The following is a 72,089-nucleotide window of genomic DNA, read 5'->3' as shown; positions in this document are numbered from 1 at the left end:
AACTGAAACTATGACTAGCTGAGAAATGAAATCCTAAACTTCTACCCTAATTAAGCTCCGATACCCAAACTACAGTCACTGTTGTGACTTTCATTGTTTAAACTTGATGAAATCTAAATGCAGTTTGCGTTAAAGCCTACTTGAGAATTGTCTCCTAAGCTAAATAGTTTTAATAAACTATTCTATGGTTCGCGTTAATCAGTTTCTACCACTCGGTAACTGTTCAGATGAGAACAGGTCGGCTTAAAACTGCAGGGCTAATCATTGTTTTTCTGGCACATTTCTTCAAACAGCAAGTCCTTGGAGGTAAAGAAGGAGGAAGTACCTCCAGGAACTGGGTAGGTGCAGGAGGACCATCATAGAATGTAAAGCACCAAAGAGATGCTATCCTGATAACCTGTTTTTGTCTAAACGATATACTGATATATATTACTTTGAACATTTTTTTTTTTATGTTCGCCTTGTTCAGATTACTGCTTAGTTCAGTGTGGGACTATGTACTTAACAGTGACTCCACCTTACCACACTTCTCCTTTACAGATTAAAGATCAAAAGAGGTATGTCAATAAACCACTGTGCTATATATTCAGTATGCGCATTCAAGTTCGTAGACATGGGGAAACCCAAGTTCGCTAAAGATAAAACTACTGTAAACAGACAAGATTAAAGCCTCCTCCTCTAGATTAAAAGCATTTGCAATGGCGAGGCGGGACCCAAACCCTGAGCTTTACATTGGAGTCATACACGCGAATCATTAGGCCACCGCGCTCCATTTTGGACTCAGTAAGAAAAACATGAGTTATTGACCCATAGGATGCATACAAGGTCAAAAAATAAATCTTAACTATCAACGTTCATCTTTTAAAGAGGTTGTATTGATATTACGTCTACCAAAACAAATCAGTGTTTCGAAATATTCCATTTTTCTCGCCGGTAATTTTGTTTCCCTCAGCTGCTCAAGCTACTATAATATGCTACTACAAAATTCAGTAAGGCTTCTTCCCTGTAAATAAAACTTTTGCCCTCCATACTCGATAGCAAACCTTCCTTCACTTTCCATCTTATGGCATGTTATACTCTTTATAAAATTAAATCCTGTTGCTTCATAGACGACTCTAAGGTGAGAACTCCTGCCACTTGATTTGTTCTTCTTGGCCAAGTCAGGTTAGGTCAGGTGTTTAGGCAATTTAGCGGGCAGTTGAAACGACGTAGACATGGCCACCAGCCGGCAAGCGTAGAAGCCAGCTCTCTGCGAAATTTGTCACTCATCAGGATATAAATGCAAGGGTTTATTGCGCTATTGGCATGCCCGAGCCAGATAAAGAATAATTCCACTTCAAGGGGTAACATGCCCTTTACATATAGATCAGGTCGTACGAACCAAAAGTAGTGATTGACATAATTCGGGAACCAACACAACGCAAATACGACGATAGTGACGACCAGAAGTCTCACAACTTTGCGTTTCGACTTTTCAGCTGCAGTGCGATTACTATCTGTTGCATTTCCGGGAATTATACGACGCACATTTTACGACAAATTAAGAAATAAATGACTATAATTATAGAAAGAGGAAGCGCGTAAAGCATGACAAAAACAATGCTGTGAAAGATCTTGAGAACGAGACGAGTTTCCTTAAAGGTTGGACCGTTTGGATCTTCCCAGGGCCAAACTTGAAGACATTTGTAAACGTTTCGAGATGAATTAAACTGGACTTGAAACAACATAGGATATGGCAGCATTAACACAAAAGACAGGATCCAAATGGTGCCTGACAAGATTTTCGGCTTTCGAAAGATCTTTTCTCTTAAAGGATAGAATACTGCGTAAAATCTATCGATTGAGACGAGCATCATTGTCAGTACAGTCGCCGCTATTGAGACCGGAATAACGTAGAACAAAGCCTTGCATGTTATGTTGCCCAGCATTCCTCCAATCCAGTCATTCAAACGGTAGAGAAAAGCCACTTGGAAAGGCATTACTGTTACAGTTAACAAGAGATCTGCAACGGCCATGTTAGCAATGAAGAGGTTTGTGACTCTATGAGATTGAGAAGACTTCTTTAACACTACGAACAAACCAAGGGTGTTACCCAATAGAGCAATGAGAAAAATCACTGCATACGCGAACGTCCAGCGAATCCTTCCATCTGCTGGAAGAGCAAACCACGGGGTGGCGACTGTGGGGCTGTGTGAAATGTTTGTTCCTGCAAAGAGCAACCGAAAATAACTGATAATTTGGGAGTTTCAGAACTCTTTGAAACTGTCAGTGTAGGTTACGACAGTGCGTAAAGTGCCATTCATGTACGGTCCGCGTTCGTTAGAGTGAACTAAAGTTTGTTACACCCTGGGTACTAGTTTTCTGATAACTTGAGGGAGGTGCTAATTGGAGAGCAAATGCTTATTACGGAGGAGCACTAACATCTGACGGGAGGAAAGTTTTCTTCTTGAGAATCAACTTCAAAATGTGATACAACACTAATGAACAACAACAGAAGAACTGTAGCAATAGGGCTTCTCAAGGTGCTTCGGAGACTGGGACTATTAAGGTTGTGACGTCAAAACAAGAACTTATGTCCACATAGCTTTTGTACATGTTCACCGTTTTGAACCAGAATTGGAATTACGGACGCTTGATTGCCTAATTCCTAGTGTATGTCCCTAAGTTTTTTCGTTGTCATTCGTTTGGTTCGAAAAATGTCGTCACAGCCTGACTAGTCCCAGTTCCTAATCCCCTGTGGTTTCCGACCCAGCCGTAAGTGAAATTTCACGTTTTTAGATGGCTGAAAAAACAACAATATCCATTTTTTGTTATTTCCATATCATGATCCCATGTAGATTTCATCAAGCAAATAAAAATACATCTGTCATATAAGCTGTAATTTCATTGCAATCGGATTTTGATGATCGAAATGCTAAAATTTCGAGCTTGGAAATAATAAATAACAGATTTACCATTTGCTCCCGTTGTGGTAGCGTTGTTCGTCATGTTTACAGAAGATGGCATCCTCGTGATCCTGCATAATTCAAATAAAACGTGACCAGAATATAAACATTCCAGGACTGCAAGAGGAGTTCTTGAAATTATTTAACTATGAAATATCGGTATTTACTTTAATTAAACAAGAATTCTCACATGAGCTAAATGCTTTATCAAAAACATGAATCTCATTCAGCAGTTTGAAACGTTTTGTAGAAGAGAAGATTAGCTTTCCTTGTTTCGCAAATTAGCGATCCGCTTCTAATTTTCCTGAAGGGACGCCAAAAAGCCCGGTGTGAATATGATTACTCCCTCGCTTTAGTGTTTTGCTTACCAGTAACAATGCACGCTCAAATGACCGGTAACCAATCAGGAGCCGAGAGAGAAAATAGGCTATTGTTTGGAGAACAATGGATGCTATTGTTTTCCAAATCCAAGATGACGTCTTGAAAAATCGGACCAATCCGGAACCGAATTAAGAATTCAAGATGGCGGCGACCACGAAAGTCGGCCATGTTGGAAAACAGCCCACCAGCCTCGAGAGAGGACCTGGGATCGGTCTCACGGATTTCCATGGCGACACAAATCACGCCAGGGTCACGCAAAAAATGTCATGCAACTTCAAACTCGATACTTACAGTGTCCTGTGGTCCTAAACGACAGAGGTCCGTCCGGCAAGTGGCCATGATGAAAACTGAGAGACTTGGGTCCGAAATAAACACATCCGAGGATTAAGAGTGAAGTGACGGGTCTCGAATCACACTTATATACCTTTCTATTCGTTCCAAAGCATCCTGGGACGTTGACCTCATCGGGAACCAATCCTAGACTTGCCCCACTCCCTTCGCGGTCCAAGGGGTAAAAATGGGGGCGAGGGGGTACTCCCCGTTCCAAAGCATGGTGGGACGGTGACATCATCGGGAACCCAATCCTAGACTTGTCCCACTCCCTTCTCGACCGAAGGGATAAAAGACTACTAGGATTGACCCCCGAAGTAGATGAGTTCAAGGACAAATGTTCCATCTGTCAAGGCGACCTTGTCATTGACTCCTTGACTCGATGAAGTGCGAAAACTTATTGCTGTGTGAAATGTTTGAACAAGAGATGTTTGCAACAGGAGTTACAATACTCAGATAAGTGCGGACATTGCAAAACCTCAAATCCTCGGGGGAATGAAGATGAGGAACAACTTACACCTTGGGAGGAGGTGGTACGCGAGAGGATTACCAACGCAACGAATGCCATCAATAGGTATCGGCAAGGGGGACGGCCTTATCATATTCACAATCGTAATATTGTTTCGTGGAGGACCTTGCCGTACCACGCGAATCTTTCCATCTGGTTTGAATTTTATACAAGACTCACCATCTTCGTGCAGCAAAGGCGAAACGCTGCCCTGTACATCCATGCTTATGTCAACTTGCCGTGGACGACCATTACTCAATCAATAAGACAGACGGTGTATAGAATGTTCAGTAGAAACATCCCCACGGAAGTAATGCTCTGCGTACGCGAAGTAAAGTTTAGGTTATTGTTCCTGTCGTGGCTGCATTACGACGCTGAGGATGAAGTGACTATCAACAGATTAACTCTTTAGTCATTCTTTTCACCTCCTCCCCCCCCCCCCCCCCCCCCCCGATTTACCCTGAAGACACAGCTTGGGTGTAACGTGTAACTTTTATTGTAACTCAAAAAACTCGCAAAAAAAACAAAACAAAGAGTCTGAGTCTTTACAACGTTTATTGAATAATGATGATAAAAATAATAACATGAACTCCAAAAGAGAATTGATTACAATTTTTAACTTTTTAAGTCTTGACCGTCGGTATTCCACAAAGTCTTGGGAACTAAACTCGTTTCCAGTTTCACAGACTCTTGGTCCCTGGCCCTAAAACGCACGATATTCTGCCCTAGTTTTCTTTGCTTTAGGTCACGAAGTCTTTGCCTGATCCGTTCCTTATTCTTGGCATAATAACTTCTCCAATATTCGTTGATCCGTTCCCTGTTGTTTTACAGTATTGTCTTCGGTAATTTCTGATGTGCTCTTTGTTCTGTTGACAATAGGCTCTCTGTCTGCTGGCGAGTCGTTCCTTGTTGTCTTCGTACCATCTTTTACGACGGGTTTTGAGAATCCCGACGTTCTCTGCACGATATCTCTTTTGTTGGACCAGGATTTGATGTCTGTTCTTGGCATAATATTTTTTGTGATAGGCCATTTTACAGACAACCCTGATCCACTGCTTTGAGAACTATGTTTTTCGTTACGAATTCTACTGTCTGCACGAGCGAATAGTCTATGACAATATCGACAATAAAGGGACATGACTCCTTGCTAGTTTGACTCAAAATGAATTGAGGCAGTTAATGCCTTAGTTTTATACATGGTTAATAATGGAGTTGACGAGTGTGGTGGAGGTGGGGTAGGTGGTGTGATGGCGGCGGTGGTGGTGATGGTGGTGGTGATGGTGAATCTGGTGGTGGTGTAGGTCGTGGATGTGGCGGTGGTGGTGAATCTGGTGGATGTGGTGGTGGTGAATGTGGTGGGTTGGTGGATGTGGTGGTGGTGGTGGTGGTAAATATGGTGGTGGTGGTGTAGGTGGTAGTGGTGGTGGTGGTGGATGTGGTGGTGGTGGATGCGGTGGATGTGGTGGTGATGTAGGTGGTGGTGGATGTGATGGTGGATGTGATGGTGGATGTGGTGGTGGATGTGGTGGTGGTGGATGCGGTGGTGGTGGTCTAGGTGGTGGATGAGGCTGTGGTGGTGAATGTGGTGGATGTGGTGGTGGTGGTAAATGTGGTGGTGGTATAGGAGGTGGTGCTGGTGGTGAATGTGGTGGTTGTGATGGTGCATGTCGTTTTGGTGGTGGTGGTGAAGTGGTGGTGGTGGTGGTGGTGGTGAAGTGGTGGTGGTGGTGGTGAAGTGGTGGTGGTGGTGGTGAATGTGGTGGTGGTGGTGGTGGTGGTGGATGTGGTGGTTGTGATTGTGGTGGTGGTGGTGGTGTAGGTGGTGGTGGATCTGGTGGTGGATGTGGTAGTGGATGTGGTGGTGGTGGTGGTGGTGATGGTGGTGGTAAATGTGGTGGTGGTGGTGGTGGTGGTGGATGCGGCGGTGGTGGATGCGGTGGTGGTGGATGCGGTGGTGGTGGTCTAGGTGGTGGATGTGGCTGTGGTGGTGAATGTGGTGGATGTGGTGGTGGTACAGGGGGTGGTGGTGGTGGTGAATGTGGTGGTTGTGATGGTGCATGTGGTGGTGGTGGTGGTAAATGTGGTGGTGGTGGTGAATGTGGTGGTGGTGGCGGTGGTGGTGGTGGTGGTGGTGGTGGATGTGGTGGTGTAAATGTGGTGGTGGTGGTGTAGGTGGTAGTGGATGTGGTGGTGGATGTAATGGTGGTGGTGGTAAATGTGGTGGTGGTGAATGTGGTGGTGGTGCAGGTGGTGGTCGTGGTGGTAAATGTGGCAGTGGTGGATGAGGTGGTGGTGGTGTCGTAAGAGATGGTATGAAAACAAGTAACGACTCGCCAGCAGCCAGATAGCCTATTATCAACAGAACAAGGAGCACATCAGAAATTACCGAAGACAATACTGTAAAAACAACAGGGAACGGATCAACGAATATTGGAGAAGTTATTATGCCAAGAATAAGGAACGGATCAGGCAAAGACTTCGTGACCTAAAGCAAAGAAAACTAGGGCAGAATATCGTGCGTTTTAGGGCCAGGGACCAAGAGTCTGTGAAACTGGAAACGAGTTTAGTTCCCAAGACTTTGTGGAATACCGACGGTCAAGACTTAAAGAGTTAAAAATTGTAATCAATTCTCTTTTGGAGTTCATGTTATTATTTTTATTATCATTATTCAATAAACGCTAGAAAGACTCAGACTCGTTGTTTTGTTTTTTTGCGAGTTTTTTGAGTTACAATAAAAGTTACACGTTACACCCAAGCTGTGTCTTCAGGGTAAATGGGGGTGGGGGGGGGGGGGGGATGAAAAGAATGACTAAAGAGTTAATCTATTGATAATCATTTCGTCCTCAGAGTCGTATTGCAGCCACGACAGGAACAATAACCTAAACTTTACTTCGCGTACGCAGAGCATTACTTCCGTGGGGATGTTTCTACTGAACATTCTATACACCGTCTGTCTTATTGATTGAGTAATGGTCGTCCACGGCAAGTTGACATAAGCATGGATGTACAGGGCAGCGTTTCGCCTTTGCTGCACGAAGATGGTGAGTCTTGTATAAAATTCAAACCAGATGGAAAGATTCGCGTGGTACGGCAAGGTCCTCCACGAAACAATATTACGATTGTGAATATGATAAGGCCGTCCCCCTTGCCGATACCTATTGACGGCATTCGTTGCGTTGGTAATCCTCTCGCGTACCACCTCCTCCCAAGGTGTAAGTTGTTCCTCATCTTCATTCCCCCGAGGATTTGAGGTTTTGCAATGTCCGCACTTATCTGAGTATTGTAACTCCTGTTGCAAACATCTCTTGTTCAAAAATTTTCCACAGCAATAGGTTTCGCACTTCATCGAGTCAAGGAGTCAATGACAAGGTCGCCTTGACAGATGGAACATTTGTCCTTGAACTCATCTACTTCGGGGGTCAATCCTAGTAGTCTTCGACTTCTTCTCACTTCGATTTCGTAAGTCAACAACTTTGTTTGCTCCCTTTCAAAATGTGTGAAGGTTTTATATAGCAGACTAAGAGGGACCACTCCCTCATCCCTATTTTATCCCTTCGGTCGAGAAGGGAGTGGGACAAGTCTAGGATCAGGTTCCCAATGAGGTCACCGTCCCACCATGCCTTTTACCCCTTCGACCGCGAAGGGAGTGGGGCAAGTCTAGGATTGGTTCCCGATGAGATCAACGTCCCAGGATGCTTTGGAACGAATAGAAAGGTATATAAGTGTGATTCGAGACCCGTCACTTCACTCTAAATCCTCGGATGTGTTTATTTCGGACTCAAGTCTCTCAGTTTTCATCATGGCCACTTGCCGGACGGACCTCTGTCGTTTAAGACCACAGGACACTGTAAGTATCGAGTTTGAAGTTGCATGACATTTTTTGCGTGACCCTGGCGTGATTTGTGTCGCCATGAAAATCCGTGAGACCGATCCCAGGTCCTCTCTCGAGGCTGGTGGGCTGTTTTCCAACATGGCTGACTTTCGTGGGCGTCGCCATCTTGAATTCTTAATTCGGTTCCGGATTGGTCCGATTTTTCAAGGCGCCATTTTGGATTTGGAAAACAATAGCATCCATTGTTCTTCAGACAATAGCCTATTTTCTCTCTCGGCTCCTGATTGGTTACCGGTCATTTGAGCGTGCATTACTACTCTTACCTTTTGACTATAAATTTTTCCATTCTTTTAAAAGTGTTTTCAAAAGGCTGAATGACGCAAACGTGCGCAGGTGGTTCAACTCAGTCGACTTCCCTTTTGATAAGTTTTTACTTAGTCTTTCTTTCGACGATCAAACACGCTAAATCAACTTTGACACCTCGAGATATCTGGTGTGCAATTTTGATTAAATGCAAACTAATTATGTGCGGAGAATCAAATTTTAAATTTATTGAGCTGAAAATTAATAGTGAATGTTTTTTATCCGATGTCAGTTGCGATGAACTAAGAACGTTTTATCTATTTTTAAAAGAATGCATATGGGGTTCAAACACAAACACCCAATTCAACTCTCGCTTTTCATGGAGAAGTATACTTGAAGATATGAAATCTTTTTAGCTGCACAAAGTGTAGTTCATTTTTTGGAAAGCTAAGCAGACTGAATGCGGACTTCCGCTAAAAAAAGATCGCTCACTAATTAATTTGGTAGATTTGCTTCTCTGAATCAGAATTATTCTTCAACTTTTTTTCACAAAGAAATTTTTTTTTTCTTTTTTTAGCCTGGCTACAATTCTGTTTGCCAAGGAAAGTCGTTTGAAAATTCTATGTACGTGCTTAAATTTCTTGCCTCGAAAAAACAATAGTCAGATGATGTGTGCTTGCATACTTTAGCGTACTAGCTAACTTAATTAATTCTTCGCGAACTATTTCTCTCGTTTTAATACTGGCAACAAAACTTTCAGATCTCTATTACTTAAATGTTCAAAGCACATGTGGCTCTTGAACACTTGGACGCTAAACTGGTATCATATCAGTATACGGAACTTAGCTTCTTTCATATTATCGTTTGATTTTAAACAAGCTTTCTTGTTTAAAAAAGCTCTCACCTTAAGACTAAAGAAGATATCCCTCTGACTGTATAACGTTACATAACTTAACCAGCGAGTGTTTAGTAAATGCAGTGGACTCGGTCAAGAGCAGTGGGTGTGTTTGGTCTTGGAGATTTCGTCGACAACTATGAATCAATAATCCTATTGAGACCGGGAAGGTAGGCACCAAATTTCGAACGCTTGAAAGCTGATTGGTTAATTTCGACAAAAATGTCTTGCGTTTTCATTGGCCAGTTCTTCAATTCCTATTGTGTAACCCTATTAATTATAAGCCCGAGAGGGTGGAAAACCAAATTAACGCTTGTAATTTGGCCGAGAATTGAAGCATGATGTTGGCATGGTAGTCGCATTTCAACCGGTGTGTTTTTTATACTTTGAAAGAACGAAAAAACTTACACTTCCAGATTTTTTTGTTTATATTCAAAAAAAAAGATTGACCTTATCTCCTTTTATGACTACCTTAGGTTTATTTATCGGTTTTGATAACTTTTGCTGAATTAATGGTGCATAAAAAATATCAAATCCGAGATGGCGGATCGACAATGGCAGGAAGCTGTTTCAAAAAATGACTATTTTTCCTTCAAAAGCCAATAATTTCAAGGAAAAATGACCCAAAAATGACTCAGCTGAGAATCCTTTTTAGTCTATATAAACTAAGAAATTTTTATCCAAGTTAAAAAGCATGCAAATGGAGATTAAACTCAAACACCCAATTTTTCTGCTCTCCGTGCTATCTGGCGTACAACCTAAATTAAATGTCAATTACGTGTGGGGAATTAATTTTGTATTTGCTGAGCTAAGATCCATGTCAAAACGTGTACAATTTCTGATTAACTACCAACTGAGTTTGTAGCCTTAGAAAAGACAGTGAACGACCAAATAACTTGCAGATTGTTCATATATAAACCGATTGATTGTTCTTAATTACGCCACTTAGAATGCCCCCCAACCCCACTTCCCCTGGGGTGTTAAGAATATGGTTATTGAATCATTTTGGTTTAAAATAGGGTATCTTCTGTACACTTAAATTAGCTATTGGGTATAACTGTTAAATTATCTCCTTTTTTTAGTGTTATTATTCATGTTTAATTAACATCGGGAATTTTGAAGCAAACCTAGGAAACGTCTAGTCTGATAAAAGGTATAGATGCTTGGCTGAAGTGTTTGAAATACAGCAGTGAAAATCATATAATTTGTTCTGAAATACAGTAACAATTCCAAGAAACCCGTCGCACAACCTCCACCCAACTTTTCGGAAATTAACCCAAGCGAACACGTAGGGGCCAAACCACCCCCCAAATGTTTCATGAAGGCTATATTTGCTTGGTTTATATATTACTGAACCAAGTTTGGCAGATGAGCTTTCATTGTTCTCCGGTTTATTTTAATTTGGAGGTTGTGACAAAATGGCAGATTATGACGTCATAATTGATGACGTCACCAAAACGTGCTATAATTTTTTGTAAAATCTGATGTAAAGATTATGTCATTGGAAAGGCCTTGACTTGAGGAGTAAAATACCGGAAACCGTTTTTTGCTATGATGATTATTTTTTGAGATATGGTAAATTAAGAGTCCCTGTCCATAAATATGAAAAATAACTCGGCAAGGGTCGAAAATTCGATTTCGCTCATTTTCCTATGGTAGATAGCCTAGGGCATGAAAAAAACTACTGGATAGTTTTTTTGGCAAAATATCTTTTCATTTCAAAGGAATATGCAAATTACCAAATTCCGTTAAAATCGTCATTTGACGCACCATTTTATTAAACAAGTTTGAGAGCCTCGCATGCAAAACCACATCATTCTTCCGTCTTTAAAATACTCAAATATTTTTGTGCAATGTTTAATTGTGTACTGGGTTGATTTTCGGGAATGTTGCGGTTTTTGTTGGTTGCAAAATAATTAAATTTCGAAGACATGTATTTCATTCACTTAAAAGTACTTCGTAAAAATAATTGATTTTCACCATGTGCGAAACCTTCAAATGGATTAAGCTTCTGGTGGTTGAATCGCAGAAGGATGGTCTACAGATTGCTGTAAAAATTTCTTTGGGCAAATGATTGTGAGCGACGCGAGAGCTTTTCAAAGTACGTTAAAAATGCAGATATTTGACCATCCGTCGTCAAATTTCAATTTACGGGTTAGACATATATTTTAGCACGCGCCACATGTCTTGAGCTATATTAAGTTGAAATAGACACAGAGCTGATAATTTCGAAATGTTCTAACCTTATTTGCTGTAAAAGGCAGATCCAAAAGCCGATTTGACGTGTTTCTGTCTCCATTCGTCGCACATAAAGCAGAAGTTTGCTTTTGTTTACACAACGTCCGATGTACATCGCCAACTGTCAACTTATTTAACGGTCGAATACCATGAATCTATGACCCTCTTTCGACACATATGATCACCACTGCATCTAAGTCAAAAACGGCTAAGTGATTTGTACATAGTTGCTTGCTTTGCACTACACCAAAATATTACGTTTGATCATCGTTTAATCTATTGCTGCTTGAATACTTTGTTGCAGCGGTTCCTTGTTTGTTCGTCACGCAATGCTGTCATCCCATTTTAGGGGGTAGCGGTATGACAATTTCTATCCTAATACGTAAGGCTCCGTAAGGCTTGGAACCACAGGGCGCACACAATCTTGTTGAGTAGAGAGAGATTAAATGAAGTAATGGAAAGAATGAATAGTTAACCATTGCCCGTGTTGTCATCTTTTACTAGACCACCGCTACCTACGCGCCCTGTGTAAATACTGTAACGCTAAACTCGTACCTAGGTCTTTTCGCGCTGTGCAATTATTTTTGGTTTACATATAATACAGTGGGCTACCCTAAGGGAAATGGGTGGTGGCCGCTTAATAGGGGTTGGCCGTTTAATAGAGGTTGGTGTACCTTGAATATTTTTTCACTATCGGGTTATAAATTTAGCTAAATTTCTTAGTAAACATGGAGTCGATTCAAGACAATCATGATAGACGTCATTCTCAGAGACCAAGGGGCAGTTAGTGGGGGCGGGGAAAAATTCTAAACGGGTCTTCGCCCGAACTTTTTTCTCACCCGTTTAGACTTTTCCTCGCTCCCACTAACTGCTCCTGGGTCTCCGAGGATGACGTCTATAATGATTGTCTTGAATTGACTCCATGTTTACTAAGAAATTTATAACACGATAGTGAAAAAATATAAAAGGTACACCAACCTCTATTAAGCGGCCACCTTCCATTTCCCCGAGGGTAGCCCACTGTATCATATGTAAACCAAAAATAATTGCACAGCGCGAAAAGACCTAGGTACGAGTTTAGCGTTACAGTATTTACACAGGGCGCGTAGGTAGCGGTGGTCTAGTAAAAGATGACAACACGGGCAATGGTTAACTATTCATTCTTTCCATTACTTCATTTAATCTCTCTCTACTCAACAAGATTGTGTGCGCCCTGTGGTTCCAAGCCTTACGGAGCCTTACGTATTAGGATAGAAATTGTCATACCGCTACCCCCTAAATTGGGATGACAGCATTGCGTGACGAACAAACAAGGAACCGCTGCAACAAAGTATTCAAGCAGCAATAGATTAAACGATGATCAAACGTAATATTTTGGTGTAGTGCAAAGCAAGCAACTATGTACAAATCACTTAGCCGTTTTTGACTTAGATGCAGTGGTGATCATATGTGTCGAAAGAGGGTCATAGATTCATGGTATTCGACCGTTAAATAAGTTGACAGTTGGCGATGTACATCGGACGTTGTGTAAACAAAAGCAAACTTCTGCTTTATGTGCGACGAATGGAGACAGAAACACGTCAAATCGGCTTTTGGATCTGCCTTTTACAGCAAATAAGGTTAGAACATTTCGAAATTATCAGCTCTGTGTCTATTTCAACTTAATATAGCTCAAGACATGTGGCGCGTGCTAAAATATATGTCTAACCCGTAAATTGAAATTTGACGACGGATGGTCAAATATCTGCATTTTTAACGTACTTTGAAAAGCTCTCGCGTCGCTCACAATCATTTGCCCAAAGAAATTTTTACAGCAATCTGTAGACCATCCTTCTGCGATTCAACCACCAGAAGCTTAATCCATTTGAAGGTTTCGCACATGGTGAAAATCAATTATTTTTACGAAGTACTTTTAAGTGAATGAAATACATGTCTTCGAAATTTAATTATTTTGCAACCAACAAAAACCGCAACATTCCCGAAAATCAACCCAGTACACAATTAAACATTGCACAAAAATATTTGAGTATTTTAAAGACGGAAGAATGATGTGGTTTTGCATGCGAGGCTCTCAAACTTGTTTAATAAAATGGTGCGTCAAATGACGATTTTAACGGAATTTGGTAATTTGCATATTCCTTTGAAATAAAAGGATATTTTGCCAAAAAAAACTATCCAGTAGTTTTTTTCATGCCCTAGGCTATCTACCATAGGAAAATGAGCGAAATCGAATTTTCGACCCTTGCCGCGAAATTAAGAATTTGTCTGATTTTTACTGGCAGGCACTCTTAAATATTTTTTTGCTTTCCCCCCCGGAATTTGCTTCACCATACTGTCCTTCTTAAGTCAGTCTCTCCGGTTTATTTTTTTCAGTTTTTTTCTAGGAAGGCTAATAATCTAGAAAAATAGAAAGCTTGATGTTGTCAAAAATCGTATGGTTTTAGAAATTTGATTTTCGGCTTTGTTAGGATGGTATTAACAGTAAAAAAACGGGTGACGTCACAGGTTATGACGTCACAAAACTAATTTTAACGCAATAACACTAGAGGAATAATTTTTTATTTCGATTTTCTTCTTTGTGTTTGCTTTAGTCATCTGGCACATCACATGTGCAACATAGCTGCATTTGCTGGAACAAAATTACGGCTCCAATTTGGGGATTTTTCTCAAGGGGGGGACCCCATATTTTGCAGAGTTATTTTTCATATTTAAAAATGTCATATTTCATTTAATTTTTGTGATATGGACAAAATTTTTTCAGGTTTCAACTCCCCTTACTGTGCTCTTTCGAACACATTGTAAAAAATATGCATATTAAAAACTTCAAAAGTGGCCAAAAACATGACGTCATCACTGTGACGTAACAACTTTGACATTTACTGACATTTTTCATGAAAATATAATTGGCAATAGGTCTCCTGCTCATCTGCCAAGTTTGGTGTAGAAAGAGTCAATACTTTTTAAGTAATGCGAAATAATGTGAAATACCCAAGAACTGACGAAACATTTGGGGGGTGGTTTGGCCCCTACGTGAAAATAACAAAGGAAGTAACCTTAGAAGTGGCCCCTAATTTTCCTCACTTGAGAATGGAAGCCTGTCATGAGAAGTGCATACAACGGTGTGGGATTGAAACGGTTGCTGCATAGCACTGACATTTTACTTTATTAAGAGATACGACGCCAAACAAATGAAGTATTGATAAGGATTTTAATTGGCATGGCATCTTTCTTATGCTAATACAAACTTCCATTTACGTTACGTAATTCTGCCAAATGAACTATCGCTCACAAAAGTGCAGTAAACCACAAATTCTATTGTACCTGTGCTACCATATGCATTTGTATACAGTCTGTGACTTCCTTAATTAATGTAACTTCTCGGTTATTCGCAAAATTGTTTTAGCCACCAATTAAATTGTGGTTATACTGGTATGTACATGTATCTTACACAAAGACTATAAATGTAGTTTCTCCAATTTAACTTTCACTCACAAAATGGTGCTATTAAACTGCAGCTAAGCATAAAGGGAAGGTTATCTGTTTAATACTGACCAGAGGATTCTTTTATAAGTTTCTCAGAAGACCTTTCGTATTGCAGGTCTTATGACTTCTAAAAATATTATTTATTTACATCCACTCCTAGTTTTCTTGTTTTTTACATCCATTAGAAAGCTTCATCAATGTATTTTTTTATTTCTTGTAATGTATCATAAACAAGATAGAGAATCTTACATGTACGTCGCTACACAGCAGTGCATTTCTGATGATCTTTACCATGTGTGGAAATTGGAATTCGCATTTGGTCAAGCATTGTGTCGAGGTTTAGATATATTCCTCTCTCAACTGAAACTAAGACTAAGGAGAAATCTGAAAAACAAATTCTTAACGTCCATGCTAATTAACCACAGATATCCCAACTACAGTCATCGTTGTGATTCCCATTATTTAAACTTGATGAAATCGTAGTGCGTTTAGCAACAAACTCCAAACTTAAGCCTTCTTCAAAATTGTCTCACGAGCTAAATAGATTTTTTTTTCCGGAACAATTCTTTAAACAGCACATTCTCTCATTGGAGGGAAAGAGTACCTCCAGGAATTTCTGATAGATCGAGATTGAACTGAGTAGCTACACGAAGGACCATCATAAAATGTAAAGTAGCAAACAAATGCCTGTTTTGAAATACTGTTTTTGACTAAAAGATAATGATACTTTCTTTTACGCTCTTCTAGTTCCGATTCTTTCTTATTTCAGTGTGGAGCGATGTACTTATCCGTGGCTCCACCTCACTACTCCTCACCTCTCTTAAACAGATTGCAAGTGAAAAGAAAGAGGTTTATCGACTACTGTACTATTTATGTGCTTCTAAATTACAATTTACGCAATTCTGACTGTTTTACCCTATTTTAATCCTGTTACTTTTAAAAAACACTCACTTACATATCTGGGTCACAGGAGGTTTTATATTTATAGTTAATTACACGCTGTTACTTGGTCTTGCTTAGTAAGCGACTCTAAAGAACTCCTAAGAACACACTGTTTGTTCGTCTTTATCAGGTCATGCGCTTGGGCAATTTGACAGTCAGTTTAAACGACTGAGACAAAGACAACAGCCGCTAAGCGTAGAGGTCAGTTCTCTGCGAAAATTGTTACCCATCAGAATATAGAGGCAAGGGTTTATTGCGCTGTTTGCATGCCCGAGCCAGGTGAAGAAGAATTCCACTTCAAGGGGTAACATGCCCTTTACGTATAGATCAGGTCGTACGTGCCAAAGGTACATATTAACATACGTTGGGAACCAGACCGCGACAGACCGCGACAATGGTGACCAGCAGTCGCACAACTTTGCGTTTGGACTTTTCAGCCGCGGCGAGATTACTCTCCGTTGCATTTCCGGGAATTATACGAAGCCACAGTTTACGACAAATTAAAGAGTTAATCACAACAGTTATAGAAAGAGGAAGTGCGTAAAGTATGACAAAAACATTGCTGTGAAAGATCTTGAGGACGCGATAAGTTTCCTTAAAAGCTGGATCGTTTGGATCTTCCCAGGGCCAAACTTGTAGACATTGGTAAACGTTTTGAGATGAATTAAACTGGACTTGAAACAACATAGGATATGGCAGCATTAACACAAAAGACAGGATCCGGATGGTGCCTGACAAGATTTTCGGCTTTCGGAAGATCTTTTCTCTTAAAGAATAGAGTACTGCGTAAAATCTGTCGAATGAAATGAGCACCATTGCTAGGACAGTCGCCCCTATTGAAACTGGGATGAGGTAACCCACAGCTTTGCATGTTATGTTACCCAGCATTCCCCCAATCCAGGAGACTTCTCGGTAGTAGTAGTTCACTTGGTACGGCATCACTGAAAGTTAAAAGCAGATCTGCAACGGCCATGTTGGCAATGAAGAGGTTTGTGACTCTGGTAGATTGAGAGGACTTCTTCAACACCACGAACAGGCCAAGGGTGTTGCCCAATAAAGCAATAATGAAAATCATTGCATACGCTGTCGTCATGCCAATCTTGATATTTGTGGGAATACTGAACGGCGCCGGCGGTGGAAAGGTGATGTTTGTTGCTAGGAAAGAAATCAAGAACTATATTGCTTTATCGTTATAAAGGGTTGTTTCCTCAGCATAAACATTAAAATGTGTTACAACACTACAATGAACAACAGCAGATGTAGAAGAACTTTAACACCATTCTCTTACTTACTTCGATGTTACCTTCAGAAAAGAAAGGAGAGGATAACGTTTGCTTGTTTAACTAGATCATTATCTGTCAATGTCTGGAACGTTACTTTCTTTAATTAGCAACGGGGAACGTGCTTGGCCGAGCGGTCAGCACGTCGGACTCGTAATCCAGCGGTCCCGGTTTCGAATACCGTCTGACCACTAGCTACTTGGATGTTTTTCACGGTGGCCCCGAGTTCAAATCCTCGGCCACACTTGAAAATAACCAACTGGTTTACCTCCGGCTAGCTGGGATTCTTAGCAATGTTGTGTTCAATGAGAATCATTTGTTTCAGTTGTTTGCTCGGCCGTCAGCCTATGTGCTATAAACATTGCAAAGGGTAACTAAAGGTTATATTACATTATATTTTAGTATATACCACACAAGTGAATAGTACTTTTCGCGCACGCTGATTGGCTAACTCGGAGGTGATTAGCCAAGTACTATTCACCTACGAGCGCGCCGATTTTTTTGTCCGACCATTTGTCGTTATATTGTCACAAATAAAGTTACTCTTTGGTCCGCTCTTTATTCAGCTTGTGTGGTATATACTAAAACAATTATTCACCTCAGTGTCGGTGAAAGTGGTGGATAATTATTCTATATTATACTTATTGGAAGAGGAGGCACATACGAATAGGGCGCTTATTGACATAAGCGAGAGTCAAGGGGAGCGCCGGTTAGAAAGGGAGCACTTATTGGCCGGTTGCTGAATCGGATTATTTTGTTACATTTAAAGGTCTTTCACTCCTTACATTCTTGAAAACATTAGTCTACGTTCACTCCGTACCGTACATCAGATTTATTGATATTCTGAACAGCACAATCTTTTTTGTTTTTTCTTTTGTTAAAAAAAAATAATAATAATACCCCTTGGCGTTAGAAAAATCAACCCATCTTTTTGCTGCTGATATGATTTGCTTCTCTTTAAAACGTAATTACTTAAATTTCGTTGCAATGACACTTTCAAAATACTAAAATTTTGAGCTTGGACATGAAAGGGTGAAATGTAATAACAGATTAATACCATTCACTCCTGTTGCAGAAGTGTCGTTTGTCGTATTTATGGAAGCTGGCATCTTTCTGATTCTGAATAACACAAAGAGAATGGATCAGAATCAAAAAACATTTAAGAATTAAATTGTTTCTGGTATCTATCTTATACATGTGTCTAAAAACTACTGATGAATGTATTTCTCCAAATGAACTTGCATTCACAAAAATGGTGCGAGCCACCCATTAAAGTGCACTATACATAACGTAAACACTGTCCCTTTCATGTTACAAGAGGATTCTTTAGAAATCCTTTCACAGAAGTCCTTAAACCTTTCGTATTGCAGGTCTCATGATTTCTAAACATATTATCTATTCTCATTTCAACTTTGATTTCTCGCTGTTTAAATCCAGTAGAAAGCTACTTCCATGAATTTTCCCAGCACAGGCGTATCTTGCCACAGATTCACAGAGGACTTAGTGTCTTCTAAAACATCAAAAACGAGATACAGAGTCTTGTCAGTTCTAAACATTGAGAAAAGAGTTGACAGTACATATACGTCGCCACACAGCAGAGCATGGAATTGTGTGTGGAAATTTGAATTTGCTTTTGATCAAACATTGTGTCGAGTTGTAGATACATTCCTCTCTCAACTGAAATTATGACTAACTGAGAAATGAAATCCTAAACGTCTATCCTAATTAAGCTCCGATACCCAAACTACAGTCACCGTTGTGTTTTTCATTGTTTAAACTTGATGAAATCTAAATGCATTTTGCGTTAAAGCCTACTTGAGAATTGTCTTCTAAGCGAAATACTTTTAATAAGCTATTCTATGGTTCACGTTAATCAGTTTCTACCACTCGGTAACTGCTCAGATGAGAACACACTGGCTAAAACTGCAGGGCTAATCATTATTTTCCTGGCACATTTCTTCAAACAGCAAGTCCTTGGAGGTAAAGAAGGAGGAAGTACCTCCAGGAACTGTGTAGGTGCAGGGAGGACCATCATAGAATGTAAAGCACCAAAGAAATACTACCCTGATAACCTGTTTTTGTCTAAACGATATACTGATATATATTCATTCGAACATTTTTCTTTTATGTTCTTCTTGTTCAGATTACTGCTTAGTTCAGTGTGGGACTATATACTTAACAGTGACGCCACCTTGCCACACTTCTACTTTACAGATTAAAGATCAAAAGAGGTATGTCAATGAACCACTGTAATATATATTCAGTATGCCCAGTCAAGTTCGTAGACATGGGGAAACTCAGGCTCGCTACAGATTAAACTACTGTAAACAGACAAGATTAAAGCATCCTGCCCTAGATCAAAACGCATTTGCAATGGCGAGACGGGACTAGAACCCTGAGCTTTACATTGGAGTCATACGCACCAATCATTAGGCCACCGCGCTCCATTTTTGACTCACTATCACAGTAAAAAAAAAAAAAACTTTCGACAATGCTGTTGCTCATAACAAGAGTTATTGACCTATAGGACGCATACAAGGTCAAAAAATAAATCTAAGCGATCAACGTTCATATTTTAAAGAGGTTGTACAGGTCCTACTTCTAAAATACCAAAACAAATCAGTGTTACAAAAAATTCCATTTTTCTCGCCGGTAATTTTGTTTCCCTCAGCTGCTAAAGCTATTATAATATAGTAATATAGTAATATAGTAAACCCTCCTTCACTTTCCATCTTATGGCATATTATACTCTTTATAAAACTAAATCCTTTTGCTTCATAAATGACTCTAAAGTGAGAACTCCTGAAGCCACTTGATTTGTTCTTCTTGGACAAGTCAGGCTTGGTCAGCTGTTTTGGCAATTTAGCGGGCAGTTGAAACGACGTAGACATGGCCACCAGCCGGCAAGCGTAGAAGCCAGCTCTCTGCGAAATTTGTCACTCATCAGGATACAAATGCAAGGGTTTATTGCGCTATTGGCATGCCCGAGCCAGATGAAGAATAATTCCACTTCAAGGGGTAACATGCCCTTTACGTATAGATCAGGTCGTACGAACTAAAAGTAGTGATTGACATAATTCGGGAACCAACACAACGCAAATGCGACGACAATGACGATCACCAGCAGTCTCACAACTTTGCGTTTCGACTTTTCAGCTGCAGCGCGATTACTATCTGTTGCATTTCCGGGAATTATACGACGCCACATTTTACGACAAATTAAGAAATAAATGACGATAATTATAGAAAAAGGAGGCCCGTAAAGCATGACAAAAACAATGCTGTGAAAGATCTTGAGGACGAGACGAGTTTCTTTAAATGTTGGATCGTTTGGATCTTCCCAGGGCCAAACTTGTAGACATTGGTAAACGTTTTGAGATGAATTAAACTGGACTTGAAACAACATAGGATATGGCAGCAGTAACACAAAAGACAGGATCCAAATGGTGCCTGACAAGATTTTCGGCTTTCGGAAGATCTTTTCTCTTAAAGGATAGAATACTTCGTAAAATCTATCGATTGAGATGAGCATCATTGTCAGTACAGTCGCCGCTATTGAGACTGGAATTACGTAGAACAAAGCCTTGCATGTTATGTTACCCAGTATTCCTCCAATCCATTTATTTAAACGGTACAAAAAAGCCACTTAGAATGGCATTTCTGTTACAGTTAACAAGAGATCTGCAACGGCCATGATAGTAATGAAGAGGTTTGTGACTCTATGATATTGAGAAGACTTCTTTAACACTACGAACAAACCAAGGGTGTTACCCAACAGAGCAATCATGAGGAAAATCACTGCATACGCAAACGTCCAGCGAATCGTTGCATCTGCTGGAAGAGCGAACCACGGGGTAGCGACTGTGGGGCTGTGTGAAATGTTTGTTCCTGTGGAGGCTGTGACGTCAAAACAAGAACTTATGTCCACATATGTTTTGTACATGTTCACCATTTTGAACCAGAATTGGAATTACGGACGCTTGATTGCCTAATTCCTAGTATATGTCCCTAAGTTTTTTCGTTTTCATTCGTTTGGTTCGAAAAATGTCGTCACAGCCTGACTAGTCCCAGTTCCTAATCCCCTGTGGTTTCCGACCCAACCGTACGTGAAATTGCACGTTTTTAGATGGCTGAAAAAACAACGATATCCATTTTTTGTTATTTCCATATCATGATCCCATGTAGATTCCATCAAGCAAATAAAAACACATCTGTCATTTAAGCTGTAATTTCGTTGCAATTGGATTTTGATGATCAAAATGCTAAAGTTTCAAGCTTGGAAATTATAAATAACAGATTTACAATTTGCTCCCGTTGTGGTAGTGTCGTTCGTCATGCTTACAGAAGATGGCGTCTCCGTGATCCTGCATAATTCAAATAGAACTTGATCAGAATATAAACATTCCAGGACTGCAAGAGGAGTTCTTGAAATTATTTAACTATGAAATATCGGTATCTACTTTAATTAAACAAGAATTTTCACATGAGCTAAATGCTTTATCAAAAATATGAATCTTATTCAGCATTTTGAAACGTTTTATAGAAGAGAAGATTAGCTTTCCTTGCTTCGCAAATTAGCGATCCGCTTCTAATTTTCCTGAAGGGACACTAAAAAGCCCGGTCTGAATATGATTATTCCCTCGCTTTAATGTTTTGCTTACTTTTTTTGACCTTAAATTTTCCATTCTTTTTAAAGTGTTGTCAAAAGACTGAATGACGCAGACGTGCGCAGATGGTTCAACTCAGTCGACTTCCCTTTTGATAAGTTTTTACTTAGTCTTTCTTTCGGTGATCAAACACGGTAAATCAACTTTCATGCTTCGTGATATCTGGTGTGCAATTTTAATTAAATGCAAACTAATTATGTGCGGAGAATCAAATTTTGCTGAAAATTAGTAGTAAATGTTTTTTATCCGATGTCAGTTGCCATGAACTAAGAACTTTTTTTCTATTTTTAAAAGAATGCATCTAGGGTTCAAACCCAAACACGCAATTTCTCCACTGTCAACTCTTTCTATTCGTGGAGAAGTATACTTGAAGAAATAAAATCTTTTTAGCCGCACTGCACGAAGTGTAGTTCATTTTTTGGAAAACTAAGCAATCTGAATACAGACTTCCGCTAAAAAAGATTGCTCACTAATTAATTTGGTAGATTTTCTTCTCTGAATCAAGATCATTCTTCAACTTTTTTTTCACGAAGAAAGTTTTTTTTTCTGTTTTAGTCTGGCTACAATTCTGTTTGACAAGGAAAGTCGTTCGAAAAATCTATGGACGTGCTTAAATTTCTTGCCTCGAAAAAACAATAGTCAGATAATGTGCATGCATACTTTAGCGTACTAGCTAACTTTAGGTTATTTATTGTTGTAATGCGCTTTTGATCACCTGGTATGTTAAAAAGCGCACTATAAATCAATATTTCTCTTGTTTTAATACTGGTAACAAAACTTTCCGATCTCTGTTACTTAAATGTTCAAAACACATATGGCTCTTGAACACTTGGACGCTAATCTGGTATCATCTCAGTATACGGAACAATATGCTCGATGATGACTACACCATCTTTCTTACCTTCTTTCAGCATATCGTTTGATTTTACACAAGTTTTCTTGTTTGAAAAAGCTCTTACATTAAGACTAAAGAAGATATCTTTCTGACTGTATAACGTTACATAACTTAACCAGCGAGTGTTTAGTAAATGCAGTGGACTAGGTCAAGAGCAGTGGGTATATTTGGTGTTGGAGATTTTGACGACAACTGTGAATAGCGTGAAGGTTTTCATTTCTTAACTTCCTGTTTAATAATCCCATTGAGACTGGGAAGGTATCAAATTTCGAACGCTTGAAAGCTGATTGGTTGATTTCGACAAAAATGTCTTGCGTTTTCATTGGCTTTCTTGAATTCCTGCTGAGTAACCCTATTAAGCCTGGGAGGTGGAAAACTAAATTAACGCTTGTAATTTGGACGAGAAGCATGATGTTGGCATGGTAGTCGCATTTTAACCGGTGTGTTTTTTAAACTTTGAAACAATGAAAAACCTTACAATTCCTCCTAACACCTCCCTTAAACAGATTGCAAATGAAAAGAAAGAGGTTTATCGACCACTGCACTGTTTGTGTGCTTCTAAATTGCAATTTACGCAATTCTGACTGTTTTACCCTATTTTAATCCTGTCTTGCAACGACGGCCAAAGAACCATTGAGCTGGAACCGTGTCCATCCCCTCGCTTGGAGTATTCCGCCAATCAAGAAGTCCTTAAAACTCACTGGCACCCGCAGCTCAGCATTCCGTGAAGAGACGTTTAACGTTGCGAACCGCATTCTTGGTCTTTCCATTGCTCTGGGGATAGCGACGACTCGAAGTGACATGTTGAAAGTTCCACTGACTGGTCAATGTTGCGAATTCTGACAATGCAAAGCAAGGTCCGTTATCAGTGACTACGGATCCGTATCTGCTACATGGCCATTGGACTTCTGATCAGGGCTTTGTAGTTTTCCGTCGAGAGAGAATCCACCTGACTGAAATTAGCAAAGTTGTCCCTCACAACTAGAAGGACCCGGCCTAAGAAATAGTAGAGGTCAGCAGCTATCTTGGCCCAAGGAAGTGGTGAAACATCGTGCTGAATTATGGGTTCCCTGACTTGCGAGTCGTGGTGAGTCTGGCAAACATCACATTGACTAACAAAGTCTTTCATTTGTAAGCTCATCCCAGCCCAGAACATGCATTCCCGCAGACGACGAAGGCAACCACCAAGGCCAATGTGACTTAAATATTAATGAGCCAGGTACATAATTTCTTTTCTCAGGGCACTGGGAAGCAAACAGATGAGAGCCACGGAAAATCAAGCTCCTTTGGACAATCAGTTCTCTACGAAACTGTTCCAGTTTGAACTGGAAGAAGGGCTGGCCAAACTTCCAGCATGACTCGCTTGAGAGATTTGCAGACTTGATCTTGAGAGGATTTTTTTTTTTTTAATCTGTTCCGGTCGTGACGCAGTGAGACTTCACTTCTTCACAAGACGCCGTTTCATTGAGATACGCGGGGCTCAGGGTATCAGCGATATAAATGAGAGGGCCTTTCTTGTACCTAACTTCGAGATTGTAACGCTGAAGTCGGAGCAGCATTCGCTGCAGTCAAACAGGTGCGTGCGTCACAGAGACTCTTTTTAAAAATCTCCTCCAGGGGCTTTTGGTCTCTTTCCACCTGGACGACATCACGCCTAAAATACACTTGTCAAATTTATCGCAAGCGAACACAATGGCGAGGAGCTCTTTCTCAATTTTCAGTTTGGGTAAGGGCTCTCGATGCACAGCTTCCTGGCTGCTGTAATTGAAGAAGAGCGCCTCCACCTAACGCTGCATCAGAAGCATCACATTGGAGGGTGACCTCATCATTTAAGCTGTAGTAACGTAAGACGGGTGCTTGCGTGATGGCCTTTTTAATGTCGCTCCACGCTTTCTGCTTTAAATCTGACCTATCTGACTTTTCTCGCTTCAGGACCTATTGCCGTGAGGAATGTAGCCACGTGGACCTCACCGTTACATTGTAGTGTAGCCACATTTCCCCCCATTCGTTCCATTTCTCTACAACGTTGGAGTCATTAATATCGAGACAATGAGGCGCAGACAACGACTGAAGATAAGCCATTGTTGATCAAACCACTCCTGACACCATGTAACGAGAAATTTCTTGATAAATGGTTATTTAATAACGGAGCATATTGCGAGCGACTATCCAAGTTCCTACGACGCTAGAATAGTGATCGCCGGCCGCGCGTATATTGACTATAAATTACGAATAACTTATAACTAATAAAACACACTAGACAATAACTGACAATAACGCGGGAAAGCATAGTTCGTAGTTCGTCACAGAAATGACGCAGGCGTGCACAGATGGTTCAACTGGAATAAGAGAAAAGACGTGAAATGTCCTTATATCAATCATCAAATTTTGTGACACGCTGCCTCAGTCGACTTTGTGTTTTTACTTGATCTTTCGTTCGGCGATCAAACATGATAATTTAACATGTACACTTCGTAATATTTGGCGTTCAATTTTGAGTAAACAACAACTATTTGACTATGTGCTTAACTCAGTCGCGCTCAACAAAAACTATTCATGATAATGAGATTCTATCGAACTTGTATACCTGACCTTACAACCTTACTTATTTTCTTCTCAGTACATCTGAAGTCTTGAACAAAGATGTTTTTATTGGCTTTGTTTATTTTCCGTTGAGCAACTCTATTAAAATAGGGAGGGGGAAGAGGAGGGGGTGACTTTTGACTCCCCACCAACCTTGCACGCTTGTAATAGGCTTTTTTAATATCCCGTTGAGAAACCCCTATTCACATCGAGATGGGTGAGAGGGGACACTATTGACGCCCCCGCCAACTTTAAAAGTTTGCAATTTGTTTGGGGAAGGAAGCTGATGTTGCCATGGCAACTACACTTTGACGGGTGATCCTGTCTTAAATGAAATAACTGACACTTCCACATTTTCCTGTTTCATATGTAATACACATACAACTGGTGCAAACTTCGGAATGAACCTACTAACGTATGCACTACGTTTTCGGTCTCTCAACTTATGGATGGTTTTGTATTGGTGCTGTCAGTCTCAATGGAATATAACAAAAAACAATTTTGAAGCATTCACAATAAAGAAAAAGGTTTTCATTCACAGTCAGTTTTCGTTCTTGATGCAAGACACTGGGCAATTTCCGTGTTCGTTTCACACCGAACGAATGTACCACCAGTTTACGATTATGTCTCTCGAAGGGGTACTTTTTCAGAGCTGCGGAAGATATTTTCACACGACAGAATATAGAGGATTGCTGTAAGAAAATGTTAGTTTCGACTTCAAGTTTAATGTACCAGTGGGCTGTTGATGGTTTTCAAATTAGCCCTTTCGCTGAAAAGCTTCGATTACGGCATTTGGATCGGCCTTAAATATTATAAAAAAAATTGCAGCTTTTTTAAACCAAATTAATGCTTTAGAAACAGCGAGACATGCACTATGATTTACCCAAAGCACATTTATAGATATCACCGCCTTGACCTGTACAATCAAAAGGAAAATGCATGATTTTGCGCCATTTTCGGCTGCGGCTGGGAGCTAAAACTGGGATTTTCGAACTTACCTCGATTTCGCAAAATTTAAAGCGCTTCAGAACCTTTGAATATGGTATTTTCTAAAAGAAACTCACCGTATTTGGAAATGTCCCAGCTGCCGCCTCTTTTTCGCCAATTAGAGAAATTGGCTCTTAATACCGGATCTCTGTTCAAAAATCACTTGGCACTTGAGCGCTTGAAGACTAAACGGATATCATCTCCGGTATATGAAACCAATATGCTTGGACACTGAGCTACATCATCTTTCTTCGTTCAGAATAGCTTTTGATTCGTAACATTTCCCTTAGTTTAAGTTTGATAATAAAGAAGCTTTCTTGTTTGAAAAGCTCTTACCTTAAGACTGAAGAAGATAAGAAGATATCCTTCTCAATTTCTAAGGCGAGTGTGTAGTTAATGTAGTGGACTACGTCAGTCAAGAGCTGTGGGTGTGAATTTTGTCGCAAACTGTGACAGTTATGACTCACGTCAGTGTCATGGGCCATGGCTTTCTTGATTCCCTGTTAAGTAACTCTATTGAGTCCGGGAAGGTTGGCATAAAACTTTCGATGCCTTTAATTTGATTGGTCGAGGAACATGATGTTACCATGCAACCACATGTCGACCGGTGTGTTTGCAAAATTTGAATTTTCCTGTTTTTAATGAAAGAACTGTCAGTTCCACACTGTCTGGTTTTTAATGAAAAAATGGCTTTCTTGCAGTAACATCCGCTTTCATAGATAACTGCACTTTTTCGGTTTCAGAGAAAGAACAGAAAAGCCCGGTCTGAATGTTATAAATACTTAACTCTGGCGTGTTGCTTGCTTTTTGACTATTAAGAAAGGCTATTTTTAACGATTTTTAACCTATCGTCAAAAGAAGTGAACATTGCTGACATTTCCGTATTTTCTTGTTTTTAATTTTAAGAAAATTAACTTGGTGGGCTGACGTTTCAATCCTTGTTTTCAACAACCTTAGCTCTACTACTTTTTAGGTAGTTTTCCTGCTCTTCATTGATAGAGGAAGTGTACCTGGAGAAAAGTTCGACTTTGTAGCAGGACTTTCCAAATTGTACTTTATATTTGAGAAAGGAAGCAGTTTGACTATCGACTTCCGCTAAAAATAATTTCTCCCTAATTTGTTTGGTCGATTTGTTTCTCTGAAGCAAGATTATTGAGATATTTTTTTGTCACGAAGAAAACTTTTTATTTTATGTCTGGTGATCAATTCTGACACAAAGCCAACGAACGGATTAACTTAAAGTTTGCTGCACTCGAAAACATTAGTCACACACTTCAGCTTAGTAGCTAAGCAGAAGGCAGGATAATTTTTTGGAACGGATTGCACTAGCTCGAACAGCTAATGTTTTTTTTTTTTTTTCGCACGAATAACGTCTTGTGTTTTTGAACGAATTGCAACGAGCCGTTCGAAAAGCCGGTTGACGATTGTTTTGGAAGGGATAGCTCGAGCCTTTCGAACGGATGACAATATTTTTTTGAACGGATAGCTCGAGCCGTTCGAAGGGATGACAATACTTTCTGAACTGATACGCGATGTCTGATGTAGCTCGAGTCGTTCGAACGGTGGCCCATCTCGTTTGAACGGCGAACGAACGGCTAGCCGTTAGCATCGTGTTCGCTTGACAGGTCACAATTTTTTGGCCTCTTGGTGCATGTGCAGTCTTGAACTGTTTCTCTTGCTTTTTATCCTGGTACTGCGCAACACTTTCGGATCTCCATTACTCTTCTGTTGAAAGCACATGTGGCTTTTGAACGCTTGGATACTAAATTGATATCATCTCAATATATCAAGATGGAACAATATGCTTGATGATTACTACACCTTCTTTCTTCGTTTAGAATAGCTTTTGATTTCTAACGGTTGCCCTAGTTAATTTAGTTTCATAATAATAAACAGGCTTTCTTGTTTAAAAAGTTCTTACCTGAAGACTTAAGAAGGTATCCCTCACTGACTTTAGAAGGTTAGAAGTTGTTTCACACAATGTTTAGTTTGTTCTTCAAAAACACAATAAATTGGACGTTGCTATAGCAACAAAATTACTCAGCTTGAATTAATATGAATTGTTATACCTCCCAACTCGAATACGTTTTCCGATTGGAGGAAAACGTGTCACTTACTGTGGGTCAAAACTGGGGCGAGTAAAACTCACTAACTCCTTGGTGAAACTACAACATGAACTTTCCACTCGCACGTGATCAGCTCGTGCTCCTTGAAACCGCGGCAAATTTGTGAGCCGGCGTAAAGCAAACCAGGATATAAAGACACGGATTTATGGCGCTGTTTGCATGCGCTAACCAAAAAAACACGTACTGAACTTCCGCTAGTAATTTATGCCCATGTTCAGGTTGAATGAACAAAAAATAGTGATTGACATATGATGGGAACCAGCAAAGCGCAAATTCAATGATTATGACAATCAACAGTCGCACAACTTTGCGTTTAGACATTTCGACAACGGCTCGACTTTTTCCTGACACGTTTTCTGGGATCCTACGAGGCCATAACTTGCGGCAAATTAAGACGTAAAGGACTGCCATTACCATCAGAGGGAACGCATACAGTATACAGAAGAGGCAGATGTGAAAGATCTTACGTGACTGCTGAGCCAAGCGTCTCCCCGACACACGCGTACATACGCGTTTCCACTAGGAATAACTTTAACTTTTAAAAAGAGAAGAGTTGGGATCATTGAAATGAAGGGTAAAACCCAAAGAACTGCTGACACGATTCTCGCTTTCGGAAAAATAATAATATGCTTGATGATGACTACACCACTTTTCTTCGTTTAGAATAGCATTTGCTTGCTAGAATTTCTGGTAGTATAATGTTATAACTTCAAAAGCTAACCGGTTTAGTAGCTCTAAATGGGCTCAGTCAACAGCTGTCGGTGCGTTTGCCGTTAAAGCAAAAATCCTCAGTGTAATCCTAATCCTATTTAGTAATCCTATTGAAACTTGAACACGTGAAAGCTGATTGGTCTAGTAAACTATGTTGCCATGACAACCGCGTTTTAACTGATACGTATTTGCTTGTTTTAATGAAAGAACTGACAGTTCCACATTTTCATGTCTGAAATAAAACATACATTTGTTGCAGTAACGTTATACATGACTTTACCTTTTTGGGGCCAGAAGACAAAAAGAAATGCCCGGTCTGCCCATTAAAGGTAGTAGTTAGAAAATGAGAGGTCTGGGCCAGCCCGAGTCCCCAAGGTCCATTTTTGGCCCACTTTTTGGGCTGCAGGAACTTTGAATTATTTTTTTGTTTTCAAAAGTGATAAAACAACTTTGTGAAAAATATAATTAATTTGAAATATATTTATGCAGATTATTAACGAAAAAATATTTCAAAGTTTACATAACTACTTAAAACGCTAAAATATTTTTAACAGTAGTTTTATAAACTCTGAAATATTTTAACGCAGTTATTTTCACTTAGAATCTGCACTAATCTGTTTTAAATTATATTAAAGTATTTTTAAATTAATTTTATAAACTCTGAATAAAATTTGAAATAGATTTATGCAGTTTCTAAGTGAAAATAACTGAGTTGAAACTGCAAAAATATATTTCAGATTAATTTGGAATTAATAAAACGTTTTCAGCCACTTCCGAAAAATCAAAAAATAATTATATCGTTGGCAGGTCAAAAAGTGGTCCAAAAATTGATCTTGGGGACTCGGGCTTGCCCAGACCTCTCATTTTCTAAATACTGCTTTGTCCTTTAGCGAGAAAAAATTAGGAGACTGGAGGCAACTCTGTATCCCTCGAGACTATCGTCAACTCTTTCCGGACGAATGCCCTTCCCGGACCATCCTTCAGATAATACAGAACCTTTTCTCCCTTATTCACTATGAACCTATCAATCTTGTAAACTTTCAATGGCCAATTAGGCACCGTGGCTCTATTCTTTTCTCCTTCAAGCTCACCATCACTATAGAGATATCTCACATTCACTAAATAATCCAATCGCTTTTCTTTCAAACCAACGGGTCTCAGATAACATCAATAACTCGTTGAACTCTTTGCATCGACCGCCTTCTCTCTGTTGGCATCAACGGGTCTCTTTCTAGTCAAACGAGTCACCTCATTGTTCAGAGCTTTCACTACTTCTGGAAGCCTGTTCACCCATTCTCCATTTCTCTCAGAGGATTTAATATTCCTCTCCTTACTGTATTGATAACTGAAAAGACGCTCGCTCAACGTTCGAATAAAAGGTTCAACGATTCCTTGATCGCGGTGAACGTCTACAATTCCGGTTCCTATTCTTACATCGTGCTTCACCATTTCTTTCTTAACTTCACCCATGAATTCACGCCCGGGATCAACCTGAAGATCAGAGGGCCACTTTAATGGTCCTCTATAAATTTTCTGAAAAGCCTTTGAAACTTCCGAAGACTCCTTTGAAGTGAGTGGTTCAGCGGCCTTGAATCTGCTCGCGACATCAACGACCGTCAATGCGTCCTTGTAAACGTTTCTGCCTCTCGGGAGTTTATCATGGGGGAGGAAAAGAAGATCGGCTTGATGAACTGAATTTGGGGATGTAACGTCAAACTTCGGTCTCGGGATATATATTCTTCGGGGCTAGCAAATAAATCTGCCAGATGGCCTGCTTCATCAGCCAGAGTTTTGCGACATCTTCAGAGACTCCAGCCGTCTGAACCAACTTCTTCACTGGATTCAATCCTTTCCAAAAACCTTTGGGGCTGTAATAAATCTTGGATAATTCACAAGAAATGGCTCGCCGCCAATCCGATTGCCAGGGCCGAAGTTCCAACGTAAATCATCTCTCCCTGTTTTTGTCGAACGGAAGGTTTGTAAACGCCATAATTCGTGTAAACATGACCCGCCTAGATTAGCTCAGCTACCCGCGAGCATGATAAAATTGTAATTTTTTGAAAACAAAAATAAAATGTATGTATGTATGCATGTCTCGCCTGAAAACTGAGGTTCTCGCACTTCGTTCAAATCCATTTGATCTTGATGAGTCTTGTTACAAAGTTTCAAAGCGTAATCAGTGTTTTCAAAGTTTATTTTCGCTTCATCTTTGATTCTATCAATAATGGCCATCCAATCGGGAAGCCTCGTTCTGTTTTCTTGAAACTTTTGATATTCTTTTTCATATTTTTCCACGGCAAAATCGTGTCTTTTCTTTTCTTCTCCAGGTGAATCACCACTCAAATATTTTGCCAGATAATTTCCTCCGACGAATGCCGTGGCATTGATAATCGCTCCTCCAATCATTATCGCTTTTTCGCCATTTTGTTACAACTAATTAGTCTTCACATTTTTGATTTTCAATTTCTTCCTGAATTTCTTTTCTTAATATAATCATTACCGCTTGAACTAATGAGCAGAAAGTGGCGAATCCCAAGGCGGAAACAGTAATTACACTCAACGTTTTATTTAACTCTGCAAAATCTTTTGATCTTCGAGATAATGTTTTGTAGCGATAGAAGCCGCTACTACCACCGTGACAGTGAATTTCACATAGTTCATTATATTCACCGAAGAATCAGAAGTCATCGGCTCTTTAATTACTTTCTTTGCGACCCATCCATATCCAGCCGCTATTCCAGTGATCGTAGCGGCTAATCCATGGGTTTTATTTTTGAGGATGTTCGATCTTCACTTCACTCCGGAACTTCAGGTTACAACGCAACGCTCGCTCTCGCTCAATCCTTTTAGGTTTAACGAGAGACATTAACTCTTCCCTCTTATAATATAATCCCTAGAGAGAAACAACAATATTCACCGCTGAAAGAACTTGAGTGAGTGAAAATGATAATGAAGAATTTTCATTTTCATTTTTAGATTTAACATTCCAGTCTAAATCAGTTCCTTTCTGAGGCGTAGATTGTAGCTTTGCATCTCTTGCTTTTCTGTTGAATTCTGCGAGTCTTTTTTCTGCCGACTCTCTCCGAATCTTTTTTGGGTTTTGTTTTTTTCACAGTCGAGGTCACTTTTTTAGCGGGCTCTTCAATGGTTTTTACAGGCTCTTCAGTGGTTTCTACGGGTTCTTCAATAGTAGTTTCTTCATTTGTTTCGCTATTCATTTTATAGATATTCTCAAGAACTTACTAAAGTTCTTCAGAAGTGTTTTCTAAGTTCTTATCGAGTTCTTCAGGCAAGTTCTTATCAAGTTTTACATTCCTCGCAGTAAGACTGCACTCGCCACTGCCATGTACTTTCCATAGTTCAGGCTCAATATCCGGCGATCATGGAGAGTTCTTCTCTCACCATGAAATTATCGTTCAAGTCTTTCAAGAGTTTACTCCGATCAAAGGGGAGAAAATGGAATATCAATCTACAACTAAGCTGAAGAAAGGTATCAACCATCGCGTCACAAGTCTTTGAAAACAATGAAGTCTTATTCTTTTGAAATTCTCCTCAACATCTTTCTCACTTAATCTCTCGACTTGATCTTGTGCCAGATCAGTTCCAGTCATCTCTTTCGCCTTGCCACTGGCTACCAGGACCGCGAGCCGTTCTCTACGCGAGGCTAACGCCCCCGACTCAGGTTCATCTTCAAGAATGTTCATTACATCTTTCAAGGCTTCTTGCTAAGTGATTTCGATTTTAATACTCAAGATTAATATCAAAAGGATGGCTGAGAGAGGAAACCAGATGTGAATATTTCTTTTTCTTCAACTCGTTAATCAATTTCAGCTTTTCAAAATTCGTTAATCCTCCTCCGTAATTATCAAATATCTCTTTCATGTCTTTCTGTGAGGGAGTATAGAATAATCCTAACGCGGCGATTTTCTCGCGGAATGACTTGGCAATGCTTGTCAGCTGCTGAGTTATTACCCAGACACTGATTCCGTTGTGTCTCGGGCTGAATGCCGAATTCACCAGTTCACCTGATCTCCGTTTCGCATCCCTGGAGGCGGCACAATCATCGAGAATTATCGGGGAATTAGTTCCCTCAAACACGAAACTGGTAATCTTCAACCAATCATTGATTTGATCTCGATGAGGAGTCAAGACGAAGAAATCTCTATCTTCCTCGGCGAAAGCTTAGTAAGTCTCGTTTAACGCGTAAGTGGGGCAGAAAAGGATCGCGTAATCAAGCTTTCCGTTGAATTCATCGCTCAGAAGTAAGTATTTGGTCTTTCCTGAGTTCGTGGGACCGTCTATGAATGCGTTGAATGGAATATTATCGAAATTCATTTTAATTCATATTTTATTCTATAGGCGCAAGCGATACGAGCGAAGCGAAACTTTTGTGGCCATGCGCGAGGGTGTGAATTCCATCTTCCATTTTAAATCTCTCATCATCGTCAGCGCTCAGGGCTACCTTGTTGATTGTCTCAGTAAATAACTCATGCCGATGTGATCTAATTACATTCATCTCCCTCATTTGCTCTTTTCTGCTGAATAAACAATTTTTATAGTCCTGATGTGAAATATTATTTTTCACCACTGATTTTTTTATTCCTTTACACTTTTTTTCTCTTCTGCTTTATGAATCTTGAAACTATATAATTTAGCTCTCAATCCGACGAACTCCTCAATGATCCTCCCTCCCGCTTCATCTTTCATCATTCCTATCACTTTCTAATTATATCCTTGAATCCCTGAAGGATGATCTCCAGGAAAATCGCTGGTGTCAAACTGTTCTCTGACGTCAGATTTAATATCTTCGTAAAAGTCTTCAGTCTCAATCTCAGACATCAGACTGTCGATATCCGTGAATAACAGTTTTGCATTCTCTCCATATTTTTTCTTGATGAAATCCTAGTGAAAGTCATACATCAAAGTCTTGCTGATGTCGAGAATTGACATTTCGTAAATCGGTTTATCGAACGTTAGTTTTATTCGTTTCATATGAATCGCGATGAGATTTTCATCGAATATCGTGAAATGTTTAAAGTTTGGTATCACCGTGAGTTTTCTCGCAGATTCTTGGTTGTTGACCAACTTTACATCAACTCTTTTTCTGATATTCTCCATCTTCTTCCCGAAGACGGAGTTGTTTATCAACTTGAAGAAATCCTTTTCAAAAGAATTCCTCGCTTTCTTCCTGAGTTCAGTGTTCTTTTCAATGTAACTTTTCAACCATGGCTTTCCATCAATTTGATTCCTCGATGAATATTGGTCAACTTTAATCCGAGATCCAGATATTGCTTCAAGTTTCGACGACGAATTACACACTTCTCTTTATTATATAGACTTGGAATCAGCTTTTCAACTTCTTTAACTCTGAAACTCTGCGGGGTTAGCGGATAATCATTATGCAAATTGTGAAGTTCCTCGGGATACTCGAGATCAACCTCGAGAACGCACGGAAAATCGCGCCAGTTATCAAATTCTGAGGAGTCATCCTGCCCCATCCACTCAAAAATTTCAACAGGGAGAGGCTGACACATTGCCCAACCACAGAGATTATTAGCCTCGAGATATTTAATGTATTTTGTGGGCTTGGTTTTATCAAAATCTTCACCCATGTATTTATTATTAGCCCTTGCATATCGGTTTGAAATCATTGAGATTCCTCCTCTTATTCCTTTTTCCACCAACAAAAGCATGTCAACGTCGTTCAACAAATCAAGTTCCACTCCCGACTCTTTCAAAGCCGCGTCCTAGGCTTAACTAGGGGGGGGGGGGGGGGGGGGAGGGGGATACCAAGCGAGATCTAATTTATAAGTTTCAAGACAGACGTTTCAGAATTCTTCAATGACGTCAGCGAGAAGGAGGACATCAGATCTCAGATACAGATCGTGATAATCACCCCGGCGTAGTCTTCATCCCAAACTTCTTCCATACCCTCTTCGCACGCTCATAATCTTCATTAGAGATATCACATTCATTGAGCCTTGACTAAAATTCTCTTTTCCTTGGCAACTGAGTTTCATCAAACTTTGAAATTTCCGGATGGTTTTCATGAATGGCAAAAAGCCCTCCTAATCATGTTCACGTTTTATTTGAATAGCTCGGTTTGTTTTAGCGGTCTGAGTATACTGCATTACACGTATAATAAAGAGAAACAAAGAATTAGATTAGTGAGGACAGCAAACAGTCACACAAGCGAAAGCATACAAGTACGGGGAGAACGAGTGGAGACCTCTTTTCTTTCGTTGTTCTCACTGCGAATCATTGTGTAGCCTGAATTTCAGGCGTCTCCTTTTAAGTCTCACTTCCAAGAACCAGTAATATCGTCTGTGTCTTCACTACCCGAAACCGAGTTTTTATTTTGATTGGTTTATTCGGATTGGAATTCGAGTACGCATAAAATTAATCCTTTTCACGTTTGTCCCCTGTGAAAAACTCCTGCAAATCGTGCTTTTACACAACATGAAGCCGCACTGCGACACTGAGGCGGCGGAGAGGGAGGTTGGGAGAACAAATAAATTTTCCCTTAAATTATTTCATGGATTTTTAAAGAGAGCGCTGCTGCTTTTCGTATACTATCTGTTTAGTCTATGCTGTATTTCCTTCAGCAATATTTTTCTTTCCAGTCTGCTTAAAACGGGCATTTTGCAATTGTCTTCGGAACGGCGTTTCTGGGTCTCTTGGGACTCTTATATTGGCGCGAAATCAGCTGAGGCTCCATTTTTAAAACTGCTACCTTCCTGGAACCCTCCTTCCATACATTCGCGATAAACCCAACATGTATGACTTTTTAAGGCTTGGGGTATTGTCATGACCTGCTGCAAATAAAGACAGTGGAAGACTACGAACAGTCGGTTATTTTGTTCCTGAAATCCTCCGCGTGATTGGAAAACCCGAAGTTTGCAAACCAGGGAAAGAAACGAGAAGGGAATGAGGCGAGACAGCAAAAGAAAGCTTTTCCTTCTTTCCGCGTCCGCGCTTCTCGCCGCTTGATCGTTCTTTTGCTTCGCATGAGTCGTGTATTCGCGCCGCATGCTAGGAAAAGAAAGGGATGACTCCAACTCTAAGCTAGTGGCGTGCATCCCCCCAACAGATGCTGGACGACAGATTCATTTACAGGCCGTTTATCTAACAACTAATTGAATGTTGATAATTACGCTTCTTACTGGGTGACCCCTCATGATATAAGCTATATATTCAAGGGCGACGCCAAAAGGTATGGTCATATAGAGAATATTACATTTCCGCGTGTGAATATTATATTCACACTAATGACGACGTTTTTGACGATTTTCCGAAGATTTCCGACCACTTTCCAAAGATTTCCGAAGACTTTCCAAATCGCTCCGAAGGCCAGACTAACGCTTCCGAACATTTTCCGAAGATTGTTGAAGATTGCCGAAGACGACCGAAGAAGATCCGAAGATGTTTCGATCATACATCAGCAAATTTAAGTGTAGTTAAAGGGACAAAAGAAAAATGTTATGATAAAGGAATCATATCTTCACAGTGTGAAAGATAAAATAGTATCTTCACTACGCGCGATGGAGATATGATTTTTTAGTAAAAGTAGAAATCCTGGTATTTCACTGGTGTTTATATAATAAATAACCGTTCTGGTCTGAAATAGGGTATGTTATGTACACTTTGGACAGCAATTAACTATCATTTCAAAACAATCTATTTTTATCAGTGTTTTCATACATAATTATAACAATTAACATCGGGAATTTGAAACAAACCGAAGCAATTTCTCTGCCGGAACTTGTCTGATATAGGGTTAGAGATATCACATAGTTTAGTCTAAAATACAGTAAGAATTTCAAGAAGGCGTTGCACATACTCCACCCAAATGTTCGAGAGGTAAACCCGAGGAGAACACTCAACTTAAGAAATGAAACGATATGGTGCGATAATGGAAACGCTTTTTTACAAAGTGCTGAGTTCTGAACTTTATTAAGATATTAATGCAAGCAAGACAGGTACGGATACGGTTTTTAATGAAGGTGGTGTATTTCTTAAACTACTACAAACTACCGTTTACGTTACGTAATTTCCCCAAATGAACTTTTGTTCACAAAAATGGTGCAAGCCACTGCACCAATTAAATTGTTTTAATTCTGCAATCTATCTTAAACACGTATATACAGACCATGAAATACTTGTTGTAATTCTACCAAATGAACGTTCGTTCACAAAAGACAGCAGACCTCCTCCTGAATTAGACTAATGTTGGCAGCTATATAATACATTTGTATACAGACTGTGAATTCCTTAATGTAATTTCTCCAAATGAACTTTCGTTCGAAAAAATGGTGTAAGAGCCACCAATTAAATTGTGTTTATGCCTGTATCTATCTTATACATGTGTCTAAAAACTACTGATGAATGTAATTCCTCCAAATGAACTTACATTCGCAAAAATGATGCAAGCCACCCATTAAATTGCACTATACATAACGCAAACACTGTCCCTTTCATGTTACAAGAGGATTCTTTAGAAATCCTTTCACAGAAGTCCTTAAACCTTTCGTATTGCAGGTCTCATGATTTCTAAACATGTTATTTATTCTCATTTCATCTTTGATTTCTCGGTGTTTAAATCCAGTGGAAAGCTACTTCCATGAATTTTCCCAGCTCGGGCGTATCTTGCGCACAGATTCACAGAGGACTTAGTGTCTTGTAATGCATCAAAAACGAGATACAGAGTCTTATCAGTTCTAAACATTGAGAAAAGAGTTGACAGTACATGTACGTCGCCACACAGCAGAGCATGGAAATGTATGTTTGGAAATTTGAATTTGCTTTTGATCAAACATTGTGGCGAGTTCTAGATACATTCCTCTCTCAACCGAAAGTATGACTAACTGAGAAATGAAATCCTAAACTTCTATCCTAATTAAGCTCCGATACCCAAACTACGGTCACTGCTATCCTGATAACTGAACCTGTTTTTCTCTAAACGATATACCGATATGTATTCATTTGAACTTTTTTCTTTATTATGTTCTTCTTGTTCAGATTACTGCTTAGTTCAGTGTGGGACCATGTACTTAACAGTGGAGCCACCTTACCACTTCTACTTTGCAAATTAAAGATCAAAAGAGGTATGTCAATGAAACACTGTACTATATATTCAGTATGCGCATTCAAGTTCGTAGACATGGGGAAAACCAGGCTCGCTGCAGATAAAACTACTGTAAACAGACAAGGTTAAAGCCTCCTGCCCTAGATTAAAACGCATTTGCAATGGCGAGGCGGAACTCGAACCCTGAGCTTTACATTGGAGTCATACGCACCAATCATTAGGCCACCACGCTCCATTTTTGACTCACCATCACATTAAAAAAAACTTTCAACAATGCTGTCGCTCATAATAAGAGTTGTTGACCCATAGGACGCATACAAGGTCAAAAAATAAAACTAAGGGATCAACATTCATGTTTTATAGCGGTTGTATTGGTACTACCTCTAAGCTACCAAAACAAATCAGTGTTACAAAATGTTCCATTTTTCTTGTCGATAATTTTTTTCCCTCAGCTGCTAAAGCTATTATAATATGCTATTGTAAAATTTTAGAAGGCTTCTTCCCTGTGAATAAAACTTTTGCCCTGCATACTCGATAGTAAACCCTCCTTCACTTTCCTTCTTATGGCACATAAAACTCTTTATAAACTTAAATCCTGTTGCTTCATAAACGACTCTAAATTGAGAACTCCTGAAGCCACTTGATTTGTTCTTCTTGGACAAGTCAGGTTAGGTCATGTGTTTAGGCAATTTGGCGGGCAGTTGAAACGACGTAGACATGGGCACCAGCCGGCAAGCGTAGAAGCCAGCTCTCTGCGAAATTTGTCACTCATCAGGATATAAATGCAAGGGTTTATTGCGCTATTGGCATGCCCGAGCCAGATGAAGAAGAATTCCACTTCAAGAGGTAACATACCGTTTGCATATAGATCAGGTCGTACGAACCAAAAGTAGTGATTGACATACGTTGGGAACCAACACAACGCAAATACGACGACAATGACGACCAGCAGTCTCACAACTTTGCGTTTCGACTTTTCAGCTGCAGCACGATTACTATCTGTTGCATTTCCGGGAATTATACGACGCCACAATTTACGGCAAATTAAGAAATAAATGACGATGATTATAGAAAGAGGAAGCCCGTAAAGCGCGACAAAAACAATGCTGTGAAAGATCTTGAGGACACGATAAGTTTCCTTAAAAGCTGGATCGTTTGGATCTTCCCAGGGCCAAACTTGTACACATTGGTAAACGTTTTGAGATGAATTAAACTGAACTTGAGACAAGATAGAATATGGCAGCATTAACACAAAGGACAGGATCCAAATGGTGCCTGACAAGATTTTCGGCTTTCGGAAGATCTTCTCTCTTAAAGGATAGAATACTGCGTAAAATCTATCGAATGAAATGAGCACCATTGTTAGGACAGTCGCCGCTATTGAAACTGAGATGAGGTACCACTGAGCTTTGCATGTTATGTTACCCAGTATTCCTCCAACCCAGGTGACTCCACGGTAGTAGAAGCTCACTTGGTACGGCATCACTGTGAAAGTTAAAAGCAGATCTGCAAAGGCCATGTTGGCAATGAAGAGGTTTGTGACTCTGGTAGATTGAGAGGGCTTCTTCAACACCACGAACGGGCCAAGGGTGTTGCCTAATAAAGCAATAATGAAAATCATTGCATACGCTGTCGTCATGCCAATCTTGATTTTTGCAGGAATACTGAACGGTTCCGGCGGTGGAAAGGTGATGTTTGTTGCTAGGAAAGAAATCAAGAACTATATTGCTTTATCTTTATAAAGGGTTCTCTCCTTAGCATAAACATCAAAATGTGGTAAAACACTTACGATTTAGGATTTTAGGTTTTTAAAGAATTAGGATTTTAATTTTAAAGTATTGTAAAGCGCCATGGACAATTAGTGGAAAATAGCGCTATATAAATGTATATTTATTTATTTATTTATGAACAACAACAGATGCAGAAGAACTTTAACACCATTCTCTTACTTATTTCGATGTCACGTTCAGAGAAGAAAGGAGAACATAATATTTGGTTGTTTAACCAGTATATTATCTGTCAATGTCTGGAACTTTACTTTCTTTAATTAGCAACGGGAAACTTGCTTGGCCGAGTGGTCAGCGCGTCGGACTCGCAATCCAGCGGTCCCGAATACCGTCTGACCACTACTTGGGTGTTTTTCACGGTAGTCCCGAATTCAAATCCTCAGCCAAGCTTGTAAATAGCCAACTGGTTTGCCTCCGTCCAGTTGGGATTCTTAGCAATGTTATGTTCAATGTGAATCATTTGTTTGAGTTGTTTGCTCGGCCAGCAGCCTTTGCATTTGCTATAAACATTGCCGAGGGTAAATAACGGTTATATTATGTTGTGTTGTGTTGTGATGCGTTGCGTTGTGTTGTGCTGTGCTGTGCTGTGCTGTGCTGTGCTGTGCTGTGCTGTGCTGTGCTGTGCTGTGCTGTGCTGTGCTGTGCTGTGCTGTGCTGTGCTGTGCTGTGCTGTGCTGTGCTGTGCTGTGCTGTGCTGTGCTGTGCTGTGTTATTGTTATGTTGTGTTGTGTTGTGTTGTGTTGTGTTGTGTTGTGTTGTGTTGTGTTGTGTTGTGTTGTGTTGTGTTGTGTTGTGTTGTGTTGTGTTGTGTTGTGTTATATTATGTTATGTTACAACGATAAACGAGAAAAAACAACGAAAAAAAACAACGATATCCATTTTTGTTATTTCCATATCATGATCCCATGTAGATGCCATCAAGCAAATAAAAACACAACTGTCATATAAGCTGTAATTTTCATTCAATTGGATTTTGATGATCAAAATCCTAAACTTTCGAGCTTGGAAATAATAAATAACAGATTTACCATTTGCTCCCGCTGTGGTAGTGTTGTTCGTCATGTTTACAGAAAATGGCATCTCCGTGATCCTGCATGATTCAAATAGAACGTGATAAAAATTATAAACATTCTAGGACTGCAAGAGGAGTTCTTGAAATTATTTAACTATGAAATATCGGTATCTACTTTAATCAAACAAGAATTCTCACATGAGCTAAATTCTTTATCAAAAATGTGAATCTTATTTAGCATTTTGAAACGTTTTGTAGAAGAGAAGATTAGTTTTCCTTGCTTCGCAAATTAGCGATCCGCTTCTAATTTTCCTGCAGGGACACCAGAAAGCCCGGTCTGAATATGATTACTCCCTCGCTTTAGTGTTTTGCTTACTTTTTGACTATAAATTTTTCCATTCTTTTAAAAGTGTTGTCAACTGAAAGACTGAATGACGCAGACGTGCACAGATGGTTCAACTCAGTCGACTTCCCTTTTGATAAGTTTTTAATTAGTCTTTCTTTCGGCGATCAAACACGGTAAATCAACTTTGATGCTTGGAGATATCTGGTGTGCAATTTTGATTAAATGCCAACTAATTATGTGCGGAGAATCAAATTTTGCTGAAAATTAATAGTGAATGTTTTTTATCCGATGTCAGTTGCGATGAACTAAGAACTTTTTCTCTATTTTTAAAAGCCTGCATATAGGGATCAAACACAAAAACCCAGTTTCTCTACTGTCAACTCTCGCTCTTCATGGAGGAGTATACTTAAAGATATAAAATCTTTTTAGCCGCACTACACAAAGTGTAGTTCATTTTTTTTGGAAAACTAAGCAATCTGAATACGGACTTCCGCTAAAAAAGATTGCTCACTAATTAATTTGGTAGAGTTGCTTCACTGAAGCAAGATTATTCTTCAACATTTTTTTCACGAAGAAAGTTTTTTTTCTTTTTTTAGTCTGGCTACAATTCTGTTTGCCAAGGAAAGTGGTTTGAAAAATCTATGTACGTGCTTAAATATCTTGCCTCGAAAAAACAATAGTCAGATAATGTGTGCATGCATACTTTGGCGTACTAGCTAACTTAATTAATTCTTCCCGAACTATTTCTCTTGTTTTAATACTGGTAACAAAACTTTCGGATCTCTGTTACTTGGATGTTCAAAACACATGTGGCTCTTGAACACTCGGACGCTAATCATATCATCTAAGTATACGGAACAACATGCTTTCTTGTTTGAAAAAGCTCTTACCTTAAGACTAAAGAAGATATCCCTGTGACTGTATAACGTTACATAACTTAACCAGCGAGTGTTTAGTAAATGCAGTTGACTCGGTCAAGAGCAGTGGGTGTGTTTGGTGTTGGAGATTTCGTCGACAGCTATGAATAGCGTGAAGGTTTTCATTTCTTAACTGCCTGTTTAATAATCCTCTTGAGACCGGGAAGGTGGGCACCAAATTTCGAACGCTTGAAAGCTGATTGGTTGATTTTGACAAAAATGTCTTGCGTTTTCATTGGCCAGTTCTTCAATTCCTATTGAGTAACCCTATTAAGCCCGGGAGAGTGGAAAACCAAATTAACGCTTGTAATTTGGCCGAGAAGCACGGTGTTGGCATGGTAGTCGCATTTGAACCGGTTGTTTTTAATACTTTGAACGAATGAAAAAACTTAAACTTCCAGATTTTTTTGTTTATATTTAAAAAAAAGATTGACCTTATTTCCTTCTTATGACTACGTTAGGTTTATTTATCGGTTTTGACTACTTTTGCTGAATTAATGGTGCATAAAAAATATGAAATCCGAGATGGCGGATCGACAATGGCAGGAAGCTATTTCAAAAAATGACTATTTTTCCTTCAAAGGCCAATAGTTTAAAGGAAGAATGACCCAAAAAATGACTCAGCTGAGAATGCTTTTTAGTCTATATAAACTAAATAAATTTTTATCCAAGTTAAAAAGCATGCAAATGGGGATTAAACTCAAACACCCAATTTTTCTGCTCTTCGCGCTATCTGGCATGGCGTACAACCTAAATTAAATGTCAATTACGTGTGGGGAATTAATTTTGAATTTACTGAGCTAAGATCCATGTCAAAACGTGTACAATTTCTGATTAACTACCAACTGATTCTGTGCTAATATTTAATTTTAGTTTTATTGAGCTGAGAATTAATAGGAAATGTTAGTCTTTTTTATCGTATGTCGGCGACGATTGCTTATCGATGTTTAATTTATAAACCCTGCGCGTGGGGTTCAAACTCAAACACCCAGTTTCTATGCTGTCAGCTCCTGCTCTTTGTTGAGAAATGTAGCGTTAAAGCTACGGCTTTTCCCCGAAGTCTAATATAGTTTCTGGGAAACAGAATAGAGTAACTAAAGGCTTTCAATGAAAAAGATCCTAGCTAATTAAATCGGTCGACGTTTTCTTCGTATTAGCTTTTAATATTGTTTTATATTTCCGCCATAGAGAAAGCCTTTTTTAGTTTTCTCTGGCGTACAATTCTGATTAAACCATAACTACAATTAAATAACATGATGAACATTGTGCAGCTCGCGCGGAGGTGGCGGCGAGCGAAGTTGAGAGAACAAATAAATCGTCCTTAAAAATATATTGTGTATTCAAAGGAGAGTGTCCGTGCGTTTGGTCTACTTAAACACCGTGTTTCTTTTACTATTAGCTTCGTGTCCATTTAATGGATTCTTTCAATTGTGTTCTGTACGAGCTTCTGGGTCTGGCAGCTCTCATATTGGCGTTCAATCAGCAACGGCTGCATTTGCAAAGCTACTACCTTCCTGGAATCCTGGAATCCTCTTTTCATTCGTTCTTTGTAAACCAAGTACCCTCGAAAAGACAGTTAACGACTAAATAACTTGCAGATTGTTCATATACAAACCGATTGATTGTTCTTAACTACGCCACTTAAAATGCCCCCAACCCCACTTCCCCTGGGGTGTTACCTTTATAAGTTAGGCCTTCAAGCGCGGCGCCAAAGGGAATGGTTATTGAATCATTTTTGTTTAAAATAGGGTATGTTCTGTACACTTAAATTAGCTAATGGGTATACCTGTTAAAATAATCTACTTTTATTATTGTTATTATTTATCTTTAAATAACATCGGGAATTTTGAAGCAAACCTGGGAAGAGTCTAGTCTAATAAAAGGTATAGATGCTTGGCTGACGTGTTCGAAATAGAGTAGTGAAAATCATATAATTTGTTCTGAAATAAAGTAACAATTTCAAGAAACCCGTCCCACAACCTCCACCCAACTTTTCGGGAATTAACCCAAGCGAAAATAACAAAGGAAGTAACCTTAGAAGTGGCCCCTAATTTTCCTCTCTTAAGAATGGTAGTCTGTCATGAGAAGTGCATAACAACGGTGTGGGATTGAAACGCTTGCTGCATAGTACTGACATTTTACTTTATTAAGAGATACGACGCCAAACAAATGAAGTATTGATATGGATTTTAATTAGCATGGCATCTTTCTTACGCTAATACAAACTTCCATTTACCTTACGTAATTCTGCCAAATGAACTATCGCTCACAAAAGTGCAGTGAACCACAAATTCTATTGTACCGTGCCATCATATGCATGTGTATACAGTCTGGGACTTCCTTAATTAATGCCGGTAATTTCTCGGTTATTCGCAAAAATTGTTTTAGCCACCAATTAAATTGTGTTTATACTGGTATCTACATGTACCTTACATAAAGACTATGAATGTAGTTTCTCCAGTTTAACTTTCATTCACAAAATGGTGCTATTAAACTGCAGCTAAGCATAAAGGGAAGGTTATCTGTTTAATGCTGACAAGAGGATTCCTTTTTAAGTTTCTTAGAAATCCTTTCAATGAAGTCCTTAGACCTTTCGTATTGCAGGTCTTATGACTTCTAAAATATTATTTATTTACATCCAATGACAGTTTTCTTCTTGTTTACATCCATTAGAAAGCTTCATCAATGTAGTTCATGTCCACCACAGACGTATCTTGCAAATAATGTCTTATAATTAACAAATAAAGGAGCCTCGACTGTGCTCTGTTCTGTTGTAAAGCACACAGGAAGCGGTAGAGCACGAAAGAAGTGTAGGGGAAAACACGAGACGAAGTCGAGTGTTTTTCCCCACTTCTTGAGTGTTCTACTGCTTCCTAAGTGCTCTACAAAGGAACAGAGCACAGTCGAGGCTTCTTTATTTGTTTTATGATGATAAAGAATCCAATAATTTCCCCACGCATTCGGCAGAATTTTCAAACCAAACTTTATTTTCCAAGTGGCGTCAGCCGTGCTCTGTTCTCAGATAAAGCACGCTAAAATAAGCCAATCACAATCCTTGTTAGCATTGTTCAAATAATTTGATTGGCTAACGAAGTGACAGCTGTCAATCACAAACTGGACTTCATATAAGCTTTCAGTTTCGAGTAGTTTCGAGCGGCTTTCGAGAGAAGAACGATGCCTTCAAAGTTTGCTTTTTAGTTAATTTTCAAATAAGAATCTAAAGGCAGGTAAAGGTTTGTCAGTTCAGAGGAATCCGGCCGTACTGTGGCTCATGAAAACGTGCACTTTTCCAATGGAGATTACGAAACCAGGAGCTCAAAGCTTGCGGATGAAAATGCGAAATGCTGAGTTGAATTTGAAAAGAGCTACAGTTATTTACGGCTTGCAGCCGCTTCCAGCAACATCGCCCGAACTAGCGTAAAAGGTAGGCAGACTAAGAGGAGAATACCAGAGCAAGCTTTGAGCTGACCACTCGTCGGTTCACTTCGCTGAGATGACCAGAGAACGAGCGTTACTACACTGCATGTAAGTGTTGTTTTGAGCAATTGAGCATTTTTACAAAAATAAAGTTTCTCATCATAAACAGAGACAGCTCAGTTGTTGTATTCTGTCGTTGTTTTACTTTTTAAGTATAATCCGCCTTCGTAACAAATATAATGTCTTTTATCGAAGCACTGGTTAGGTTGAGAATTTGTTTATTTCGCTGCGTGTTTTGTCGGCGGGAATCTAGCAAAACTTGTCATTTTAGCACAGTTTTCACACTACTGTTGCTAACAATGGTCTCCGTGAGCCATATTTACTGTGGTCATAGAGCTCGTTTCCATTGCGTTTGTCTGAATCACAGGGGATGTTTAATTTGGGTCAAATTTGCCAAAATTCCGAAGCAAACATTTCAAAGCCAGCTTACTGTCATCAACCCGTGCTCAACCCGTGCTCTGTTCTCTGATAAAGCACGCTGTTTCAACCAATCAGAGCGCGCGTTATATGGAAACTTTATTATAATACATTATAAACAAGATACAGAATCTTACATGTACGTCGCTACACAGCAGTGCATTTCTGACGATCTTTACCATGTGGGGAAATTGGAATTCGCATTTGGTCACGCATTGTGTCGAGGTTTAGATATATTCCTCCCTCAACTGAAACAATCTTATCGTTCATGCTAATTAACCGCAGATATCCCAACTATGGTCATGGTTGTGAACTCTAAAACTCCAACCTCCAAACTTAAGCCTACTTTAAAATTGTCTCACGAGTTAAATAGATTTTTTTCCGGGACAATTCTTTAAACAGCACATTCTCTCATTGGAGGGAAAGAAGAAGGACTGACTCCAGGAATTTCTGATAGATAGGGATTGAACTGAGCAGCTACATGAAGGACCATCATAAAATGTGAAGCACCAAACAAATGCCTGTTTTGATATACTGTTTTTGACTAAAAGATAATGATACTTTCTTTTACGCTCTTCTACAATCGTGGACAAAAGTCCTTGGGACACTTATGTAATGTAACGGATCATCTGTGTTTTAGAACTGAAGTATGAAGAAAACGCTGCTATATCCTTTATAAACGGGTTGCTGTCCCCCTTTCCCACCCAACACAATGTTGAAAATCAGTTGAAATTGCACCTACTAATTTTCAACATTGTATGGGGGGTGGGGGGCGAGGTTAGGCAGGTGAAGTTATATTCGCGCCTGGCGTGTACGCAAAAGCACCAAAAGAGGTTTATCGACCATTGTACTGTTTATGTGCTTCTAAATTGCAATTTACGCAATTCTGATTATGTTGTACCCTATTTTAATCCTGTCTTGCAACGACGGCCAAAGAACCATTGAGCTGGACCCGTGTCAATCCCCTCACTTGGAGTATTGCGCCAATCAAGAAGTCCTTGAAACTCACTGACACCAGCAGCTCAGCACTTCGTGAAGAGACGTTTAACGTTGCGAACTGCATTCTCGGTCTTTCCATTGCTCTAAGGATAGCGGGGACTCGAAGTGACATGTTGAAAGTTCCACTGACTGGCCAATGTTGCGAATTCTGACGATGCATAGCAAGGTCCGTTATCAGTGACTACGGATCCGACACCCCGTATCTGCCACATGGCCATTGGACTTCTGATCAGGGCTTTGGAGTTTTCCGTCGAGAGAGAATCCTCCTCACTATAGTTACCAAAGTTGTCCCTCACAACTAGAAGGACCCGGCCTAAGAAATAGTAGAGGTCAGCAGCTATCTTGGCCCAATGGAGTGGAGAAACATCGTGCTGAATTATGGGTTCCCTGACTTGCGAGTCGTGGTGAGTCTGGCAAAGATCATATTGAATAACAAAGTCTTTCATTTGTGAGCTCATCCCAGGCCAGAACATGCATTACCGCAGACGACGAAGACAACCACCAAGGCCAACGTGACTTGAATATTAATGAGCCAGGTACATAATTTCTTTTCTCAGGGCACTGGGAAGCAAACAGATGAGAGCCACGGAAAATCAAGTTCCTTTGGACAATCAGTTCTCTACGGAACTGTTCCAGTTTGAACTGGAAGAAGGGCTGGCCAAATTTCCAGCATGACTCGCTTGAGAGATTTGCAGACTTGATCTTGAGAGGATTTTTTTTTAATCTGTTCCGGTCGTGACGGAGTGAGACTTCACTTCTTCACAAGACGCCGTTTCATTGAGATACGCGGGGCTCAGGGTATCAGCGATATAAATGAGAGGGCCTTTCTTGTACCTAACTTCGAGATTGTAACGCTGAAGTCGGAGCAGCATTCGCTGCAGTCAAACAGGTGCGTGCGTCACAGAGACTCTTTTTAAAAATCTCCTCCAGGGGCTTTTGGTCTCTTTCCACCTGGACGACATCACGCCTAAAATACACTTGTCAAATTTATCGCAAGCGAACACAATGGCGAGGAGCTCTTTCTCAATTTTCAGTTTGGGTAAGGGCTCTCGATGCACAGCTTCCTGGCTGCTGTAATTGAAGAAGAGCGCCTCCACCTAACGCTGCATCAGAAGCATCACATTGGAGGGTGACCTCATCATTTAAGCTGTAGTAACGTAAGACGGGTGCTTGCGTGATGGCCTTTTTAATGTCGCTCCACGCTTTCTGCTTTAAATCTGACCATATCTGACTTTTCTCGCTTCAGGACCTATTGCCGTGAGGAATGTAGCCACGTGGACCTCACCGTTACATTGTAGTGTAGCCACATTTCCCCCCATTCGTTCCATTTCTCTACAACGTTGGAGTCATTAATATCGAGAGAATGAGGCGCAGACAACGACTGAAGATAAGCCATTGTTGATCAAACCACTCCTGACACCATGTAACGAGAAATTTCTTGATAAATGGTTATTTAATAACGGAGCATATTGCGAGCGACTATCCAAGTTCCTACGACGCTAGAATAGTGATCGCCGGCCGCGCGTATATTGACTATAAATTACGAATAACTTATAACTAATAAAACACACTAGACAATAACTGACAATAACGCGGGAAAGCATAGTTCGTAGTTCGTCACAGAAATGACGCAGGCGTGCACAGATGGTTCAACTGGAATAAGAGAAAAGACGTGAAATGTCCTTATATCAATCATCAAATTTTGTGACACACTGCCTCAGTCGACGTTGTGTTTTTACTTGATCTTTCGTTCGGCGATCAAACATGATAATTTAACATGTACACTTCGTAATATTTGGCGTTCAATTTTGAGTAAACAACAACTATTTGACTATGTGCTTAACTCAGTCGCGCTCAACAAAAACTATTCATGATAATGAGATTCTATCGAACTTGTATACCTGACCTTACAACCTTACTTATTTTCTTCTCAGTACATCTGAAGTCTTGAACAAAGATGTTTTTATTGGCTTTCTTTATTTTCCGTTGAGCAACCCTATTAAAATAGGGAGGGGGAAGAGGAGGGGGGGACTTTTGACTCCCCACCAACCTTGCACGTTTGTAATAGGCTTTTTTAATATCCCGTTGAGAAACCCCTATTCACATCGAGATGGGTGAGAGGGGACACTATTGACGCCCCCGCCAACTTTAAAAGTTTGCAATTTGTTTGGGGAAGGAAGCTGATGTTGCCATGGCAACTGCACTTTGACGGGTGATCCTGTCTTAAATGAAATAACTGACACTTCCACATTTTCCTGTTTCATATGTAATACACATACAACTGGTGCAAACTTCGGAATGAACCTACTAACGTATGCACTACGTTTTCGGTCTCTCAACTTATGGATGGTTTTGTATTGGTGCTGTCAGTCTCAATGGAATATAACAAAAAACAATTTTGAAGCATTCACAATAAAGAAAAAGGTTTTCATTCGCAGTCAGTTTTCGTTCTTGATGCAAGACACTGGGCAATTTCCGTGTTCGTTTCACACCGAACGAATGTACCACCAGTTTACGATTATGTCTCTCGAAGCTGCGGAAGATATTTTCACACGACAGAATATAGAGGATTGCTGTAAGAAAATGTTAGTTTCGACTTCAAGTTTAATGTACCAGTGGGCTGTTGATGGTTTTCAAATTAGCCCTTTCGCTGAAAAGCTTCGATTACGGCATTTGGATCGGCCTTAAATATTATTAAAAAAATTGCAGCTTTTTTAAACCAAATTAATGCTTTAGAAACAGCGAGACATGCACTATGATTTACCCAAAGCACATTTATAGATATCACCGCCTTGATCTGTACAATCAAAAGGAAAATGCATGATTTTGCGCCATTTTCGGCTGTGGCTGGGAGCTAAAACTGGGATTTTCGAACTTACCTCGATTTCGCAAAATTTAAAGCGCTTCAGAACCTTTGAATATGGTATTTTCTAAAAGAAACTCACCGTATTTGGAAATGTCCCAGCTGCCGCCTCTTTTTCGCCAATTAGAGAAATTGGCTCTTAATACCGGATCTCTGTTCAAAAATCACTTGGCACTTGAGCGCTTGAAGACTAAACGGATATCATCTCCGGTATATGAAACCAATATGCTTGGACACTGAGCTACATCATCTTTCTTCGTTCAGAATAGCTTTTGATTCGTAACATTTCCCTTAGTTTAAGTTTGATAATAAAGAAGCTTTCTTGTTTGAAAAGCTCTTACCTTAAGACTGAAGAAGATAAGAAGATATCCTTCTCAATTTCTAAGGCGAGTGTGTAGTTAATGTAGTGGACTACGTCAGTCAAGAGCTGTGGGTGTGAATTTTGTCGCAAACTGTGACAGTTATGACTCACGTCAGTGTCATGGGCCATGGCTTTCTTGATTCCCTGTTAAGTAACTCTATTGAGTCCGGGAGGGTTGGCATAAAACTTTCGATGCCTTTAATTTGATTGGTCGAGGAACATGATGTTACCATGCAACCACATGTCGACCGGTGTGTTTGCAAAATTTGAATTTTCCTGTTTTTAATGAAAGAACTGTCAGTTCCACACTGTCTGGTTTTTAATGAAAAAATGGCTTTCTTGCAGTAACATCCGCTTTCATAGATAACTGCACTTTTTCGGTTTCAGAGAAAGAACAGAAAAGCCCGGTCTGAATGTTATAAATACTTAACTCTGGCGTGTTGCTTGATTTTTGACTATTAAGAAAGGCTATTTTTAACGATTTTTAACCTATCGTCAAAAGAAGTGAACATTGCTGACATTTCCGTATTTTCTTGTTTTTAATTTTAAGAAAATTAACTTGGTGGGCTGACGTTTCAATCCTTGTTTTCAACAACCTTAGCTCTACTACTTTTTAGGTAGTTTTCCTGCTCTTCATTGATAGAGGAAGTGTACCTGGAGAAAAGTTCGACTTTGTAGCAGGACTTTCCAAATTGTACTTTATATTTGAGAAAGGAAGCAGTTTGACTATCGACTTCCGCTAAAAATAATTTCTCCCTAATTTGTTTGGTCGATTTGTTTCTCTGAAGCAAGATTATTGAGATATTTTTTTGTCACGAAGAAAACTTTTTATTTTATGTCTGGTGATCAATTCTGACACAAAGCCAACGAACGGATTAACTTAAAGTTTGCTGCACTCGAAAACATTAGTCACACACTTCAGCTTAGTAGCTAAGCAGAAGGCAGGATAATTTTTTGGAACGGATTGCACTAGCTCGAACAGCTAATGTTTTTTTTTTTTTTCGCACGAATAACGTCTTGTGTTTTTGAACGAATTGCAACGAGCCGTTCGAAAAGCCGGTTGACGATTGTTTTGGAAGGGATAGCTCGAGCCTTTCGAACGGATGACAATATTTTTTTGAACGGATAGCTCGAGCCGTTCGAAGGGATGACAATACTTTCTGAACTGATACGCGATGTCTGATGTAGCTCGAGCCGTTCGAACGGTGGCCCATCTCGTTTGAACGGCGAACGAACGGCTAGCCGTTAGCATCGTGTTCGCTTGAGAGGTCACAATTTTTTGGCCTCTTGGTGCATGTGCAGTCTTGAACTATTTCTCTTGCTTTTTATCCTGGTACTGCGCAACACTTTCGGATCTCCATTACTCTTCTGTTGAAAGCACATGTGGCTTTTGAACGCTTGGATACTAAATTGATTTCATCTCAATATATCAAGATGGAACAATATGCTTGATGATTACTACACCTTCTTTCTTCGTTTAGAATAGCTTTTGATTTCTAACGGTTGCCCTAGTTAATTTAGTTTCATAATAATAAACAGGCTTTCTTGTTTAAAAAGTTCTTACCTGAAGACTTAAGAAGGTATCCCTCACTGACTTTAGAAGGTTAGAAGTTGTTTCACACAATGTTTAGTTTGTTCTTCAAAAACACAATAAATTGGACGTTGCTATAGCAACAAAATTACTCAGCTTGAATTAATATGAATTGTTATACCTCCCAACTCGAATACGTTTTCCGATTGGAGGAAAACGTGTCACTTACTGTGGGTCAAAACTGGGGCGAGTAAAACTCACTAACTCCTTGGTGAAACTACAACATGAACTTTCCACTCGCACGTGATCAGCTCGTGCTCCTTGAAACCGCGGCAAATTTGTGAGCCGGCGTAAAGCAAACCAGGATATAAAGACACGGATTTATGGCGCTGTTTGCATGCGCTAACCAAAAAAACACGTACTGAACTTCCGCTAGTAATTTATGCCCATGTTCAGGTTGAATGAACAAAAAATAGTGATTGACATATGATGGGAACCAGCAAAGCGCAAATTCAATGATTATGACAATCAACAGTCGCACAACTTTGCGTTTAGACATTTCGACAACGGCTCGACTTTTTCCTGACACGTTTTCTGGGATCCTACGAGGCCATAACTTGCGGCAAATTAAGACGTAAAGGACTGCCATTACCATCAAAGGGAACGCATACAGTATACAGAAGAGGCAGATGTGAAAGATCTTACGTGACTGCTGAGTCAAGCGTCTCCCCGACACACGCGTACATACGCGTTTCCACTAGGAATAACTTTAACTTTAAAAAAGAGAAGAGTTGGGATCATTGAAATGAAGGGTAAAACCCAAAGAACTGCTGACACGATTCTCGCTTTCGGAAAAATAATAATATGCTTGATGATGACTACACCACTTTTCTTCGTTTAGAATAGCATTTGCTTGCTAGAATTTCTAGTAGTATAATGTTATAACTTCAAAAGCTAACCGGTTTAGTAGCTCTAAATGGGCTCAGTCAACAGCTGTCGGTGCGTTTGCCGTTAAAGCAAAAATCCTCAGTGTAATCCTAATCCTATTTAGTAATCCTATTGAAACTTGAACACGTGAAAGCTGATTGGTCTAGTAAACTATGTTGCCATGACAACCGCGTTTTAACTGATACGTATTTGCTTGTTTTAATGAAAGAACTGACAGTTCCACATTTTCATGTCTGAAATAAAACATACATTTGTTGCAGTAACTTTATACATGACTTTACCTTTTTGGGGCCAGAAGACAAAAAGAAATGCCCGGTCTGCCCATTAAAGGTAGTAGTTAGAAAATGAGAGGTCTGGGCCAGCCCGAGTCCCCAAGGTCAATTTTTGGCCCACTTTTTGGGCTGCAGGAACTTTGAATTATTTTTTTGTTTTCAAAAGTGATAAAACAACTTTGTGAAAAATATAATTAATTTGAAATATATTTATGCAGATTATTAACGAAAAAATATTTCAAAGTTTACATAACTACTTAAAACGCTAAAATATTTTTAACAGTAGTTTTATAAACTCTGAAATATTTTAACGCAGTTATTTTCACTTAGAATCTGCACTAATCTGTTTTAAATTATATTAAAGTATTTTTAAATTAATTTTATAAACACTGAATAAAATTTGAAATAGATTTATGCAGTTTCTAAGTGAAAATAACTGAGTTGAAACTGCAAAAATATATTTCAGATTAATTTGGAATTAATAAAACGTTTTCAGCCACTTCCGAAAAATCAAAAAATAATTATATCGTTGGCAGGTCAAAAAGTGGTCCAAAAATTGATCTTGGGGACTCGGGCTTGCCCAGACCTCTCATTTTCTAAATACTGCTTTGTCCTTTAGCGAGAAAAAATTAGGAGACTGGAGGCAACTCTGTATCCCTCGAGACTATCGTCAACTCTTTCCGGACGAATGCCCTTCCCGGACCATCCTTCAGATAATACAGAACCTTTTCTCCCTTATTCACTATGAACCTATCAATCTTGTAAACTTTCAATGGCCAATTAGGCACCGTGGCTCTATTCTTTTCTCCTTCAAGCTCACCATCACTATAGAGATATCTCACATTCACTAAATAATCCAATCGCTTTCCTTTCAAACCAACGGGTCTCAGATAACATCAATAACTCGTTGAACTCTTTGCATCGACCGCCTTCTCTCTGTTGGCATCAACGGGTCTCTTTCTAGTCAAACGAGTCACCTCATTGTTCAGAGCTTTCACTACTTCTGGAAGCCAGTTCACCCATTCTCCATTTCTCTCAGAGGATTTAATATTCCTCTCCTTACTGTATTGATAACTGAAAAGACGCTCGCTCAACGTTCGAATAAAAGGTTCAACGATTCCTTGATCGCGGTGAACGTCTACAATTCCGGTTCCTATTCTTACATCGTGCTTCACCATTTCTTTCTTAACTTCACCCATGAATTCACGCCCGGGATCAACCTGAAGATCAGAGGGCCACTTTAATGGTCCTCTATAAATTTTCTGAAAAGCCTTTGAAACTTCCGAAGACTCCTTTGAAGTGAGTGGTTCAGCGGCCTTGAATCTGCTCGCGACATCAACGACCGTCAATGCGTCCTTGTAAACGTTTCTGCCTCTCGGGAGTTTATCATGGGGGAGGAAAAGAAGATCGGCTTGACGAACTGAATTTGGGGATGTAACGTCAAACTTCGGTCTCGGGATATATATTCTTCGGGGCTAGCAAATAAATCTGCCAGATGGCCTGCTTCATCAGCCAGAGTTTTGCGACATCTTCAGAGACTCCAGCCGTCTGAACCAACTTCTTCACTGGATTCAATCCTTTCCAAAAACCTTTGGGGCTGTAATAAATCTTGGATAATTCACAAGAAATGGCTCGCCGCCAATCCGATTGCCAGGGTCGAAGTTCCAACGTAAATCATCTCTCCCTGTTTTTGTCGAACGGAAGGTTTGTAAACGCCATAATTCGTGTAAACATGACCCGCCTAGATTAGCTCAGCTACCCGCGAGCATGATAAAATTGTAATTTTTTGAAAACAAAAATAAAATGTATGTATGTATGCATGTCTCGCCTGAAAACTGAGGTTCTCGCACTTCGTTCAAATCCATTTGATCTTGATGAGTCTTGTTACAAAGTTTCAAAGCGTAATCAGTGTTTTCAAAGTTTATTTTCGCTTCATCTTTGATTCTATCAATAATGGCCATCCAATCGGGAAGCCTCGTTCTGTTTTCTTGAAACTTTTGATATTCTTTTTCATATTTTTCCACGGCAAAATGGTGTCTTTTCTTTTCTTCTCCAGGTGAATCACCACTCAAATATTTTGCCAGATAATTTCCTCCGACGAATGCTGTGGCATTGATAATCGCTCCTCCAATCATTATCGCTTTTTCGCCATTTTGTTACAACTAATTACTCTTCACATTTTTGATTTTCAATTTCTTCCTGAATTTCTTTTCTTAATATAATCATTACCGCTTGAACTAATGAGCAGAAAGTGGCGAATCCCAAGGCGGAAACAGTAATTACACTCAACGTTTTATTTAACTCTGCAAAATCTTTTGATCTTCGAGATAATGTTTTGTAGCGATAGAAGCCGCTACTACCACCGTGACAGTGAATTTCACATAGTTCATTATATTCACCGAAGGATCAGAAGTCATCGGCTCTTTAATTACTTTCTTTGCGACCCATCCATATCCAGCCGCTATTCCAGTGATCGTAGCGGCTAATCCATGGGTTTTATTTTTGAGGATGTTCGATCTTCACTTCACTCCGGAACTTCAGGTTGCAACGCAACGCTCGCACGGCTCGCTCGCTCGCTCTCGCTCAATCCTTTTAGGTTTAACGAGAGACATTAACTCTTCCCTCTCATAATATAATCCCTAGAGAGAAACAACAATATTCACCGCTGAAAGAACTTGAGTGAGTGAAAATGATAATGAAGAATTTTCATTTTCATTTTTAGATTTAACATTCGAGTCTATATCAGTTCCTTTCTGACGCGTAGCTTGTAGCTTAGCATCTCTTGCTTTTCTGTTGAACTCTGCGAGTCTTTTTTCTGCCGACTCTCTCCGGATCTTTTTTGGGTTTTGTTTTTTTCACAGTCGAGGTCACTTTTTTAGCGGGCTCTTCAATGGTTTTTACAGGCTTTTCAGTGGTTTCTACGGGTTCTTCGATAGTAGTTTCTTCATTTGCTTCGCTATCCATTTTATAGATATTCTCAAGAACTTACTAAAGCTCTTCAGAAGTGTTTTCTAAGTTCTTATCGAGTTCTTCAGGCAAGTTCTTATCAAGTTTTACATTCCTTGCAGTAAGACTGCACTCGCCACTGCCATGTACTTTCCACAGTTCAGGCTCAATATTCCGGCGATCATGGAGAGTTCTTCTCTCACCATGAAATTATCGTTCAAGTCTTTCAAGAGTTTACTCCGATCAAAGGGGAGAAAATGGAATATCAATCTACAACTAAGCTGACGAAAGGCATCAACCATCGCGTCAGAAGTCTTTGAAAACAATGAAGTCTTATTCTTTTGAAATTCTCCTCAACATCTTTCTCACTTAATCTCTTGACTTGATCTTGTGCCAGATCAGTTCCAGTCATCTCTTTCGCCTTCCCACTGGCTACCAGGACCACGAGCCGTTCTCTACGAGAGGCTAACGCCCCCGACTCAGGTTCATCTTCAAGAATGTTCATTACATCTTTCAAGGCTTCTTGCTAAGTGATTTCCATTTTAATACTCAAGATTAATATCAAAAGGATGGCTGAGAGAGGAAACCAGATGTGAACATTTCTTTTTCTTCAACTCGTTAATCAATTTCAGCTTTTCAAAATTCGTTAATCCTCCTCCGTAGTTATCAAATATCTCTTTCATGTCTTTCTGGGAGGGAGTATAGAATAATCCTAACGCGGCGATTTTCTCGCGGAAAGACTTGGCAATGCTTGTCAGCTGCTGAGTTATTAGCCAGACACTGATTCCGCTGTGTCTCGCGCTGAATGCCGAATTCACCAGTTCACCTGATCTCCGTTTCGCATCCCTGGAGGCGGCACAATCATCGAGAATTATCAGGGAATTAGTTCCCTCAAACACAAAACTGGTAATCTTCAACCAATCATTGATTTGATCTCGATGAGGAGTCAAGACGAAGAAATCTCTATCTTCCTCGGCAAACGCTTGGTAAGTCTCGTTTAATGCGTAAGTGGGGCAGAGAAGGATCGCGTAATCAAACTTTCTGTTGAATTCATCGCTCAGAAGTAAGTATTTGGTCTTTCCTGAGTTCATGGGACCGTCTATGAATGCGTTGAATGGAATATTATCGGAATTCATTTTAATTCATATTTCATTCTATAGGCGCAAGCGATACGAGCGAAGCGAAACTTTTGTGACCATGCGCGAGGGTGTGAATTCCATCTTCCGTTATCAATCTCTTATCATCGTCAGCGCTCAGGGCTACCTTGTTGATTGTCTCAGTGAATAACTCATGCCGATGTGATCTAATTACATTCATCTCCCTCATTTGCTCTTTTCTGCTGAATAGACAATTTTTATAGTCCTGCTGTGAAATATTATTTTTCACCACTGATTTCTTTATTCCTTTACACGTTTTTTCTCTTCTGCTTTATGAATCTTGAAACTATATAATTTAGCCCTCAATCCGACGAACTCCTCAATGATCCTCCCTCTCGCTTCATCTTTCAACATTCCTATCACTTGAATCCCTGATGGATCATATCCAGGAAAATCGCTGGTGTCAAACTGTTCTCTGACGTCAGATTTAATATCTTCGTAAAAGTCTTCAGTCTCAATCTCAGACATCAGACTGTCAATATCCGTGAGTAACAGTTTTGCATTCTCTCCATATTTTTTCTTGATGAAATCGTAATGAAAGTCATACATCAAAGTCTTGCTGATGTCGAGAATTGACATTTCGTAAATCAGTTTATCAAACATTAGTTTTGTTCGTTTCATATGAATCGCGATGAGATTTTCATCGAATATCGTGATATGATTAAAGTTTGGTTTCACCGTGAGCTTTCTCGCAGATTCTCGGTTGTTGACCAACTTTACATCAACTCTTTTTCTGATATTCTCCATCTTTTTCCCGAAGACGGAGTTGTTCATCAACTTGAAGAAATCCTTTTCAAAAGAATTCCTCGCTTTCTTCCTGAGTTCAGTGTTCTTTTCAATGTGACTTTTCAACTATGGCTTTTCATCAAATTTGATTCCTCGATGAATATTGGTCAACTTTAATCCGAGATCCAGATATTGCTTCAAGTTTCGACGACGAATTACACACTTCTCCTTATTATATAGATTTGAAATCAGCTTTTCAACTTCTTTAACTCTGAAACTCTCCGGGGTTAGCGGATAATCATTATGCAAATTGTGAAGTTCCTCGGGATACTCGAGATCAACCTCGAGAACGCACGGAAAATCGCGCCAGTTATCAAATTCTGAGGAGTCATCCTGCCCCATCCACTCAAAAATTTCAACAGGGAGAGGCTGACACATTGCCCAACCACAGAGATTATTAGCCTCGAGATATTTAATGTATTTTGTGGGCTTGGTTTCATCAAAATCTTCACCCATGTATTTATTATTAGCCCTTGCATATCGGTTTGAAAGCATTGAGATTCCTCCTCTTATTCCGTTTTCCACCAACAAAAGCATGTCAACGTCGTTCAACAAATCAAGTTCCACTCCCGACTCTTTCAAAGCCGCGTCCTAGGCTTAACTAGGGGGGTGGGGGGGGGGGGGGGGGAGTGAAATACTAAGCGAGATCTAATTTATAATTTTCAAGACAGACGTTTCAGAATTCTTCAATGACGTCAGCGAGAAGGAGGACATCAGATCTCAGATACAGATCGTGATAATCACCCCGGCGTAGTCTTCATCCCAAACTTCTTCCATACCCTCTTCGCATGCTCATAATCTTCATTAGAGATATCACATTCATTGAGCCTTGACTAAAATTCTCTTTTCCTTGGCAACTGAGTTTCATCAAACTTTGAAATTTTCGGATGGTTTTCATGAGTGGCAAAAAGCCCTCCTAATCATGTTCACGTTTTATTTGAATAGCTCGGTTTGTTTTAGCGGTCTGAGTATACTGCATTACACGTATAATAAAGAGAAACAAAGAATTAGATAAGTGAGGACAGCAAACAGTCACACAAGCAAAAGCATACAAGTACGCGGAGAACGAGTGGAGACCTCTTTTCTTTCGTTGTTCTCACTGCGAATCATTGTGTAGCCTGAATTTCAGGCGTCCCCTTTTAAGTCTCACTTCCAAGAACCAGTAATACCGTCTGTGTCTTCACTACCCGAAACCGAGTTTTTATTTTGATTGGTTTATTTTTTTAACGTGGGAATTATTGTACATAAAGCTAGCGAGGAGGGAATTCGAGTACGCATAAAATTCATCCTTTTCACGTTTGTCCCGTGTGAAAAACTCCTGCAAATCGTGCTTTTATATAACATGAAGCCGCACTGCGACACTGAGGCGGCGGAGAGGGAGGTTGGGAGAACAAATAAATTTTCCCTTAAATTATTTCATGGATTTTTAAAGAGAGCGCTGCTGCTTTTCGTATACTATCTGTTTAGTCTATGCTGTATTTCCTTCAGTAATATTTTTCTTTCCAGTCTGCTTAAAACGGGCATTTTGCAATTGTCTTCGGAACGGCGTTTCTGGGTCTCCTGGGACTCTTATATTGGCGCGAAATCAGCTGAGGCCCCATTTTTAAAACTGCTACCTCCCTGGAACCCTCCTTCCATACATTCGCGATAAACCCAACATGTATGAGTTTTTAAGGCTTGGGGTATTGTCATGACCTGCTGTAAATAAAGACAGTGGAAGACTACGAACAGTCGGTTATTTTGTTCCTGAAATCCTCCGCGTGATTGGAAAACCCGAAGTTTGCAAACCAGGGAAAGAAACGAGAAGGGAATGAGGCGAGACAGCAAAAGAAAGCTTTTCCTTCTTTCCGCGTCCGCGCTTCTCGCCGCTTGATCGTTCTTTTGCTTCGCATGAGTCGTGTATTCGCGCCGCATGCTAGGAAAAGAAAGGGACGACTCCAACTCTAAGCTAGTGGCGTGCATCCCTCCGACAGATACTGGACGACAGATTCATTTACAGGCCGTTTATCTCAGAACTAATTGAATGTTGATAATTACGCTTCTTACTGGGTGACCCCTCATGATATAAGCTATATATTCAAGGGCGGCGCCAAAAGGTATGGTCATATAGAGAATATTACATTTCCGCGTGTGAATATTATATTCACACTAATGACGACGTTTTTGACGATTTTCCGAAGATTTCCGACCACTTTCCAAATCGTTCCGAAGGCCAGACTAACGCTTTCGAACATTTTCCGAAGATTGTTGAAGATTGCCGAAGACGACCGAAGAAGATCCGAAGATGTTTCGATCATACATCAGCAAATTTAAGTGTAGTTAAAGGGACAAAAGAAAAATGTTATGATAAAGGAATCATATCTTCACAGTGTGAAAGATAAAATAGTATCTTCACTACGCGCGATGGAGATATGATTTTTTAGTAAAAGTAGAAATCCTGGTATTTCACTGGTGTTTATATAATAAATAACCGTTCTGGTCTGAAATAGGGTATGTTATGTACACTTTGGACAGCAATTAACTATCATTTCAAAACAATCTATTTTTATCAGTGTTTTCATACATAATTATAACAATTAACATCGGGAATTTGAAACAAACCGAAGCAATTTCTCTGCCGGAACTTGTCTGATATAGGGTTAGAGATATCACATAGTTTAGTCTAAAATACAGTAAGAATTTCAAGAAGGCGTTGCACATACTTCACCCAAATGTTCGAGAGGTAAACCCGAGTAGAACACTCAACTAAAGAAATGAAACGATATGGTGCGATAATGGAAACGCTTTTTACAAAGCACTGACTTCTGAACTTTATTAAGATATTAATGCAAGCAAGACAGTTATGGATACGGTTTTTAATGAAGATGGTGTATTTCTTAAACTAATACAAACTACCGTTTACGTTACGTAATTTCCCCAAATGAACTTTTGTTCACAAAAATGTTGCAAGCCACTGCACCAATTAAATTGTTTTTATTCTGGCATCTATCTCAAAAACATGTATATACAGACCATGAAATACTTACTGTAATTCTACCAAATGAACGTTCGTTCACAAAAGGCAGCAGACCTCCACTTCAATTAGACTAATGATGGCAGCTATATAATACATTTGTATACAGACTGTGAATTCCTTAATGTAATTTCTCCAAATGAACTTTCGTTCGCAAAAATGGTGTAAGAGCCACCAATTAAATTGTTTTTTTGCTGGTATCTATCTTGTACATGTGTCTAAAAACTACTGATGAATGTAATTCCTCCAAATGAACTTACATTTACAAAAATGATGCAAGCCACCCATTAAATTGCACTATACATAACGCAAACATTGTCCCTTTCATGTTACAAGAGGATTCTTTAGAAATCCTTTCAAAGAAGTCCTTAAACCTTTCCTATTGCAGGTCTCATGATTTCTAAACATATTATTTATTCTCATTTCATTTTTGATTTCTCGGTGTTTAAATCCGGTGGAAAGCTACTTCCATGATTTTTCCCAGCACGGGCGTATCTTGCGCACAGATTCACAGAGGACTTAGTCTCTTGTAATGCATCAGAAACGAGATACAGAGTCTTATCAGTTCTAAACATTGAGAAAAGAGTTGACAGTACATGTACGTCGCCACACAGCAGAGCATGGAAATGTATGTTTGGAAATTTGAATTTGCTTTTGATCAAACATTGTGGCGAGTTCTAGATACATTCCTCTCTCAACCGAAAGTATGACTAACTGAGAAATGAAATCCTAAACTTCTATCCTAATTAAGCTCCGATACCCAAACTACGGTCACTGCTATCCTGATAACTGAGCCTGTTTTTCTCTAAACGATATACCGATATGTATTCATTTGAACTTTTTTCTTTATTATGTTCTTCTTGTTCAGATTACTGCTTAGTTCAGTGTGGGATTATGTACCTAACAATGGCGCCACCTTACTACACTTCTACTTTGCAAATTAAAGATCAAAGGAGGTATGTCAATGAAACACTGCACTATATATTCAGTATACGCATTCAAGTTCGTAGACATGGGGAAACCCAGGCTCGCTACAGATAAAACTACTGTAAACAGACAAGGTTAAAGCCTCCTGCCCTAGATCAAAACGTATTTGCAATGGCGAGGCGGAACTCGAACCCTGAACTTTACATTGGAGTCATACGCACCAAACATTAGGCCACCGCGCTCCATTTTTGACTCACCATCACAGTAAAAAAAAAACTTTCAACAATGCTGTTGCTCATAACAAGAGTTGTTGACCCATAGGACGCATACAAGGTCAAAAAATAAATCTAAGGGATCAACGTTCATGTTTTATAGAGGTTGTATTGGTACTACCTCTAAGCTACCAAAACAAATCAGTGTTACAAAATGTTCCATTTTTCTTGTCGATAATTTGTTTCCCTCAGCTGCTAAAGCTATTATAATATACTACTGTAAAATTTTAGAAGGCTTCTTCCCTGTGAATAAAACTTTTGCCCTGCATACTCGATAGTAAATCCTCCTTCACTTTCCGTCTTATGGCATATTATACTCTTTATAAACTTAAATCCTGTAGCTTGATAGACGACTCTAAATTGAGGACTCCTGAAGCCACTTGATTTGTTCTTCTTGGACAAGTCAGGCTAGGTCATGTGTTTAGGCAATTTGGCGGGCAGTTGAAACGACGTAGACAAGGAGAAGTATACTTGAAGAATATAAAATCTTTTTAGCTGCACAAAGTGTAGTTCATTTTTTGGAAAGCTAAGCAGACTGAATACGGACTTCCGCTAAAAAAAGATCGCTCACTAATTAATTTGGCAGATTTGCTTCTCTGAATCAGAATTATTCTTCAACTTTTTTTTTCACAAAGAAAGTTTTATTTTTCTTTTTTTAGCCTGGCTACAATTCTGTTTGCCAAGGAAAGTCGTTTGAAAAATCTATGTACGTGCTTAAATTTCTTGCCTCGAAAAAACAATAGTCAGATAATGTGTGCTTGCATACTTTAGCGTACTAGCTAACTTAATTAATTCTTCCCGAACTATTTCTCTTGTTTTAATACTGGCAACAAAACTTTCAGATCTCTATTAGTTGAATGTTCAAAGCACATGTGGCTCTTGAACACTTGGACGCTAAACTGGTATCATCTCAGTATACGGAACAATATGCTAGATGATGACTACATCATCTTTCTTAGCTTCTTTCATATTATCGTTTGATTTTAAACAAGCTTTCTTGTTTGAAAAAGCTCTTACCTTAAGACTAAAGAAGATATCCCTCTGACTGTATAACGTTACATAACGTAACCAGCGAGTGTTTAGTAAATGCAGTGGACTCAGTCAAGAGCAGTGGGTGTGTTTGGTCTTGGAGATTTCGTCGACAACTATGAATCAATAATCCTATTGAGACCGGGAAGGTGGGCACCAAATTTCGAACGCTTGAAAGCTGATTGGTTAATTTCGACGAAAATGTCGTGCGTTTTCATTGGCCAGTTCTTCAATTCCTATTGAGTAACCCTATTAAGCCCGAGAGGGTGGAAAACCAAATTAACGCTTGTAATTTGGCCGAGAATTGAAGCATGATGTTGGCAAGGTAGTCGCATTTCAACCGGTGTTAAGAAATTTTTATCCAAGTTAAAAAGCATGCAAATGGGGATTAAACTCAAACACCCAATTTTTCTGCTCTCCGTGCTATCTGGCGTACAACCTAAATTAAATGTTAATCACGTGTGGGGAACTAATTTTGAATTTACTGAGCAAAGATCCATGTCAAAACGTGTACAATTTCTGATTAACTACCAACTGATTTTGTGCTAATATTTGATTTTAGTTTTATTGAGATGAGAATTAATAGGAAATGTTAGTCTTTTTTATCGTATGTCGGCGACGATTGCTTATCGATGTTTAATTTATAAACCCTGCGCGTGGGGTTCAAACTCAAACACCCAATTTCTATGCTGTCAGCTCCTGCTCTTTATTGAGAAATGGAGCGTTAAAAATACGGCTTTTCCCCGAAGTGCAATATATTTTCTGGGAAACAGAGTAGAGTAAATAACGGCTTTCAATGAAAAAGATCCTAACTAATTAAATCGGTCGACGTTTTCTTCGTATTAGCTTTCAATATTGTTTTATATTTCCGTCATAGAGAAAGCGTTTTTAGTTTTCTCTGACGTACAATTCTGATTAAATAATAACTACAATTAAATAACATGATGAACATTGTGCACGCGCGGAGGCAGCGGCGAGTGAAGTTGAGAGAACAAATATATCGTCCTTAAAGTTTTACTTTGAAAGAACGAAAAAACTTACACTTCCAGATTTTTTTGTTTATATTAAAAAAAAAGAGTGACCTTATTTCGTTTTTATGACTACCTTAGGTTTATTTATCGGTCTTGATTACTTTTGCTGAATTAATGGTGCATAAAAAATATCAAATCCGAGATGGCGGATCGACAATGGCAGGAAGCTGTTTCAAAAAAGAGATTATTTGCTAGGCAAATAGAATTTTTATGTCTTTCTTCCCAGGAAATTTGGTTTATTTTAATGGTGCAATATTGAAGGCACGTGTGTTGATTCTTGTGCAACAGTAATTGTTATGTAAAGCATACCACACGTGCGGGGGCCTGGACAAGGGGGTTTGTTTTCTTCATTGTATTGAACCCCCCGCTCGTGATGTCAGGACTCGTGGCCTGGTTACAAAGCATCGTTCATTCATTCATTCATTCTTGCTTCTCGCTGGATGACACGTTCGTTTTCAGGTCCCATCTCCTCCCCTTGTCCTGTCCACTTTGTTTCGTTGTGTTAATTTTTAGGATAGTTTAGTAGTTTAGTAGTTTTTGTGCCCTCGCCTTTACAGGGGCTCAACACAATTTCTATAGCCAATTGTTTTGTAATTAATTCAAAAAATTTGTATGATTAAATCGGCTTTGGGTCTTTGCCCTTAGCCATTTTACTCCATCTGGAATTGCCTGTCTTCATTTTAGTGCCCAGTAAACGAGCGCAGTTATGCAGCCCACTAGATTTTTAGTCCCTAAGCTGGGAAGGGAGGAAAGGCATAAATGACTATTTTTCCTTCAAAAGCCAATAATTTCAAGGGAAAATGATCCAAAAAATGACTCAGCTGAGAATCCTTTTTAGTCTATATAAACTAAGAAATTTTTATCCAAGTTAAAAAGCATGCAAATGGGGATTAAACTCAAACACCCAATTTTTCTGCTCTCCGTGCTATCTGGCGTACAACCTAAATTAAATGTTAATCACGTGTGGGGAACTAATTTTGAATTTACTGAGCTAAGATCCATGTCAAAACGTGTACAATTTCTGATTAACTACCAACTGATTTTGTGCTAATATTTGATTTTAGTTTTATTGAGCTGAGAATTAATAGGAAATGTTAGTCTTTTTTATCGTATGTCGGCGACGATTGCTTATCGATGTTTAATTTATAAACCCTGCGCGTGGGGTTCAAACTCAAACACCCAATTTCTATGCTGTCAGCTCCTGCTCTTTATTGAGAAATGGAGCGTTAAAAATACGGCTTTTCCCCGAAGTGCAATATATTTTCTGGGAAACAGAGTAGAGTAAATAACGGCTTTCAATGAAAAAGATCCTAACTAATTAAATCGGTCGACGTTTTCTTCGTATTAGCTTTCAATATTGTTTTATATTTCCGTCATAGAGAAAGCGTTTTTAGTTTTCTCTGACGTACAATTCTGATTAAATAATAACTACAATTAAATAACATGATGAACATTGTGCACGCGCGGAGGCAGCGGCGAATGAAGTTGAGAGAACAAATATATCGTCCTTAAAGTTATATTTTGTATTCAAATGAGAGTGTCCGTGCGTTTAGTCTACTTAAACACCGTATTTCTTTTAGTATTAGCTTCGTGTCCATTTAATTGATTCTTTCAATTGTGTTCTGTACGAGCTTCTGGGTCTGGCAGGACTCTCATATTGGCGTTCAATCAGCAACAGCTGCATTTGCAAAGCTACTACCTTCCTGGAATCCTGGAATCCTGGAATCCTCTTTTCATTCGTTCTTTGTAAACCAAGTAGCCTTGCAAAAGACAGTGAACGACCAAATAACTTGCAGATTGTTCATATACAAACCGATTGATTGTACTTAATTACGCCACTTAGAATGCCCCCCAACCCCACTTCCCCTGGGGTGTTACCTTTATAAGTTAGGCGTTCAAGCGCGGCGCCAAAGAATATGGTTATTGAATCATTTTGGTTTAAAATAAGGTATGTTCTGTACACTTAAATTAGCTATTGGGTATAACTGTTAAAATAATCTACTTTTTTAGTGTTATTATTCATCGTTAATTAACATCGGGAATTTTGAAGCAAACCTGGAAAACGTCTAGTCTGATAAAAGGTATAGATGCTTGGCTGAAGAGTTTGAAATACAGCAGTGAAAATCATATAATTTGTTCTGAAATACAGTAACAATTTCAAGAAACCCGTCGCACAGCCTCCACCCAACTTTTCTGAAATTAACCCAAGCGAAAATAGCAAAGGAAGTAACCTTAGAAGTGGCCCCTAATTTTCCTCACTTGAGAATGGAAGCCTGTCATAAGAAGTGCATACAACGGTGTGGGATTGAGACGTTTGCTGCATAGCACTGACATTTTACTTCATTAAGAGATACGACGCCAAACAAATGAAGTATTGATAAGGATTTTAATTAGCATGGCATCTTTCTTATGCTAATACAAACTTCCATTTACGTTACGTAATTCTGCCAAATGAACTATCGTTCACAAAAGTGCAGTAAACCACAAATTCTATTGTACCTGTGCTATCATATGCATTTGTATACAGTCTGTGACTTCCTTTATTAATGTGATTTCTCGGTTATTCGCAAAAATTGTTTTAGCCACCAATGAAATTGTGTTTATACTGGTATGTACATGTATCTTGCACAAAGACTATAAATGTAGTTTCTCCAATTTAACTTTCACTCACAAAATGGTGCTATTAAACTGCAGCTAAGCATACAGGCAAGGTTATCTGGTTAATACTGACAAGAGGATTCTTTTATAAGTTTCTTAGAAGACCTTTCGTATTGCAGGTCTTATGACTTCTAAAAATATTTATTTACATCCACTCCTAGTTTTCTTGTTTTTTACATCCAGTAGAAAGCTTCATCAATGTATTTTTTTATGTCTTGTAATATATCATAAACAAGATAGAGAATCTTACATGTACGTCGCTAAACAGCAGCGCATTTCTGACGGTCTTTACCATGTGTGGAAATTGGAATTCGCATTTGGTCAAGCATTGTGTCGAGGTTTAGATATATTCCCCTCTCATCTGAAACTAAGACTAAGGAGAAATCTGAAAAAATAAATTCTTAACGGCCATGCTAATTAACCACAGATATCCCATCTACGGTCATGGTTGTGAACTCTGAAATTCCAAACTCCAAACTTAAGCCTTCTTCAAAATTGTCTCACGAGCTAAATAGATTTTTTCCAGGAAAATTCTTTAAACAGCACATTCTCTCACTGGAAGGAAAGAAGGAGGAGTGACTGCAGGAATTTCTGATAGATCGAGATTGAACTGAGCAGCTACATGAACGACCATCATAAAATGTAAAGCACCAAACAAATACCTGTTTTGATATACTGTTTTTGACTAAAAGATAATGATACTTTCTTTTACGCTCTTCTAGTTCAGATTGTTTTTTATTTCAGTGTAGAGCTATATACGTATACGTGGCTCCACCTAACTACTCCTGACACCTCTCTTAATTAAACAGATTGCAAATGAAAAGAAAGAGGTTTATCGACCACTGTACTGTTTATGTGCTTCTAAATTGCAATTTACGCAATTCTGACTATGTTTTACCCTATTTTAATCCTATCTTGCAACGACGGCCAAAGAACCATTGAGCTGGACCCGTGTCAATCCCCTCGCTTGGAGTATTGCGCCAATCAAGAAGTCCTTGAAACTCACTGACACCAGCAGCTCAGCATTTCGTGAAGAGACGTTCTAAACATTGAGAAAAGAGTTGACAGTACATGTACGTCGCCACACAGCAGAGCATGGAAATGTGTGTGGAAATTTGAATTTGCATTTGATCAAACATTGTGTCGAGTTGTAGATACATTCCTCTCTCAACTGAAATTATGACTATCTGAGAAATGAAATCCTAAACGTCTATCCTAATTAAGCTCCGATACCCAAACTACAGTCACCGTTGTGACTTTCATTGTTTAAACTTGATGAAATCTAAATGCATTTTGCGTTAAAGCCTACTTGAGAATTGTCTTCTAAGCTAAATACTTTTAATAAGCTATTCTATGGTTCACGTTAATCAGTTTCTACCACTCGGTAACTGCTCAGATGAGAACAGACTGGCTAAAACTGCAGGGCTAATCATTATTTTCCTGGCACATTTCTTCAAACAGCACGTCCTTGGAGGTGAAGAAGGAGGAAGTACCTCCAGGAACTGTGTAGGTGCAGGGAGGACCATCATAGAATGTAAAGCACCAAAGAAATACTACCCTGATAACCTGTTTTTGTCTAAACGATATACTGATATATATTCATTTGAACATTTTTCTTTTATGTTCTTCTTGTTCAGATTACTGCTTAGTTCATTGTGGGACTATGTACCTAACAGTGGCGCCACCTTACTACACTTCTACTTTGCAAATTAAAGATCGAAAGAGGTATGTCAATGAAACACTGTACTAAATATTCAGTATGCGCATTCAAGTTCGTAGACATGGGGAAACCCAGGCTCGCTACAGATAAAACTACTGTAAACAGACAAGGTTAAAGCCTCCTGCCCTAGATTAAAACGCATTTGCCATGGCGAGGCGGAACTCGAACCCTGAACTTTACATTGGAGTCATACGCACCAATCATTAGGCCACCGCGCTCCATTTTTGACTCACCATCACAGTAAAAAAAAAACTTTCAACAATGCTGTTGCTCATAACAAGAGTTGTTGACCCATAGGACGCATACAAGGTCAAAAAATAAATCTAAGGGATCAACGTTCATGTTTTATAGAGGTTGTATTGGTACTACCTCTAAGCTACCAAAACAAATCAGTGTTACAAAATGTTCCATTTTTCTTGTCGATAATTTGTTTCCCTCAGCTGCTAAAGCTATTATAATATGCTATTGTAAAATTTTAGAAGGCTTCTTCCCTGTGAATGAAACTTTTTCCCTGCATACTCGATAGTAAATCCTCCTTCACCTTCCGTCTTATGGCATATTATACTCTTTATAAACTTAAATCCAGTTGCTTGATAAACGACTCTAAATTGAAAACTCCTGAAGCCACTTGATTTGTTCTTCTTGGACAAGTCAGGTTAGGTCATGTGTTTAGGCAATTTGGCGGGCAGTTGAAACGACGTAGACATGGGCACCAGGCGTCAAGCGTTGAAGCCAGCTCTCTGCGAAATTTGTCACTCATCAGGATATAAATGCAAGGGTTTATTGCGCTATTGGCATGCCCGAGCCAAATGAAGAAGAATTCCACTTCAAGAGGGTAACATACCGTTTGCATATAGATCAGGTCGTACGAACCAAAAGTAGTGATTGACATACGTTGGGAACCAACACAACGCAAATACGACGACAATGACGACCAACAGTCTTACAACTTTGCGTTTCGACTTTTCAGCTGCAGCACGATTACTATCTGTTGCATTTCCGGGAATTGTACGACGCCACAATTTACGGCAAATTAAGAAATAAATGACGATGAATATAGAAAGAGGAAGCCCGTAAAGCGCGACAAAAACAATGCTGTGAAAGATCTTGAGAACACGATAAGTTTCCTTAAAAGCTGGATCGTTTGGATCTTCCCAGGGCCAAACTTGTACACATTGGTAAACGTTTTGAGATGAATTAAACTGAACTTGAGACAACATAGGATATGGCAGCATTAACACAAAAGACAGGATCCAAATGGTGCCTGAAAAGATTTTCGGCTTTCGGAAGATTTTTTCTCTTAAAGGATAGAATACTGCGTAAAATCTATCGAATGAAATGAGCACCATTGTTAGGACAGTCGCCGCTATTGAAACTGAGATGAGGTACCACTGAGCTTTGCATGTTATGTTGCCCAGCATTCCTCCAACCCAGGCGACTCCACGGTAGTAGAAGCTCACTTGGTACGGCATCACTGTGAAAGTTAAAAGCAGATCTGCAAAGGCCATGTTGGCAATGAAGAGGTTTGTGACTCTGGTAGATTGAGAGGACTTCTTCAACACCACGAACAGGCCAAGGGTGTTGCCCAATAAAGCAATAATGAAAATCGCTGCATATGCTGTCGTCATGCCAATCTTGATGTTTGCAGGAATATTGAACGGTGCCGGCTGTGGAAAGGTGATGTTTGTTACTAGGAAAGAAATCAAGAACTATATTGCTTTATCTTTATAAAGGGTTCTTTCCTTAGCATAAACTTCAAAATGTGGTAAAACACTTCAAGACAACAACAGATGCAGAAGAACTTTAACACCATTCTCTTACTTATTTCGATGTCACGTTCAGAGAAGAAAGGAGAACATAACATTTGCTTGTTTAACCAGTTTATTATCTGTCAATGTCTGGAACGTTACTTTCTTTAATTAGCAACGGGGAACTTGCTTGGCCGAGTGGTCAGCGCGTCGGACTCGCAATCCAGCGGTCCTGAATACCGTCTGACCACTACTTGGATGTTTTTCACGGTAGTCCCGAGTTCAAATCCTCAGCCAAGCTTGTAAATAGCCAACTGGTTTGCCTCCGTCCAGTTGGGATTCTTAGCAATGTTATGTTCAATGTGAATCATTTGTTTGAGTTGTTTGCTCAGCCAGCAGCCTTTGCATGTGCTATAAACATTGCCGAGGGGAAATAAAAGTTATATTATGTTATGTTGTGTTGTGTTGTGTTGTGTTGTGTTGTGTTGTGTTGTGTTGTGTTGTGTTGTGTTGTGTTGTGTTGTGTTGTGTTGTGTTGTGTTGTGTTGTGTTGTGTTGTGTTGTGTTGCGCTGGCTGTGCTGTGCTGTGCTGTGCTGTGCTGTGCTGTGCTGTGCTGTGCTGTGCTGTGCTGTGCTGTGCTGTACTGTGCTGTGCTGTGTTATTGTTATGTTGTGTTGTGTTGTGTTGTGTTGTGTTGTGTTGTGTTGTGTTGTGTTGTGTTGTGTTGTGTTGTGTTGTGTTGTGTTGTGTTGTGTTGTGTTGTGTTGTGTTGTGTTGTGTTGTGTTGTGTTGTGTTGTGTTATATTATGTTATGTTACAACGATAAACGAGAAAAAACAACGAAAAAAAACAACGATATCCATTTTTTGTAATTTCCATATCATGATCCCATGTAGATTCCATCAAGCAAATAAAAACACATTTGTCATATAAGCTGTAATTTTGTTTCAATTGGATTTTGATGATCAAAATCCTAAACTTTCAAGCTTGGAAATAATAAGTAACAGATTTACCATTTGCTCCCACTGTGGTAGTGTTGTTCGTCATGTTTACAGAAAATGGCATCTCCGTGATCCTGCATAATTCAAATAGAACGTGATAAAAATTATAAACATTCAAGGACTGCAAGAGGAGTTCTTGAAATTATTTAACTATGAAATATCGGTATCTACTTTAATCAAACAAGAATTCTCACATGAGCTAATTCTTTATCAAAAATGTGAATCTTATTTTGCATTTTGAAACGTTTTGTAGAAGAGAAGATTAGTTTTCCTTGTTTCGCAAATTAGCAAGCTGCTTCTAATTTTCCTGAAGGGACACCAGAAAGCCCGGTCTGAATATGATTACTCTCTCGCTTTAGTGTTTTGCTTACCTTTTGACTATAAATTTTTCCATTCTTTTAAAAGTGTTGTCAAAAGACGGAATGAAGCAGACGTGCACAGATGATTCAACTCAGTCGACTTCCCTTTTGATAAGTTTTTACTTAGTCTTTATTTCGGCGATCAAACACGGTAAATCAACTTTCATGCTTCGTGATATCTGGTGTGCAATTTTGATTAAATGCGAACTAATTATGTGCGGGAATCAAATTTAAATTTATTGAGCTGAAAATTAATAGTGAATGTTTTTTATCCGATGTCAGTTGCCATCAACTAAGAACTTTTTATCTATTTTTAAAAG

The 72,089-nt window shown here is 39.4% G+C and overlaps 1 protein-coding gene and 6 pseudogenes across 2 annotated transcripts; all 7 read right to left on the bottom strand.

Annotated features, from left to right (window-relative positions):
- Positions 1-1,082: 1,082 nt before the first annotated feature.
- On the bottom strand, positions 1,083-3,006 carry LOC149118243 (prolactin-releasing peptide receptor-like; annotated as a pseudogene).
- A 10,822-nt stretch (positions 3,007-13,828) lies between these two features.
- LOC110049319 (tachykinin-like peptides receptor 86C) lies at positions 13,829-28,531 on the bottom strand (annotated as a pseudogene). Its single transcript, XR_016208076.1, has 3 exons — positions 28,191-28,531; positions 18,195-18,256; positions 13,829-17,012 (listed from the first exon to the last, which is right to left on the bottom strand). The product of XR_016208076.1 is annotated as a tachykinin-like peptides receptor 86C (transcript).
- Positions 19,983-21,525, bottom strand: LOC149118242 (substance-P receptor-like; annotated as a pseudogene).
- A 4,039-nt stretch (positions 28,532-32,570) lies between the features above and the next one.
- LOC149118241 (uncharacterized) lies at positions 32,571-34,056 on the bottom strand (annotated as a pseudogene).
- A 3,030-nt stretch (positions 34,057-37,086) lies between these two features.
- On the bottom strand, positions 37,087-41,065 carry LOC149118240 (tachykinin-like peptides receptor 86C). The gene is made up of 2 exons (XM_089292369.1): positions 41,007-41,065; positions 37,087-39,892 (listed from the first exon to the last, which is right to left on the bottom strand). Exons 1-2 carry the CDS (start codon positions 41,056-41,058, stop codon positions 38,865-38,867), a joined length of 1,080 nt encoding a protein of 359 aa, XP_089148495.1. The 5' UTR covers positions 41,059-41,065; the 3' UTR covers positions 37,087-38,864.
- Positions 41,066-57,216: 16,151 nt separating this feature from the next.
- LOC149118239 (uncharacterized) lies at positions 57,217-57,803 on the bottom strand (annotated as a pseudogene).
- An 11,241-nt stretch (positions 57,804-69,044) lies between these two features.
- LOC149118238 (tachykinin-like peptides receptor 86C) lies at positions 69,045-70,441 on the bottom strand (annotated as a pseudogene).
- Between the last annotated feature and the right edge of the window lie 1,648 nt (positions 70,442-72,089).

This window comes from Orbicella faveolata, unplaced genomic scaffold (genome assembly GCF_042242905.1).
Source record: "Orbicella faveolata isolate gen_17 unplaced genomic scaffold, um_ofav_v1 contig_1, whole genome shotgun sequence".
In the NCBI taxonomy this organism is placed as follows: domain Eukaryota; kingdom Metazoa; phylum Cnidaria; class Anthozoa; order Scleractinia; family Merulinidae; genus Orbicella; species Orbicella faveolata.
The sequence above is the reverse complement of the archived record's forward strand: the minus strand, read 5'-3'. Positions and strand labels throughout refer to the sequence as shown.

Coding starts and splice junctions, on each gene's coding strand:
- LOC149118240 (XM_089292369.1), bottom strand. CDS start 41,058: ATGCCATTTTCTGTAAACATGACGAACAACACTACCACAGCGGGAGCA. Junction 39,893..41,006: donor TACCACAGCGGGAGCAAATG/GTAAATCTGTTA, acceptor TTTCTTTCCTAG/CAACAAACATCACCTTTCCA.